The sequence below is a fragment of the Sorex araneus genome, chromosome X, assembly GCF_027595985.1.
Source record: "Sorex araneus isolate mSorAra2 chromosome X, mSorAra2.pri, whole genome shotgun sequence".
NCBI lineage: Eukaryota > Metazoa > Chordata > Mammalia > Eulipotyphla > Soricidae > Sorex > Sorex araneus.
In genome coordinates this window covers 306,061,434-306,133,522 of record NC_073313.1, presented here as the reverse complement: position 1 = coordinate 306,133,522, position 72,089 = coordinate 306,061,434, and the positions used below count along the sequence as shown (strand labels likewise).

General features: G+C 43.9%; 6 gene segments (V, D, J or C); all 6 read left to right on the top strand.

Moving 5' to 3' along the window:
* Window positions 1-91, top strand: part of LOC129399903 (immunoglobulin kappa variable 1-39-like) — a 456-nt gene extending 365 nt beyond the window's left edge. Inside the window, 1 exon segment of the V gene segment in view lies at window positions 1-91. This exon segment is cut by the window's left edge and continues 208 nt beyond it. Within this exon segment, the coding sequence occupies window positions 1-91 (91 nt within the window).
* A 19,282-nt stretch (window positions 92-19,373) lies between these two features.
* LOC101547931 (immunoglobulin kappa variable 1-9-like) lies at window positions 19,374-19,852 on the top strand. The segment is given in 2 exon segments: window positions 19,374-19,422; window positions 19,533-19,852. Coding segments are annotated over 2 exon segments (369 nt in total).
* An 8,991-nt stretch (window positions 19,853-28,843) lies between these two features.
* On the top strand, window positions 28,844-29,321 carry LOC101537087 (immunoglobulin kappa variable 1D-13-like). The segment is given in 2 exon segments: window positions 28,844-28,892; window positions 29,002-29,321. Coding segments are annotated over 2 exon segments (369 nt in total).
* A 12,553-nt stretch (window positions 29,322-41,874) lies between these two features.
* On the top strand, window positions 41,875-42,354 carry LOC101542806 (immunoglobulin kappa variable 1D-13-like). The segment is given in 2 exon segments: window positions 41,875-41,923; window positions 42,035-42,354. Coding segments are annotated over 2 exon segments (369 nt in total).
* A 3,670-nt stretch (window positions 42,355-46,024) lies between these two features.
* Window positions 46,025-52,105, top strand: LOC129399665 (immunoglobulin kappa variable 1-39-like). The segment is given in 3 exon segments: window positions 46,025-46,073; window positions 46,181-46,474; window positions 52,077-52,105. Coding segments are annotated over 3 exon segments (372 nt in total).
* Window positions 52,106-61,156: 9,051 nt separating this feature from the next.
* LOC129399663 (immunoglobulin kappa variable 1-5-like) lies at window positions 61,157-61,636 on the top strand. The segment is given in 2 exon segments: window positions 61,157-61,205; window positions 61,317-61,636. Coding segments are annotated over 2 exon segments (369 nt in total).
* The last annotated feature ends 10,453 nt before the right edge of the window (window positions 61,637-72,089 follow it).

The following is a 72,089-nucleotide window of genomic DNA, read 5'->3' as shown; positions in this document are numbered from 1 at the left end:
TGGGACAGATTACACTCTCACCATCAGCAGCTTCAAGGCTGAGGATGCTGCCACTTATTACTGCCAACAAGGTTATCTTCTCCCACAGTGATACACGCCACAACATAAACCCCCAGAGATCAGCTGTGTGAGGCTGGGCTGCCCCAGCTGCTCATCCTGGTGCCTCCACTGCTGAGGGTGTGTCAGATGCAGCCAGGCTGTGCAATGAGGGACAGTGCTGGCACATGTCGAAGGAACACTTTTACGGTCCATTTTTCTTCTTCTCATCCAAGCAACACAGACATGATAACATCTGCTGATTGAATTTATAAAGATTATTTTTTCTGAAATAATAGGTGACAGTGTATTCAGTCACCTGGTCACTTTAGAAGGCCTAGTATCCATGTTTTTTATAGATATTTTTTAATAATCACACATATTGCCTCCTCAGTTGTGAGGACACTAGTGAGCAGCTTCATAGCCTCACACTGAGGGCGTCCCTCAGGGTGCATCCTCCCCTGCCGTGATGTCCTGATTGATGTGGGCCAGAGGGAGATACTGTGTCTCTCCAGGGAACAAACCCTCACAATTCTGTAATGTGTGGTGTTGGTGGGGGGGGACAGGGAGTAGGGGACTGAGATGTACTCCCTTGTCTGAAGGATTTTGATCCTGAAATCTTAATGGGAAATGAAACAATTTTACTGACAGGAGCTGTGGTATACTATCCTGGATACCCTTGAATGTGTAGAGGGGTGTAAACTACATTTCAATGTAAGGCCGTGGGGCAATTGAGGGAAGCAAATCATTTAGAAATGGAAAATCATCACCCTGTACTTAGCCCAAAGTTTTATATGGAGGCCAGATAGGAGATACCCTGGATATCAGTGCCTGAGCTTCCCTGCACAACTTGGCTTGAGACTCTCAGAGGGAATGTAAATCTATTGAGATCATTGTTACCTTACGAAACTCCACATTACTGATGATATTTTAACAGTCTTGTTGGCCAGAAGCCCACCATTTATCTAGTAATATTGATTTTCCTTGAATTTTAATCCCTAAAACCACTGTCACTGTCATCCTGTTGTTCATTGATTTGCTTGAGCAGGTGCCAATAATGTCTTCATTTGTCCCTCCAGGGCTAGTGTAGCCTAATGGAGTCTGCTTGCACCAAGACACAAAGAGCACTTTGCTGTTACTGGTTTTGGCATATTAAATATGTCACGGGTAGCATGCCAGGCTCTGCCGTGTGGGAAAATAAATACATACATACATACATACATAAAATAAAATTAAGAGGTCTCATGATGCAGTCGCGAACTCCAGGAAAAATTGTGTCACTCATTCTGGGAATTTGTTTTATAGTCTCTGAATCTTGGCTGCTGTTATGAATAGTCAAATTTGTTATGAATAATCCACGAAAAATGATCCAAAAAAGTTTCCTTAGAGAAAGTGTGTGAAGATTGTTGTATTTTCCCTTGTATAAGAGATTACTATTATGTTGTTAAAGGTTGACACTTGTGTACATCCATCTATCTATCTATCTATCTATCTATCTATCTATCTATCTATATGCACTTTTTTCTCCCAAAGTTAGGTTACCTTCTACTTTACACCCAATCCAATATGGTGTGCTACTCTTGGAACATCAGTGATGTAGTCTCATGGCCACAAATGTGCCCTTTATATTGGTATACACCTCATATGTCCGTGTGCTTCCTACAAGCACAACCATGAAAATCATTATTTCACTAATAATCATGCCTTCCCCTATGTAACCTAGATCACTGTCCTGTTTACCAACATTAAATTGGTGATAATCTGAAATAAGGCCAATAAATGAGCTTATATAGCTGAGCTGAAGGTGGTTTGTGGGCCTGGCTCCCACATACCTAACATTTGACCGTTTTATTTCTTGATAAACTTGGTCCCAAGTTGTTGGGGTCCAGACAAAGGCACAGTGTCAATTTTGGGGTATCAGGAAATCTAAAGGCACCATCAGGCTGCTGATACACTCGTTCCACAGGTACAGGTTGACCTACTGGTGACACTATACCTCCAGGCACTGGTAGAATTTTACAAGAAAAAAAATATCCAACCCCATCAAAAAATGGGGAGAGGAAGGGAATAGAAACTTCCTCAAAAAATACAAATGGCCCAGTATACCTCCCCCCAACAACCTCACCTCTCCAGCCCCCCACCCCGCCTGTGTAACTGAGAAATTTCAATTTACTTTCACTTTACTTTGGTTACATTCAATATTTCAACACAAAACTCACTATTATTGTTTGGAGTTTTTCCCCCCTAAAGTCGGACCTGCTGTAAAGGAAGCATTTGATAATTTGTTTGCCTTTGTTGAGAATGAAGATATATGAAGTTGAGCGGCCGCACTAGTGGCTGCACGATTTTGGATATCTGTATTTTAGTATTTTAGTAACTAAGTCCAGAGAAATATCTGCCAGAAATTGCATCATTGCGATCTTGTACCTCTCAGCTACTTTATATTCCACATATGAGTGCAATCTTTCTATGTCCATCTCTTTCTTTTTGACTCATTTCACTCAACATGATACTTTCCATGTTGATCCACTTATACGCAAATTTCATGATTTCATGTTTTCTGACAGCTGCATACTATTCCATTGTGTAGATGTACCAGAGCTTCTTTAACTGTGATTCTTGGTGGTGGAATATGTGCACTGGTGAAGGGATGGGTGTTCGAGCACTGTATAACTGAGACTTAAACCTGAAAGCTTTGTAACTTTCCACATGGTATTCAATAAAAGAATGAATTTTTTAAAAAAAGATGTGTCACTCTAACTCACACTGGAGACTAAATAATGGGGACATGGATGCAATCAGTAACACATTTTTATTTTTTATTTATTTATTTTATTTTTTTTAATTTTTTTATTGAGTCACCATGTGGAAAGTTACAAAGTTTTCAGGTTTAAATCTCAGTTATACTCAATTAACCTATACAGTAAAGTCGCAGGCTATAAAATCAATACCCAAAAGTCCATGGCCTTCCTATATGCAAACAATGAGACAGAGGAAAGGGACATGAAAAAAGCAATCCCATTCACAATTGTGCCCCAGAAAATCAAATATCTTGGAATCAGCTTAACTAAAGAAGTAAAGGACCTCTACAAAGAAAACTATATAACTCTACTCCATGAAATAAAAGAGGACATGAGGAAATGGAAACATATCCCCTGCTCATGGATAGGGAGAATAAACATTGTCAAAATGGCAATACTCCCAAAAGCATTATACAGATTTAACTTGATCCCTATAGGGATACCCATGGCATTCTTCAAAGAAGCGGAGCAAGCAATCCTGAAATTTATATGGAACAATAAACGCCCACGGATAGCTAAAACAATTCTTGGGAAAGAGATGATGGGAGGCATCACCCTCCCCAACCTTAAACTCTACTACAAAGCGGTAACAATTAAAACAGCATGGTACTGGAACAAAGGCAGAGCTGCAGACCAATGGAACAGGGTGGAATATCCCCACACACAACCTCAAATGTATGATCATCTAATCTTTGATAAAGGAGCAAGAGATGTGAAGTGGAGCAAGGAAAGTCTCTTTAACAAATGGTGCTGGCACAACTGGACAATCACATGCAAAAAAATGGGCTTAGAACTCGACCTGACACCATGCACAAAAGTCAGATCAAAATGGATTAAAGACCTCAACATCAGACCACAAACCATAAGGTCCATTGAAGACAAGGTTGGCAAAACCCTCCAGGATATTGAAGATAAAGGTATCTTCAAAGAAGACACGGAACTAAGCAATCTAGTAAAAACAGAGATCAACAAATGGGACTACATTAAACTAAAAAGCTTCTGCACCGCAAAAGATACAGTGACCAGAATACAAAGACTATCTACAGAATGGGAAAGGATATTTACACAATACCCATCCGATAAGGGGTTGATATCAAGGGTATATAAAGCACTGGTTGAACTCTACAAGAAGAAAACATCCAACCCCATCAAAAAATGGGGCGAAGAAATGAAAGGAAACTTTACCAAGGAAGAGATACGAATGGCCAAAAGGCACATGAAAAAGTGCTCTACATCACTAGTCGTCAGAGAGATGCAGATCAAAACAACCATGAGATATCACCTCACACCACAGAGACTAGCACACATCCAAAAGAACAAAAGCAACCGCTGTTGGAGAGGATGTGGGGAGAAAGGGACCCTTCTACACTGCTGGTGGGAATGCCGGCTAGTTCAGCCCTTTTGGAAAACAGTATGGACGATTCTCAAAAAACTAGAGGTTGAGCTCCCATTTGACCCAGCAATACCACTGCTGGGAATATATCCCAGAAAAGCCAAAAAGTATAGTCGAAGTGACATATGCACTTATATGTTCACCGCAGCCCTGTTTACAATAGCCAGAATCTGGAAAAAACCCGAGTGCCCTAGAACAGATGACTGGTTGAAGAAACTCTGGTACATCTATACAATGGAATACTATGCAGCTGTTAGAAAAAATGAGGTAATGACGTTTGCATATAAGTGGATCAACATGGAAAGTATCATGCTAAGTGAAATGAGTCAGAAAGAGAGAGACAGACATAGAAAGATTGCACTCATCTGTGAAATATAGAATTAATAGACTATAAGACTAACGCCCAAGAATATTAGAAATAAGTACCAGGAGATTGTCTCCATGGCTTGGAGGCTGGTCTCTCATTCTGGGTAACTCAGGGAAGGGACCACCAAGTAAAATGTGGTTGGAGGTCATGTGGGGGAAGGGTGAGGCGGGCGGAATACAGACTAGAGACTGAACACAATGGCCACTCAACACCTTTATTGCAAACCACAACACCTAATCAGAGAGAGAGAACAAAAGGGAATTCCCTGCCATAGTGGCAGGGTGGGGTGGGGGGAGACGGGACTGGGGAGGGGGGGAGGGATGTTGGGTTTACGGGTGGTGGAGAATGGGCACTGGTGAAGGGATGGGTTATTGAACTTTGTATGGGGGAAGCATGAGCACAAAGATGTATGGATCTGTAACTGTACCCTCACGATGACTCTCTAATTAAAAATAAACTAATTAAAAAAATAAATAAATAAAAAAAATAAATCTCAGTTATACAATGCTCGAATACCCATCCCTTCACCAGTGCACATATTCCACCACCAAGAATACCAGTATAGCTCCACCCCGCACCCCCACACCCCTAACCCCCCCACCCTTAGCCCCCCCGCCTGTGTAACTAATAAATTTCACTTTACTTTCACTTTGATTGCATACAATATTTCAACAAAACTCACTATTATTGTTTGGAGAGTCTCTCCCCTAAAGTCAGACCTGCTGAAAAGGAAGCATTAGATAATTTGTTTTCCATTGCTGAGGATGAAGAGGTATGAGGTCGAGTGACCACACTTAGCGGCCTCTCGGTTTTGGGTTTCTGTATTTTAGTATTTTAGTAACTAAGTCCAGAGAGATATCTGTCAGAAGTTGCATCGTTGCCAGCTTGTACTTCTCAGTTACATTATATTCCACATATAGAAAGTGCAATCTTTCTATTTCTGTCTCTTTCTTTCTGACTCATTTCACTCAACATGATACTTTCCATGTTGATCCATTTTTTGCAAATTTCATGACTTCACGTCTTCTGACGGCTACATAGTATTCCATTGTGTAGATGTACCAGAGTTTCTTTAACCAGTCATCTGTTTTGGGGCACTCTGATTTTTTCCAGATTCTGGCTATTGTGAACAGAGCGGCAATGAACATGGAAATGCAGATGCCATCTCTACTATACCGTTTTGCCTCTCTGGAATATATTCCCAGGAGTGGTATTGCTGGGTCAAATGGAAGATCAATTTCTAATTTTTTGAGAATCGTCCATATTGTTTTCCAAAAGGGCTGAACCAGTCGGCATTCCCACCAGCAGTGAAGAAGAGTCCCTTTCTCCCCGCATCCACGCCAACACCGGTTGCTTTTGTTTTTTGGGATGTGGGCCAGTCTCTGTGGTGTGAGATGATATCTCATGGTTGTTTTGATCTGCATTTCCCTGATGATTAGTGATGTTGAACATTTTCTCATGTGCCTCTGAGCCATTCGGATTTCTTCTTTAGGAAAGTTCCTGTTCATTTCATCACCCTGTTTTTTGATCGGGTTGGCAGTTTTCTTCTTGTGGAGTTCAACCAGTGCGTTGTATATCCTTGTTATCAACCCTTTATCGGATGGGTACTGCATAAATATCCTTTCCCATTCTGTAGATTGTCTTTGTACTTTGGTCACTGTTTCTCTTGAGGTGCAGAAGCTTCTTAGTTTGAGATAGTCCCATTTATTTATCTCTGTTTTCACTTGCTTGGCCAGTGGCGTGTCAGCTTTGAAGATACCTTTGGCTTCAATGTTGTGGAGGGTTTTGCCGACCTTGTCTTCAATGTACCTTAGGGATTCTGGTCTGATGTTGAGGTCCTTAATCCATTTTAATCTGACTTTTGTACATGGTGATAGGTGGAGGTCTAAGCCCATTTTTTTGCATGTAGCTGTCCAGTTTTGCCAACACAATTTGTTAAACATGCTTTCCTTGCTCCACTTCGCCTTTTTTGCTCCCTTATCAGAGATTAGATGGTCATATATTTGGGGGGATGTGTCAGAGTATTCAACCCTGTTCCATTGGTCTGCCGCTCTGCCTTTGTTCCAGTACCAAGCTGTTTTAATGACTACCGCTTTGTAGTAGAGTTGGAAGTTGGGGAGGTTGATTCTTCCCATTTTCTTTTTCCCAAGAATTGCTTTAGGTATACGTGGGGGCTTATTGTTCCATATGAATTTCAGGAGCGCTTGCTTCATTTCTTTGAAGAATGACAAGGGTATCCCTATAGGGATCGCATTGAATTTGTACAATGCTTTGGGGAGAATTGCCATTTTGACAATATTAATTCTTCCAATCCATGAGCAGGGGATATTTTTCCATTTCCTCATGTCTTCTTTTATTTCCTGAAGTAGCGTTTTGTAGTTTTCATTATGCAAGTCCTTTACCTCCTTAGTTAAGCTGATTCCGAGGTATTTGATTTTTTGAGGCACAATTGAGTAACACATTTTTAAAGAGAATACAATACCTTTACTGAGAGCAGAGGAGAAACTAGTGATAAAATAGTGGGAAAAACTCATTTTGTGTCTATTTTGTGTCTATTTTGAAGATATACAAAGTAGTATTTGCAAATAAATTACATAAAGGGCAAAAGAAGTATGTGAGGAGAGTAAGGAGAGGCGGTGGAGAAAGATATGCCCCCAAAGCAGAAAGATGTGAAGTGCTCTTATTGAAGATAAAGACTGTAAGTGGGACAGGTTCTGTTGGCTATGAACAAAGTAGAATTTTAGACATGTTATGTTTCATATTATGCATTCACATCCAAGTTAAGATTTTGAGAAGTTAAAAGAATATTAGGTTTATGTTGGAGATAAAAATTCTCTTTCCTAAATCATTGTTATACTTTGAGTCATTTTATAATCTGTCAATGTGGAATAGACCTTACTCTTACAAAATACACCTTAGTGATACACATGAAGGACACATTTCAATTGCCTTCCATTCTAGATAACTTAGTCAACAATTAGTGAACAGATATTTGGATAGAAATCAGAACACATCACTATTTGAAAGTTTATAGCAGAGTCAGTGTGTGAAAGTTAATGAGCAGAGACTTTGAGCCCATGTCCACATATTAGCGTTATTACCTCAGTAATTTTTCTCTAATTATTGTCACCTAAAACTCATAGGTCACATTATTGTCTTTAAAATACTGTCATTTTTAGACTGTACATGTATTAGCAAATCATAGTCTGTAACTAAATATATATTCTGTATATATTAATTACACAAAATTTATGTTTCAAAAATAAATTAATAATAGTAATGCTGCTGTAACCATGCAATATCAAATTTTTGAAGTGGAAATTAGTAAGAATGTAAAAATAATACCCAGATTCTTTTATTTTACTTTTGGTTATGAGAAAGAATATGGGTCGAGCTGTGATAGTGATTAATATAATCTTTCTAAACTATAGAATATTTCACCTTCTTTATGTATGTAGGCATTAACTTACTTTTAAAAGATTGTACAAATTAAATTTAATAATATAGAAAGAAATATTTTAAAAAATGCAAATGGCCCAAATGAAAAGATGCTCTACATCACGAATCATCAGGGAGATGAAAATCAAAACAAGAATGAGATATCCTCTCACACCACAGACTGGCACACATCAAAAAGAACAAGAACAACAAGTGCTGGTGCTGATGTGGGGAGAAAGGGGCTCTCACTCATTGTTGGTGCAAATATCCCCTGGTTCAACCATTTTGGAAAACAATATGAGCGTTCCCCAAAAACCTAGAAATTGAACTTCCACAAGACCCAGCAATACCACTTCTGGGAATATAGGCTTGGGGCCAAAAAAACACACAGCAGAAATGCAGTGTGCACTTTAATGCTCATTGCAGCACTATCCACAATAGCTAGAATCTGAAAACAACATGAGTGCCTGGGAACAAACAGAATACTACACAGCCACCAAGAAAAACAAAGTCATTAAATCTGCTTATAAATGGATGGATGTGGAGAGTATCATGCTGAGTGCAACAAGTCAGAATGGGAACATAACATATGAAGTGACATTGGTGGAAAACATTTTAACTGCTTTTCAGAAGACAGACATCAAGATCTGTGTCACAAGTTTTATTTTCCACATTCCCTCAGCACAGACCAGCCACTCAGAGCCTTTGCCAAACTGGTCCCTCCTGTGGGCAGGAAGCCCCTGGGCCATGGCGTTGCTGTTCCCTGAACACGGGCTCTGAGTCCCCCAGACCCTGGGCTCTGGCTCCAGCTGAGAACGGGAATGTGGGGGCTCAGGGACAGGTGCCTGTGACCCGGGCACTGAGATGAGACCCTGGCTCAGCCCGTGCAGTGTCACAGTCCTGCCTGCTCTGGCACATCAATGGCACCAGCAAGACCTTGGGGACATGATCAACACAGGGCAACTGGAGTTCAGTCTCCGTATCTGGGTTCTAGTGCAGCCTGTGGGCCCAATATCCAGCTTCCCTCAGGGGCCCAGCAGAGTCTCCATACATTTCCAACAGCTGCAGAAACCCAGGAGTTTCCAAAGATCTGCCACCTGTAGCACTCACACTGATGCATGTATCACACACACTTGGCTGAAGGGAACAGGACTAACTATTTGACCCTGTTTCCTGGAGATGTTATTTCCTGAATTTTACTGTGTAAGACCTCACGATTAATATGGCTAAGCTGAGTAGAAAGAATTAAATTGGACTTGTATTACTTATCATCCACCCCGTTGTTCATCTAGTTGCTCGACTGGGAGACGTGTTCATTCAACGTCTCCATTCATCCCTGCCACTTGTCAGTGTAGCACATTGGCGTCTGCTTCATCCAGGAACACAGAGAGACTCAAACCATTTGTTCAGGGTTTTGACAAGAAGTTTCACCATCTCGTAGATGGGCGGCCATGAGTTCTTTAGATGTCCCGTGGAATCTTGTCAATAACAGCTCTAGTCCAGCTGTCATCTTTAAATTGCATTACATGTCCGGCCCTTCTGATTTTAGACACCTCAGCAAATGAGACAGCATCTCTGAGCTTGATTGTCGACAAAGGTCAGAACTAACTTTATTCTACAGAAATTGTTTTTTATTTTACAATCAGAGTTTACATATACAGAGTTTACACGCATTAAGAAATATTTCGTTCCAGTCCTCGTTCAGAGACATTTGTCAATGAAGACCAATTAGTCTCTAAACAAAAACAACACTTTCATGCCATTTCTGGATGAACTTCACAGTCCAGGTTTTTCCACAATCAGCAACTGCTGAAGCACTTTAGTTATCAAATTCTTCTCTCATGGACAAAGAAGAATCACCAGCATCCATAAGTAAAATTAGAAACTTCCTCTATCTCAAACTTCATAGATGTCCCAATAAAATATGCATGGAATATTATGCAGTCTTATATAATAGACCTGTTATCTCTTAAAAGTTATGTTTTGAACAAAACCAGTACCTTTTCAACCTACTTTTATATACAATTATTTCAATTATCTTTTTAACAATTCAATATAATGCAGATACAAACAAAAATTATAATATAAATATTTAGAGAGAAAAATGTACTAAAATAATAAAAACTTGTATCATTTTTTACAAAGCACCAGGAAAACTATTAAATTAATTTTAATAGTTCTATACTTTAGATTTTTCTAATCATGAGCCTTTTATAACCAATCTTTAACAGTTTTCACCTTGGTTTTATGCTCTAATTTTACAATTCTTAATAAGCTCCAAAAAACACTCAAACTTTTAAAAATTTCTTGGAGTACTTATTACTAACCTTTGTGATGGGGCTGTTTGCCCAGGATTTCCACTTCTGATTTCAATCTGACTTCAATATTTAGACGCTTAACACAGACAGACAGACAGAAAGACAACAAAATCACATGCATGTGCAGTCATACATACCTGATCGGTTGATCTGACCCTCCAAGAACCAGGGAAAAAAAACTGATGGATAGAGAAAGGAAGGGCAGTCCCCAGGGTAAAAATGCCCTGTCGGCCGATTGGGATTATCCCCCGTTTCTCAGTCCAACTACCTGTCTTCTGCTTGTTAAAATTGGGTCCAAAAAAAAAAAGAAGCGCTTCTGTTTTTACAAAGCCGGAAAAAATTGATGAAAAAGGAATCCATATTGCAGTTTTTACATTTGCTATCTCTTATTCATTTAGAAGCTTTAGTCTTTTTTAGGACGCCAAAAGTGTTTGCTGAAATAAAAGCAAAACCTTATCCCCACCTTTCCACCTGGCCTGGCATCCAACTCCCAGAGACTGGGTACCTGTAAAGGACCTTACATCTCTGATTAATTTTATCATTTTTAATTTTATTAGAACTTATTTCTTCTGAACTGATTTACGTGGAGTTTGTAAAACCTTGTCATTTTGCATATCAGTATAAGCAGCCTTTCCTTCTTTACTAGCATCTTTGAAGAATGTAACAGAGGACTCAGTAGGTTCAGCCTTTATAATATTAGGCCAAACCCAATTCGTAAATTTAAGAAATTGAAATTTCTTTTGCTCAGGAAAGTTGTTATGAATTTTGCCCAGATAATTAGTGCAAGCAATTTGCCAATCTTCATCAATTTCCCATAGCGCTTGAATTTGCTCATTAGTCAATGGCACAATAATTTCAGTAGGATTGCTCCCTATTAATTGTCTAGTTCTTCTTCCTTTGAAAATTATTTGAGATATTTTATTTACATAAGTAATCAATGTTTTACTAGACCTGTTACGTAAAAAACTCCATTCCACAGTATTAGTTCCTTGTACCAAAATCCCAGTAGGAGAATGTGAAGTACGCAACACTATCAGATTTAAACTTTCTGAAGAGTCAATTCTATCCAGATGAGCATTATTAACAGTTTCCTCAATTATTTCTAATTATTTTTCAGCTGCTGGGATAAGTTGCCTTGGACTATTTAAAGAGGGATCAGCTTCCAATGTTTGAAACAAATTTTGTAGGGCATAGGTTGGAATACCCAAAGAAGGCTGTAGCCAATTTATATTTCCTAATAGTTTTTGAAAGTCATTAAAAGTTCTTAATTTATCTCTCTGAATTTGGACCTTTGGAGGTCTACTACTCTACCACTCTCCCATATTATTTGTTTCAAAAATTCCCAAGGAACCTGACGTTGAATTTTGTCCTGTGCAATTTTTAAACCCCATGACTCTAGTTCATAAGTTACAGCATCATAAACTTTTTGCAAATTTATATGAGGTGGAGCAGTGATAAGAATATCATCCATGTAATGAATAATTTTGACTTCAGGGTACTGTGCCCTAATTATATCCAATGGTTGATTAACAAAATATTGATACATCGTGGGACTATTCATCATCCCTTGAGGCAAAACAGTCCAGTGGTAGATTTAGCAGGAGTTTCACTATTTAAGGAAGGCACAGTAAAGGCAAATTTTTCTCTATCCTCTTCTCTCAAAGGTATGGTATAGAAGCAATCCTTTAGATCAATTTTAGTAATATTCCATTGTTTTGGAATAATGGCCAATTAGGTAGGCCCATTTGCAAAGGGGCCATTGGTTCCATACAGTCATTAACTTTTCTTAAATCACTTAACATTCGCCATTTACCAGTCTTTTTCTTGATAACAAATACTGGTGAATTCCAAAGACTAGAGCTGAAAACAGTCTGTCCCAATTCAAACTGTTCTGTAACTAATTCATTTAAAGCCTTAAGTTTTTCTTTTGTTAAGGGCCACTGCTCAACCCAAACAGGCGGAACCTTTTTCCAGACTATTGGGAGAGCTGTTCTTCGAGCAGTAGCCCAAATTAAAAAGGCGATTGCTGAGACACCTCTTTTTTTTTATTAGTTTATTTTTAATTAGAGAGTCATCGTGAGGGTACAGTTACAGATCCATACATCTTTGTGCTCATGCTTCCCCCATACAAAGTTCGACAACCCATCCCTTCACCAGTGCCCATTCTCCACCACCCGTAAACCCAACATCCCTCCCCACCCCAGTCCCGTGAGACACCTCTTTTTTCTTGAATATATTTCATACCAAGTTTTTGCAACAAATCTTGTGCCCATAGGGTGATAGTTATTGGAACAATATATGGCTGGATGACTGCCGTGTCTCCATCAGGATCACTACAACGAAGAGGTTGCACACTCTATTGAACATCATGACCACACCAATACCAGAAAAAGTAATGTCCATGCAACGCTTTTGTCAAACCATAGGCCAATGATGGGAGGTGACGACAGTAACATCAGTACCTGAATCTAACATACCCTCCAGTTTTGTTCCATCCTCAAAGGTCATAACCAAAGTAGGCTTATCATCAGTAATCTTCTTTGCCAAAATAATTCTGCATTAGTGCTTCCAAAACAACTTTTCTTTTCATACCTGTAATTTTCCCTAGTATACACGAAAGCAAAAGCAGCTGAGCAATACGTTCCCCTTTAATATTCTAATATCCGCTTGAACAGTGATTATAATTGAGATTTCATTCACAAAATCACTGTCAATGAGTCCCACTTTTACATTAACACCTCGCAGAGTCATACTACTTCTCCCTAAGATCAATCCTGCTGTTCCTTTTGGAAGGGGGCCATAAACATTAGTTGGAATTTTTAAATTTTATATGGAGTCAGAAAAAAATCCTGTAAAACTGAAATATCAGCTACTATGGCTCATTATCTTTTCTAAATTTTGCTCTTTTGTAGTTGCATTTATTGGCCCAATGCTTCCCCTTCCTACATCGTCTACAGATTCCTGATTCTTTTCTCATCCCAGGGCTAGTACTAGTACAATTTCGTCTGAAATGTCCCAAAGCTCCACAGCCGTAACATTTTATCTAGTTTACTCTTTTAAAAGCAGCGGCTATTATTTGCGCCTGATGGGTTGGTGTTCCTACTTCTCTACATACTTTAATAAAATCATCCAGGGAGTTTTTTCCCATTAGCTTAGCAGTTTGAATTGCCTTTTGACAATCTGCTGTAGAATTTTCTACCGCTAAAGTTGGCATAGCATTTCACGAAGGCCTTCATCAGGTATAGCCTTTTCAAGAGAGTCTTGGAGTCTGGCAATAAAATCTGTGTAAAGTTCATTTGCTTCCTGAAATATTTTTGTGAATGACATAGTACGTTTTGCAGAAGTCTCAAGATAACGCCACGCCTTTAGACAGTGTTATTAACAGCTTCTAAAATGTTTGCCTCTAAACGAACTTGTTCTTACTCTAAAGCCCACTTGCAAGTGCCTAAAATCTGGTTCACAATGTTATCAACTTGTTTTGGTGTTTGAATTCTAGCAAATTTCTCAACCTCTTCTCTCCACCAAAATTTAAATTATACATATTGAGAATTTTCTAATACTGCCTTTGCAAGAGTCTGCCAATCAAGAGGAATTACAGTACTAGCTTCTGCAAAATTTTCAAGAAGGGCTAGCACATAGTTAGAAGTAACACTATAGGTGGTCAAGCAAGGTGGTGCTTACGCGAGGAAAGAAACTTGAAAGGAACAGGCTCATATTCCTCTGCCTGTCTTTTTCTTTGACATCAGGATTACAAACGACTGGAAAAGCCATAAACTAAGCAGGCTGTTGGCTCAATTTTGCTTTATATAAAGGAGCTTCATATTTTTGCATCAGAGAATGCAACTCAAGAGTTAGTTTAAAACAGCAACACAGAGATTCCTCTTCCCTTTTCTTATGTAAGTGAGAGAAAGGAACTGCCAAAGGGTCAGGATCAGTGATACCCTGTACAGCAGTCATTATCCTTCTTTCAGAGGGTGGTGCATCTCAAGGAACTTCATTTGTCTAATTAATTTATCTAATTTTTCATTAACTTTTCTCAATTGGTAGAGCACGTGCCTCTTAATCTCAGTGTCATGGGTTCGAGCCCCACGTCAGGAGCCATATGTTGCAACATATGTTGCAGTAAGGTTTGGTTAGACAGTCTGAGGCATTTAAGATATGCATGGGAAAGAAATATACATTTTCTGGGAGGATCACATAACTGTTTCCAGAGTATTTTTGTGTTATGGCCTGCCAAAGAACAGCCTGTTCAGCACCCTTTTATTAACTAGCTTGATGTTTTAACCATCAAGCTAGTTAATAATATGTTTGCCACATAGGCAAAATATACAAATTAATGAGTCAACAGAAACAGTATCAAAGTCAGTTACATAGCCGAAAGTATAGTCGTTAAAGTAAGAGTAACAGAAAAACAATGTTTACATCCAAGCCTAGCTAGGCCTGAGATTATGGGATGTTGTGCACCAACAGCCACTCTCCACATGTTCGGACAAGCCTCAGGCATGAAGGAACTGGCCGAGGAACCAGGTGTGCAGGACCCAAGGCTGAGATCTTCAAGCCTGCTCGGATTGGGACTGGGCGTCTCCCACCCAGATCACCCATTTTCTAGAGGCTAGGCAGACACACCCAGAAGCTGACCCTGGGATCATATAATCCCATCAACGGCCAATATCCAGAGACTATAAAACCAAGCTCCCGGAAATAACAAGACATCTGATAGCCTAGTTCTCCCTCTCCAACAACCTGGCAAGCTACCGAGAGTTTCCTACCCACAGGGGAATCTTGGAAAGCTCTCCGTGGCATATTCATATGCCAAAAACAGTAACAATGATGGGTCTCATACCCCTGACCCTGAGAGTCTCTAATGCAACACCGTTGGGAAGGACGAGTAAAGACAGACTGCTAAAATCTCAGGGCTAGGACAAATGGAGACATTACTGGGCCCGCTTGAGCAAATCGGTGATCAACAGGATGACAGTGATTCAGTGAAAAAAAAAAAAAGCTATTATTTTCTCTTGATACATGTCAAGTATCCACAGTCCATTTGTGGGCACAGTTATTCACAAGCACAATCGCATTGTTGCTGAAAATTATCAAGTGTCAAGAATGCAGATGACTTGGGCGTTGTTTCACATTCTGAGGCCCCAGTTCATTAGGACAACTGAAAATTAAAATACTTCGTTTGGGCACTAATGCTTGGATCGTTTAATTTGGTTTCTGAAGCAGCTATGGGAAGAAGCATCAGTCTATGGACACAGCCAGCATGTCCATATGCTAACAGCCCAGAGGCCTCCTCACTGGTAGGAATCTATAGGTCTCTGATCTGGTCCGGATGGTTCTCAGAAGAGGCACGAAGATGGGTTGAGAAGTGTATATCAGGAGTCAGGAGTCCTCTGCTCCCTGACATTTTTCCCATGCTCACCTGTCATTCTCTCCTCCTACCTGAAAATCTTTCTGAAATTACATCCATGTCATGTGAGGATGAAACAATCTAATACTTAAGTCCTGCTGACACACAACCCTCTTGATTCCTGTCCCATGTTAGTCATTGTTTCCCAACTAGTTGAGCAGTTTATTGAGAAGGGGAGTCGTTTTGGTTCTTATTGACTGGACTGATAATATGTATTGTAATGTCTATTTCAAACACGTATAAAAGCCTCTAACAGAATCACTGGCACAAGTATCTGAAATCATTTCAGCTTCTGTTATCAGGAAACAACCACTAGATGGGAGACAGAACCCAGAACTGACAAGGCAGAGCCTGGATCTTAGAAGTTCTGGGACAATAACTGAGTCAGTGTCTCTTGGTCAATAGATGTAGCGGGTCCTGTGGGTGTGAGGGTAAACATGTGAAGGTAGCTCTCAGAGGCTGAGTTTGACACAGATGATCATGTTCTCTGCAGTGTGAGCACAAGCACAATACAAGCTGTCTGCTGTAAATGTTTGTGGGGGTGCCCATGGTCCCCATATCTGCAACTGACATCATGACTTAATTTCACTATGATAATTAGTAGATAGAGACAATAAACCATCACGGAATGTGAAATGAGGTCCCAGGAGGGGAATTAGATGAGAGTATAAAGAGACCAGGGAAATACCCTCTGTCCCCACAGTCACCCACACAGGACAAGGCTGTGAGGACAAGGCGAGAGAGGTGCTCCTGCTGACAGGAGGAGTGTCTCACCAGAAGTGACCCTGACCTTTCATCTCCCACTTCCCAGAGTGAGAGAATCCTGTGTGTGTGGTGTGAGCCCCCAGCCTGTGGGTTCCTGTGAGGGAGCCTGAGCTGATGCTTCACACCGGCACCCTCTGAGCAGGATCATCCTCAGGGGCACTTCACGGCATGGGGGCTTCAGTATTCTCCCCACTCTCACTCCTCACTGCTCCTACTACGGAGGAAGAAGAATCAGGATTCATTCTTGGTTAATTAGTTGAGAGTCTTTCTTTCTTTATTATTTTTTATTGACTCACCATGTGGAAAGTTACAAAGCTTTCAAGCTAAGTCTCAGTTATACAATGCTCGAACAACTATCCCTTCACCAACTCACATATTCCACCACAAAACAAACAAACAAACAAAAAAGCATTATACCTCAAATCCCTCCACCAACCCCCCACCGGTGTAGCTAATAAATTTCACTTACTTTCTCTTTACTTTGGTTACATTCAATATTTCAACAAAAAACTCACTATTATTGTTTGGAGTTTCCTCCTGAGAATAAGACCTGCTGAAAAGGAAGCATTTGATAATTTGTTTTCCATTGCTGAGAACAAAGAGATATGAGGTTTTGGATTTCTGTATTTTAGTATTTTAGTAACTAAGTCCAGTGAAATTTCTGCAAGAAATTGGGTCATTGCAAGCTCCTACCTCCCATCAGTGGTCCTCATAAGATGGCGGTCTCCACGCTGTGCCCCCTGTCAAGGAAAAGGGGAGAGAGAAAAACCTTTGTTGGGAGAGAAGCAGTCAGGGTCAGAATCCAGAGGTCAGAGTCAGAGAATCTGGAGGTCTGGGATGGAGGAATGAGGGATTAGGAAGGAAGAGTGCAGGAGGGGAGAGACGAGAGAGTTGGAATTGTTGGGAGACAGAGCAGGGAGCAAGATGGAGTGCAGAGAGATGAGGAGGAGAGACAGGAGAAGACGGGAACGAGGGACAGTGTGAGACTAGTACTGGGGACTCAGAGAGACTGTAACAGGCGTGTGGGGAGAATGGAATAAAAGGCAACTAATCAGCATCAAGCTTGGTCCTCGTTCTTCCTCTGCCTGCCCATCACCAATAGCCGTCCTGATCCAGTCCATACACAGCAACTCGAGAGCACTTAACGCAGGCAGTGAGAGAGAGCTGCTCAGAGAGTCCGCAAACACATATCCTTCTGCATGCGTATTTTTAACAGGATCCCGGATGCTGACTCACACAGCATGGATCTCGATCCCAGCCCAGAATGATAGTTCTCCCTGTGTGGTTCTATCTTCACTCCATACTGACTGCCCCCCAACTTGTTTTACCCTGCACCCCATAGAGGCGTTTGCCTACTGTCTTTGAATCCCATAAACTGTGAGGAAGTTTCATTTGCTCTCCTGTATTGTTATCACCTCCATCTTCTTAAGACATTGGGTCTTATATCTGGTATCTGAGAGCCTCTGTGTCTCTGGAGCAACATGAGTTTAAAGCAAGGGACACAACTGTGATGGGACAGAGGAAATTCAGTCAGAACTCAATCAAGTTTAACTGTCTCAGCCACTGTACCCCAAGAGGGGATGACCCTCACCCAAAGGGGAAAAACTTTTTTCAAGCAGAAAAACACAGGTATGCAGAAACCCGTGAGTGAGATCTTCAATCCTTCTTTAATCGGGACTCAGCCTCCTCCCCCCAACTCCCCAGTTCTCCAGTAGCTTGGTAATCACACTCATAAACTGCCCCTGGCACCATATAATCTCATCAATGGCCAAGACTCAGAGATTATAAACTAAAACTCCCAGAAAAGAATGATGCAAAATTTCCTGGAGGCAGTCATGCAACCTCTTACACTCTATCTCACTTACTTATCAAAAGTAGCACGGATTTCTTTGGTTTTAATGTACTTGCTTGTATTCTCTTATCTTCGGGTTAAATTGCTCCAGAATGAAATTCAACAACTTTCACATACTTCCCTTTTATTGTTGTGGGAAGGTGCTCACTGGTGGGATTGGTTTTCAAATATTATCTGAAATAAAATATTGTGAACTACTTCTATATGAGAATAAATTATATATTTAAAAAATTGTTAAGTAGCAATTTCTCACAGAAAATAACACCAGCCATTGGTGATGCAGACTGACAACTCAGGAGACATGAGCTGGGGTCCACATTTGACCCCAGGACCTACATGGCCCAGAGCACCTGCAGATAAAAGCCTGACAGTTCCCAACACTGCAGCACCATAAAAGCTTTTCCTCCATAGGCCCCAGCATTGAACTGCTCATCGCAGATGACTGAGTTATTTTTGAAGTGATTGTCAGGTTCTCTGAGTACTGAAAGAGAGTTCCCCAACCTACAAAAAGAAAATTAAAATATAAAATTTGAAACCCTTCAAAATGCAGTCATATATATTGGTATTCCAGATCAAAAAGAAAATCTCTTTGTCTCAAGTATATCCACAGATATGATTTAAAGGAGTCTGTACAATTCCTGAGAGTATCTGCATGGCTGTGGTCGAATAGAGCCTGTCCCTGGGGCAGAGGTAGCAAGAAACCATGTCCCTAATGTCAGGAGACCAGGGACCCGCCCTCTTGTGCTCACACTGGGGCCCTCCTGGGGCCTGGGGAGGAGCATGTTCTCTGTGGGCAAAGTTCTGTTTCCCCTCAGGGGTCCACACCCCTGACTTCCCTGCAGCTGGGCTGGTCCCGACACACACCCTCCCCCCTCTGCCTGCCCAGCCTGCCCAGCCCCCTCTCATTTGCAAGTCCTCAGAGCTCATGCCTGGACACTCAATAATAGCCTGTGTCACCCTGCAGGGTCAGTCTCTGTCACACCCAGAGTGGACATGAGGGCCCCTGTGCAGCTCCTCAGCTTCCTGCTACTCTGGCTCCCGGGTAAGGAGGGAAATGAGGGTTGACGTGGATTTGGACTGCCTGGCTTTTAGGGGAAATTTTATAACTGATGATTAATGATAATGATGTCTACTTATATTTTTGTATCTCAGGTGCCAGATGTGATATCCAGATGACCCAGACTCCATATATGTCTGCATCTCTGGAAGACAAAGTCACCATCACCTGCAAGGCCAGTGAGAACATTAACAGTTATTTAGCCTGGTATCAGCAGAAACCAGGGAAAGCTCCCAGGCTCCTCATCTCTGGTGCAACCAATTTAGGACCAGACGTCCCTCCCCGGTTCAGTGGCAGTGGATCTGGGACAGATTTCACTCTCACCATCAGCAGCTTCAAGCCTGAGGATGCTGCCACTTATTACTGTGAACAGTATAGTAATCTACCTCCCACAGTGATACATGCCTGTACATAAACCCCCAGAGATCAGCTGTGTGAGTCTGGGCTGGCCCAGCTGCTCCTGGTGCCTCCACTGCTGAAGGTGTATCAGATGCAGCAGGCTGTGACATGAGAGAAATCTCTGGAACAAGTAGAATGAACATTTTTATCTCCATTATTTCCCCCTCTCATGCCAGCAGCAATGTCGTGACAATAGATATGCTGATTTTATTTCTTGAAATTGTTTCCCTCAAATATAGAGGCAATAGGTCAAACAGAGTTCATAGAATAACAATCACTTTAGATGGTCAGGAAACCGTTTTTTTAATAGATATTTTAAAGTCATAAAATTTTCCCACATCCAAGTGCAATGTCTTCTTACTGACACATTCTCAAATGGCCAATAAGAACCTTCTGATGTGGACTGAGGGAAAAACTGCATCTTGCCAGTGGTCCGTACCTGCAGGGCTTTGGGAGATACAAAGTTGTGCTCCCTTAATTGGGGATATTTGAGACTAAACTGCCACTGGGGGGGGTGAATAACTTTAATGACAGAAACAATGATGTTTTACACTTAATACCCTTGAATGTGAAATACAGCTTAAACCCCATTACACACAATGAAGGTTTGGAGGAAATACAGGCAACCAAGAGATATATAAAAGAAGTAAATTTTATCATTGTGTACGAAGCTCAAAGTCTTGCATTTTTGTCCTGATGAGAAAATACTCAAAGTCACTATGACTGAGCTTCCATGTGTGCCCAGACTCTAAAAATTCTCAGTGAATGTAAATGGGTGAAAAAATTCAGTCTTGAGGATAGACCTCATCAGTCATATCCATAGGCTGATGGCTTCTGAGGCTGATTCACTGATGCAGCAGCTGTGGGTGTCAGAGTGAGTCTGGAGAGTTCTGGGTCTTAAAAACACAGAGACAGTAACTGAGCCAGTGTCCCATGGTCAGTAGGGACAGGTTCCCCGCATGGTCAGTTCTGGAAAGAGGCATGGAGCTGGATTGACAAGTCTACCTCAGGAGTCAGGAGCCCTCTGCTCCCCAACACACCCCCACTGCTCACCTGGCATCTCGCCTGCAGCTTCCTCTTCCTTCCTGAAGATTTTTCTGAAATTAAATCCATGACATGTGAGGATGAATGAAACTAGCACTCAACTCCTGGTGACAAGAATCCCCCCTGAATTCCTGGCTCCCTGTTAATGGTTACTTCACAGTGAATTGAACATGTATTATTAAGAGAAATCATTATTTGCTTTGTGCTTACAGAGTGGCCTTGTGTTGTGTATTACAGCATGTGTTTCAAAGACTGATGTTAAAAGTCTCTTCTGAATCCCTAGGACCAGCATCTAAAATCATTTTAGCTGCGGTATCAGAAAACAGCCACTAGATGGAGACAGACCTCAGAACTGACCATGCAGGGAGCCTGGGTCTTAAAAGCACTGGGACAGTAGCTGAGCTGGTGTCCCATTGTCAATAGGGACAGGGGGTCCTGTGGGAATGATGGGACATGTATGGAAGTAGATGTCAGAGGCTGAGTTTTATGCAAATTATCGTGTTGTTGCAGTGTGAGCAGAAGTCCAGTATAACCTGTCCGCTGGAAACATTGGTGGAGTTACCCTTTATCAACATCTCCCCAATTTATGTTGTGACATTATTTCATCATGAATGTAACAAGGAAGATAAACCATCACTTACTGAAAAGTAATGTCACAGGAGGGAGTATAACAAGAGAGTATAGAGACACCAGGGAACCCCCCTCTGTCCCCACAGGCACCCACCCAGAGAAGCCTGTGAGGACAAGGGGAGAGAGGGGCTCCTGCTGACAGAAGGAGGGTCTCACAGGATGTGACCTTGATTTTCACTCCACACCCCCCTGGTGTGTGAGAATCCCGTGTGTGTGGTGTGAGCCCCCAGCATGTGTGTTCCTGTGAAGGAGTCTGAGCTGATGCTTCACCCCCCTGGACCCCCAGAGCAGGGCTGCCTCAGGGGCACCTCAGGTTAGAGTGTGTGTTTGTGTTGGGTTGGGGGAGAACTCTCCTGCCTGAGTCAGGTGTGAGGCCTCAAATGGCTCTGGAGGTTCTGTCAGGAGCTGTGTAGAAAGTGAGGGTCCCTGTGCTTCCACTCTGCTTACACCGGGGGAGGCCCGAGTCAAAGGCTGATCATTGGGAGTAATAATCACTCTAGGGCTCCCCTGGAACTTTCTGCGCTCCCTTCCATGTATTTCTGGCCTGTCCAGGACTCTGGATTCCACAGAAATAGAAAGACACCAGCTGGGCCAGCAGTCATGGAGGAGAGTCCTCAGACATCATGAAGCTTGAATTAAATGATGTAGAGGGTCCATGGGGCTTTCAATTTTTGCTGGGTGCATTCCCAGTGCATTCTATTGAATGAAGAAACAGTGATTGAATAAAGGTAGTATGGAGGGGGTGGGGAAATCATCACTAGAGTCTACACTGACTCATCTCACCCAGCACTCTACCCTCACCAGCTCATTGAAATATTAGCCCCTGTCAGAGCCTAGATTTCAGGTTGGGCACTTCCTCATGCCCACTTTGATGCTCTTCTCTTAAACCTGCAAGTCATTTCTCTGTGGGTTGTACTCTAACTTTACTTGATCTCAATGCATGCACCAGGGCTTTCTGAGAGCTGACCAACATTAGAAGAGATGTGTGGAAAGATAGGACAGTGGGTAGGGTGTTTGGCTTGCATGGGGCCAACCCAGTTTCAATCCTTGGCATTCCATAGAGTACCCCCCACCTCCACCAACAAGTCTTGCCAGAGGTGATTCTAGAGTATAGTTCTAGGAATAATCCCTGGAAACCATTACATGAGGTCCAAAAACAAAACAAAAGAAAAAGAAGAAGAGATGTGTGATATAGGATGTGAGCTGAAGGAGCACGGTGCATTCAAAGGGGATCCTGTGGTGGCAACTCATCTCATCTATCCCTTCTGGACTCAATTACATCTGGTCAGCTCAGAAGGGAATATTTCAGGGAAAGAGGGACTGAAAACTATGGAAGACTGTCAATAGTTTTAGGAGTACATGTCAGTGGTTTGGAGAAGGTAGAGAGCTTTTCTAAAAAGGAAGAAAAAACACCACAATCAGAGGCTGAGGTGGAAGTGGTGATACAGTTTCTGAGGAATGCATGTCAGCACAGGCTTCCTATCACGGTCCCAAACATTTTCTGCTGTTAACATACAAGTTTTTCAGTGATGGTAGTGATGACATTTCAAAAGCCAAAAATACCACCATATCAGAGCTAAATAGAAGATTTCATGCCCTCAAGTTGGTCCGAAGATGTGAAATTGAAGGAATGTACTATTCCTGAGGGGGTCTGTGTGGCTGTGGTCTGACAGAGACTGTCTCCGGGCAAGAGGGAGCAAGAAGCCATGTCCTGACCCTGAGGCACAGAAGACCCGCCCTTCTGTGCTCACACTGGGGCCCTCCTGGGGCCCGGGGAGGAGCATGATCTCTGTGGGCAAAGTTCTTCTTCCCCAAAGCAACCTGCAGCCCTGACTTCGCTGCAGCTGGGCTAATCCCCACACACAACCTCCCCCCTCTGCCTGCCCCTTTAAGAGCCTGCAATATACCATTAGGCTATGCTAACATGTGACAGGGACAAATGGAGACGTTACTGGCACCCACCCGAGCAAGTTCAATGAGCAAGTCAATGAACAACGGGACGACAGTGCTACAGTGATTTATGCATAAATCAAATCAATCATAGCAAAAAAATAAACCATAACCAGGAATGCAGGTGAGTCGATGAGCTGGAGCACATGTTTTTCATGTCTGAGGCCCTGGATTAGATTTGTGATGCCAACACATTAAACAGTGCTATTGGGCACTAATGGTTGGAATGTCACACTGGTGTCTAAAGCAGCCATGAGGACAGACCTCACCAGTCACATCCATAGGCTGATGGCTTCCAAGGCTGATTCACTGGTGCAGCAGCTGTGGGTGTCAGAGTGAGTCTGGAGAGGTCTGGAAGGAGGCATGGAGCTGGATTGACAAGTCTACCTCAGGAGTCAGGAGCCCTCTGCTCCCCAACACACCCCCACTGCTCACCTGGCATTTCACCTGCAGCTTCCTCTTCCTTCCTGAAGATTTTTCTGAAATCAGATCCATGATATGTGAGGATGAAAGAATCTAGCACTTAGCTCCTGGTGACACATATCCCTCCTGAATTCCTGGTCCCCACTTCATGGTTACTTCATGCTAGTTGAGATTTTTATTATAAAGAGAAATAATTTTTTTGGTTTCTGCTTAGAGAATGGCCTGTGTTATATATAACAGCATGTGTTTCAAAGACTGATGTAAAAAGTCTCTAGAAATCCTAGGACCAGCATCTGAAATCATTTTAGCTGCTGTACTGGAAAACAGCCACTAGATGGAGACAGACCCCATAACTGATCGTGCAGGGAGCCTGCATCTAAAATGGACTGGGACAGACAGTAGCTGAGCTAGTATCCCATGTCAGCAGGGACAGTGTGTCCTGTGGGTATGATGGGAAATGTATGGAAGTAGCTGTCAGAAGCTGAGGTTTAAGCAAATTATCATGTTGTTACAGTGTGAGCAGAAGTCCAGTATAACCTATGTGCTGGAAACATAAGTGGAGTTACTCCTTATCCACATCTCCCCAATTTATGCTGTGACATAATTTCATCATGACTGTAGACAGGGTAGATAAACCATCACCTATTGTAAAGTAAGGTCACAAGAGGGAGGATACCAAGAGAGTATAAAGAGACACCAGGGAATCCTTTCTCTCCCCACAGGCACCCACCTAGAAGAAGCCTGTGAGGACAAGAAGCCTGAGAGGGAGAGAGGGGCTTTGGGAGACAGGAGTCAGGGTAAGTGACTTGGAGGGACCTTGACCTTCTTCTCCAGCCTCCCAGAGTGGAAGAATCCAATGTGTGTGTTGTGAGCCCCCAGCCAGCTTGTTCCTGTGAGGTTGCCTGAGCTGATGCTTCATCTCGGCACCCTCTGAGCAGGGTTTACCTCAGGGGCACATCACGGTAGTGGGGGGAGAAGGGGAGAGTGGGGGGAGGGCTTCGATATTTTCTTCATCTTCACCACCGGCTTTTCTGCTTGCTGAGAAAAAGAGCCTTCGTATTCATCCTTGGCTTATGGGCTAAAAGACCAACATGGCCTTTGAGAGAAAACTGTTGAAAGTTTCATTTTCTGATCAGAAAGTGGATCAGGATTCACCAGCCAGGAATCAGAAACTCATGAATAAATCTTGAAAGAAATCAAAAAGTGTAGAGATTCTTCTGGACCCTTCGTAAGGCTGAGTCATAAGGGGCCGCCTGGAGGAGGGTGGGTGAACCCCAGCCGCCAAAACCCTGCACATTCCACAGTGGCTGCCATGCTCCCTGCAGGAGCCACTGCTCTAATGAGCCTCATCCAAACACTTAATCTGTTGAAAATCTCAGATATGCGGGTTTTGTGACTGAACTTTAGGCTTTCACAGAGTCAGGGTGGGCTACCGCCCCATCTCCCTGTGCTTCTGGAGATTTCAGAGGTCACGCAAGTGACCCAAATCTGCCACCCAGTTAAACATTTAACTGCAACTCTCACCCCATTACAAATTTTTGACTTCCTGAAGCGACATCTCAACACCACAACACTGATAACCCAGGAGTAGCACACCAGTGATGTAATATCGACGAAAACCAATCTCAATGAACAAAATGTAAACACAGACGGTTAACTTGTCACAATGTCATAGTGATCTCTTATACAAGGGCTTAATGGCTTCTTGGTGAGATACAAAAGTCATCACAACTTTCATCTAAGAAAACTTTTTAGATCGTCATTTTTAGCAAATTATTTAAAACAAGCAACATAAAATGAATTACTGAGGATGTTCTATGGGGTCAAACTGAAGGGGTGCTTGGGATAATGGAGGAGGGATGGTGCAATGATGGTGAAAAAGGTGTTAGTATACAGAATATCTGTAACAAATCATCATAAACAACTTTGCAAACCACAGTTTTTATATAAAGTATAAGTGGAACACATCAGACTGAATGAACTAATTTCTAAGTATTAATATAGGGATGATCCTGTTTGCTTTTCCAGTAAAATGTCAGTCGGGACACTGTGTGACGCCCTTCCAGCATCCTTGAGTGCTTTCTGGGAAAGGGTCCCTGTCACCTTCAGGGCCACAAAAAATGTTAGTGGCATCTCATCCTGATGTAAGCCCAGTTAGGGGAGAAAGTACAGGGCTTGCATTTTATGCCTCAATCCACCCAGGTGATCCCTGGCACCAGAGTTTCCCCGAGAATATATGGAAGTCTCTGAGTACCACCTGGATGACCTTAGTAGGCCCAGGCATCGGCGGGGCGTGTGCCCTGGTGGTCTCCAGCACCATAGCCCCTCAAAAATGCAAATCATCAACTATTACACTGACCTGGTTGGCTCATCTGGCCAAAACTGCCTAGAAGGACAAAATGCTTCTTCAGCATTGGTGAGCTGAAAGTGCACCACACCCACACACACAAATCAAATAATCAGAATAAAGTCATAATTTTATCCCTGACTATAGTTGCTTACAATCTATCCTGCTTCTAGGAATGGGACAGTGAGTGCAGACACAAGACTCTCACCTGCACCAGGACAGTGCTCCTGGTGACAGATATCCTACTTGTAGCACTTGTAGCAATATCCTTCCCCCAGATGCTCCTATTCTGGGACCTCTGTGGTCTTGGGGTCTCTGATAGCAACGTGACAGGGGAGCAGCTCTGAAATCTCACTCTTGTCCTCCGATCCCTTCCACCCTTCCTACACATTCCTGCTGCATTCATCTGCCTCCATGATGGAGCCCGAAGTGTGTGTGGATTCTCTGAATTTCTGTTCTGAACCAAGACCCCAGATTATCCTGTGTCACACTATGGTGGGATGGGAAACAGTCAGGGAGGCTGCAAAGGGCCGCACACCGTCCTCACTGACATCTTAGTGTACATGCAGACAGGACAACCCCTACATTAATACCTGGAAATCAGTTCATTCAGTCTACAGAGTTGGGGCCCAGGTTTCTCTTACATCCAGTCCACTATTGACCCCAGTTCTTGGTAAATGTGGTGCAGGGAGCAGTAAATAGGGATTGGTAGGAAGCCCCGTCCGGAGGGCAGATGAGGCCCACTGGGAGCAAGATCCTGCTGCATGAAGGACAATGGCAGCAAGGAGGGGAGATCTCTCCTGCTCAGTCAAATGTGAGGCAGCAAATGGCCATGGAGGGTCCTGTCCTGGGCCCTGCAGAAGGGGAGCCCCGGGAGCTGTTCCTGTCTGACAGAAGAACTCAGGGAGGCCCCAGTCACAGGCTGATCACTGGAGAGGAAACTGTCTCCTCTAGACTCCATGGTCACTGTAGGGCTCCCCTGGGGCCTACCACTTCCTGGGAAACATTCCAGACCCTTTGCAGGATGCTCAGTACTTCGGCATGTCTATGTCCTTCTGGGCTAGTGGTTCATGGGGGTCTGGTTTGGTGTGTCGGGGGCTGAATTCAGTGATAGGGAGACCAATGAACTATGCAGAGAGAGCTGGGATTGCAGTTCCAGGGACAGCCCCTACAGTGAAAGAACAGTGATGTTGATGAGGTGGTGGGATGGCACCCTTAGAAACCCGGATGCTGACTCAGGAAGCACAGCTCTCTGCAGCCCCAAGGGATACCTCTTGTGTGGTTGTATCTTCACGCCATACTGACTGCCCACCCCTTGTGCACCCAGTATCCCATAGAGATTTTTGTCTGCTGTCTGTGAATTCCATAAACTGTGAGTATGTTCTCATTTGTTCTCCTGTGCTGTTATCACCTCAGTCTTCTCAAGACACTGAGTCTTTCATCTGGTCTCTGACAGCTTCCTTGTTCTAGGGGCAATGAGAGATTTGGGATGAGACAGGGGATATTGACTGAGGAGCCAATCAAATTGGATTGTCTCAGCCACCCCATCTGAACATATTAACAGAAGGTCAGCTGAGGAGTAGAGGAAAGGAAGATAGGAGGAGAATTCAAGGAGGGCAAGGAATTATCTGTTCTGTGTCATGAAATCAAGCTGGAAAGGAAATAATTTTTTGAAGACGAGGAGGGCTGAAGTGGAAGTAGTGGGATAGTATCTCAGGTGAAGAAGTTTGGAGGGATGAGCAGGACAATGGGTTGAACTATTTGGTATTCTCTTGCTTCAGAAAAATTTTTGAATTAAGACTCCCAATTTTGTACAAACCTTTTCATTCCTTGCATTTCTGTCTGCTAATAAGAACAATTTCTCAGACAAAATAACACCAGAAATTTGAAAGGAGACTGACACCTCTGCAGACATTACCTGGGGTCCACATGTGAGCCCGGGACCCACATGGCCCAGAGCACCTGCAGATAATCGCCTGACAGTGGCCGCCACTGCAGCACCACAATGGCCTTGTGTCCATAGGGCCCAGCATGAACTGCTCAACCCTGGGTGGCTGCCTAATGTTCAGAGTGACTGTCAGGTTCTCTGAGCCCTGAAAGAGTCCCACCCCCCAACCACACACACACAAAAAAAAATTAAAAACATAAAATTTTAAGCTTTTCCCAAATGCAGTAAAATATATTAGTGTTCCAGGTCAAAATGTAAGCTCTTTGTGTCAAGTATATCCACAGCTGTGAATTAAAGGAGTCTGTACTATTCCTGAGAGGGTCTGTGTGGCTGTGGTCTGACAGAGCCAGTCCCTGGAGCAGAGCGAGCAAGAAGCCATGTCCTGACTCTCAGGAGACCACATGACCTGCCCTTCTGTGCTCACACTGGGGCCCTCCTGGGGCCCGGGGAGGAGCATGTTCTCTGTGGGCAAAGTTCTGCTTCCCCACAGGGACCCACACCCCTGACATCTCTGCAGCTGGGCTGGTCCCCACACACACCTCCCCCTCTGCCTGCCCAGCCTGCCAGCCCCCTCTCATTTGCAAGTCCTCAGAGCTCATGCCTGGACACTCAATAATAGTCTGTGTCACCCTGGAGGGTCAGTCTCTCTCACACCCAGAGTGGACATGAGGGCCCCTGTGCAGCTCCTCAGCTTCCTGCTGCTCTGGCTCCCGGGTATGGAGGGAAATGTGGGTTTCCATGAATGTGGACTGCCTGGCTCTTCAGGGAAATTGTCTAACTTATGATTCATGATAAAGATATCTACTTATCTTTTTTATCTCAGGTGCCAGGTGTGATATCCAGATGGTCCAGCCTTCATCCGTGCCTGCATCTCTGGGAGAGAAAGTCACCATCACCTGCAAGGCCAGTCAGAGCGTTTACGACGGTTTAGCCTGGTATCAGCAGAAACCGGGGAAAGCGCCCAGGCTCCTGATCAAGTATGCAACCAATTTAGGACCTGATGTTCCTTCCCGGTTCAGTGGCAGTGGATATGGGACAGATTTCACTCTCACCATCAGCAGCCTGGAGCCTGAAGATGCTGCCACTTACTACTGTCAGCAGCATTATAGTTACCCTCCCACAGTGATACACAACAGAACATAAACCCCCAGAGATCAGCTGTGTGAGGCTGGACTGGCCCAGCTGCTGTACCCAGAGCCTCCCCAGCTGAGGGTGTGTCAGATGCAGCCAGGTTGTGCAATGAGGGACAGTGCTGGCACATGTCGAAGGAACACTTTTACGGTCCATTTTTCTTCTTCTCATCCAAACAACACAGACATGATAACATCTGCTGATTGAATTTATAAAGATTATTTTTCTGAAATAATAGGTGACAGTGTATTCAGTCCCTTGGTCACTTTAGAAGGCCTAGTATCCATGTTTTTTATAGATATTTTTTAATAATCACACATATTGCCTCCTCAGTTGTGAGGACACTAGTGAGCAGCTTCATAGCCTCACACTGAGGACGTCCCTCAGGGTGCATCCTCCCCTGCCGTGATGTCCTGTCTGATGTGGCCAGAGGGAGATACTGTGTCTTTCCAGGGAACAAACCCTCACAATTCTGTAATGTGTGGTGTTGGTGGGGGACAGGGAGTAGGGGACTAAGATTTACTCCCTTGTCTGAAGGATTTTGATCCTGAAATCTTAATGGGAAATGAAACAATTTTACTGACAGGAGCTGTGGTATACTATCCTGGATACCCATGAATGTGTAGAGGGGTGTAAACTACATTTCAATGTAAGGCCGGGGGCAATTGAGGCAAGCAAATCATTTAGAAATGGAAAATCATCACCCTGTACTTAGCCCAAAGTTTTATATGGAGGCCTCATAGGAGATACCCTGGATATCAGTGCCTGAGCTTCCCTGCACAACTTGGCTTAAGACTCTCAGAGGGAATGTAAATCTATTGAGATCATTGTTACCTTAAGAAACTCCACATTACTGATGATATTTTAACAGTCTTGTTGGCCAGAAGCCCACCATTTATCTAGTAATATTGATTTTCCTTGAATTTGAATCCCTAAAATCACTGTCACTGTCATCCTGTTGTTCATTGATTTGCTTGAGCAGGTGCCAATAATGTCTTCATTTGTCCCTCCAGGGCTAGTGTAGCCTAATGGAGTCTGCTTGCACCAAGACACAAAGAGCACTTTGTTGTTACTGGTTTTGGCATATTAAATACATCACGGGTAGCATGCCAGGCTCTGCCGTGTGGGAAAATAAATACATACATACATACATAAAATAAAATTAAGAGGTCTCATGATGCAGTCGCGAACTCCAGAAAAATTGTGTCACTCATTCTGGGAATTTGTTTTATAGTCTCTGAATCTTGGCTGCTGTTATGAATAGTCAAATTTGTTATGAATAATCCACGAAAAATGATCCAAAAAAGTTTCCTTAGAGAAAGTGTGTGAAGATTGTTGTATTTTCCCCTGTGCCATTAAGCCCTTGTATAAGAGATTACTATTATGTTGTTAAAGGTTGACACTTGTGTACATCCATCTATCTATCTATCTATCTATCATTTTGCATATCAGTATAAGCAGCCTTTTCTTCTTTACTAGCATCTTTGAAGAATGTAACAGAGGACTCAGTAGGTTCAGCCTTTATAATATTAGGCCAAACCCAATTCGTAAATTTAAGAAATTAAAATTTCTTTTGCTCAGGAAAGTTGTTATGAATTTTGCCCAGATAATTAGTGCAAGCAATTTGCCAATCTTCATCAATTTCCCATAGCGCTTGAATTAGCTCATTAGTCAATGGTACAATAATTTCAGTAGGATTGCTCCCTATTAACTGTCTAGTTCTTCTTCCTTTGAAAATTATTTGAGATATTTTATTTACATAAGTAACCAATGTTTTACTAGACTTGTTACATAAAAAACTCCATTCCACAGTATTAGTTTGTTGGGTCCGGAGCCGCAAGAAGCAGAGACGGGCCAGTCTTGCAAGACAAAAGTTTATTCAGACCAACATGCTGGGGCTGCACCCCTAGTAGATGCAGCAATTTGTGCTAGTTAGGGGAGCCTTTTTATAGGGCTTGAGTCCTCTGGGTCAGTCACGTTTGTCACGTAGCCTCGTCCAGAGCCAATTTCTTAGAATTCGTGTGTCCGAAGACATTCTTTCAATCTCCTTGCCCTGCATCAGGAGTTACTATCTGTAAAGCTGTGGGACCAGAGTCCCTATCTGGGCTCTGCAGTCAGGGGCGGAGTCGCTACCTGGGGTTTGTCCGGAGTCACTATCTGCTGGGCCCGAGTCACCATCTGCTGGGCCGGAGTCACCATCTGCTGGGCCGGAGTCACTATCTGCTGGGCCGTGGGAATGGAGTCACTATCTGGGCTCCTTGTTTTCAGCAACTCCTTCTGTGAGCAGGTCCCTATCTGTTAGGCACATACGTGAATTCCAACCCAACTGACAGGCAGATGTCAGGATGTAAGTGACAGGATCCAGGCATAGTACGTTATAATATACAGTTTGGGGGCATAAGCATGGTTACAGAAGCAGAACAAAGCGAGGTTACAAAAGTCAGGAGTGGGCTGCCAACCATTTTAACTCAATATAATTTCTTTCAGCTTAACAAGTTCCTTGTACCAAAATCCCAGTAGGAGAATGTGAAGTACACAACACTATCAGATTTAAACTTTCTGAAGAGTCAATTCTATCCAGATGAGCATTATTAACAATTTCCTCAATTATTTCTAATTATTTTTCAGCTGCCGTGCTAAGTTGCCTTGGACTATTTAAAGAGGGATCACCTTCCAATGTTTGAAACAAATTTTGTAGGGCATAGGTTGGAATACCCAAAGAAGGCTGTAGCCAATTTATATTTCCTAATAGTTTTTGAAAATCATTTAAAGTTCTTAATTTACCTCTCTGAATTTGGACCTTTTGAGGTCTACTACTCTATTGTAGGGAGCCATTTTACAAGCCCGGCTCTTATCCTCTAGTCAAGCGGAGGCTTACTTGGGATTCCTGTAACAAGGTCACCACTGCTGACCTTACTGATCTTATCAGTTTGCCATTCCTCTCTCACTAGCCAAGGCCCATGCCTGATCTGCCCAAGGCCCATAGCTGATCTGCATTTTACTATTGTTCCTATGGGGGTCCAAGTATGCATACCGCCCCCTCCCACCAAGAGGTATAAGTATTGTAACTGCTGTGAATAGACTCTCTCTCTCCCCTCCTCCTTCTGGCTCTGCATCTGTTCATTCGGTTACATCCCCTCCTTAGCCCCAAGAAGGGTCCTCCCTGCGGGACAGGATGATGCCCGCAGGGGGGACCCCACACTCTACTACTCTCCCATATTATTTGTTTCAAAAATTCCCAAGGAACCTGACGTTGAATTTTGTCCTGTGCAATTTTTAAACCCCCATGACTCTAGTTCATAAGTTACAGCATCATAAACTTTTTGCAAATTTATATGAGGTGGAGCTGTGATAAGAATATCATCCATGTAATGAATAATTTTGACTTCAGGGTACTGTGCCCTAATTATATCCAATGGTTGATTAACAAAATATTGATACATCGTGGGACTATTCATCATCCCTTGAGGCAAAACAGTCCAGTGATAGCTTTCAGCAGGAGTTTCACTATTTAAGGAAGGCACAGTAAAGGCAAATTTTTCTCTATCCTCTTCTCTCAAAGGTATGGTATAGAAGCAATCCTTTAGATCAATTTTAATAATATTCCACTGTTTTGGAATAATGGCCAATTAGGTAGGGCCATTTGCAAAGGGGCTATTGGTTCCATGCAGTCATTAACTTTTCTTAAATCACTTAACATTCGCCATTTACCAGTCTTTTTCTTGATAACAAATACTGGTGAATTCCAAAGACTAGAGCTGAAAACAATATGTCCCAATTCAAACTGTTCTGTAACTAATTCATTTAAAGCCTTAAGTTTTTCTTTTGTTAAGGGCAACTGCTCAACCCAAACAGGCTGAACCTTTTTCCAGACTACTGGGAGAGCTGTTCTTCGAGCAGTAGCCCAAATTAAAAAGGCGATTGCTGAGACACCTCTTTTTCTTTAATATATTTCTTACCAAGTTTTTGCAACAAATCTTGTGCCCATAGGGTGAGAGCTATTGGTGCAATATATGGCTGGATGACTGCCATGTCTCCATCAGGATCATTACAACGAAGAGGCTGCACACTCTGTTGAACATCAGTGACCACACCCATACCAGAAAAAGTAACTTCCACACTACGCTTTTGTCAAACCATAGGCCAATGATGGGAGGTGATGACAGTAACATCAGTACCTGAATCTAACATACCCTCCAGTTTTGTTCTGTAGGATAACATAGCCTCAGTAGTTTAGGTTTATTGGGTTACTCCCGTTACAGTGCTCCTATTCCTCTTTGTTTATTTGTAGGCTTCTTTCTTGGTGTTCTGTTGACTTGTAAATAATGTTTTTCTCTTCTCCTTGAGTCCTTTGCATAGTTTATTTAGAGCATGTCTTTTTGTATGGACAGAGGAAGACATTTAATATTATGCCTTTGCAATTGAGATTTAATTGGCTTTGAATATTATTAATTCCCGGGCATCTGCTTTCTTGACTGTAGGCTTGGTTGCCCTCAGTTCCTAGCCCTCTTAAAAGGCAGGGTCCCAACGTGGGACGAAGAAGGACCCAGGGCAAGCGGTAAGTTGTGTGCTACCCTGGCATCGAGATGGGCCTGGCCAAAGCGCCTAATGCTTAACTATATGTTAAGAGCTTGGTCATGGGGTGTCATGTCATGATCCAAAAGCAACGACGAGACAGGGCCCTGCTAGGGCTAGGAAAGACTAATCTGGCCTGAGCGCTGTAGTCTGAGATGAGGTGACCCCCGGAGAGCAATTCTAAAAGTTTAACGCATCTCTTGCTATGCCCATACAAAATGATAAATATTGTGAATGCTTATATGTTTACTGGACAAGGAGAGGAGAAACACAACCATGGGATTTTATCCTTGGATGGGTCCTGCTGAAAGCGTATCTGTCCTAGAGAATAGGTGTTCTGCTAGTGTTATTGAACTTTTTGTGCCTAGCATTTTATTTTATGGTTAAAATCTGTCCTAAACAAAAAGGGGGGAGATGTTGGAATATTTCCCCTTCTCCAGCTGCCTTCTGGAGTTTTGTCAGAAACCATTTGTCACAGAAACCTAGCTGATCTTTGACCTGCAGATCTAAGGTGATAGCCAGCTTGACTTGACATTGTAGATTCCAGGCTCTGGCCCAGCCTAGTCTTTGGGATGTAAATTTCAGGTGCTGTCTAGTTTGTAATTGACATGTAGATTTCTTGCTGCAGCCCAGCCTGGTCTTTGGGATGTAAATCCGAGTGCTTTCAGCCCAAAGAGGGCTTCGGTTTTGGTTTTGTATCTTCTTTCCGGGGGCCGGATCCACGGGGCAGATCTATCAGGAGACAAGTAGGAGGAGAGAAGCCAGAGAGGGAGGCAGAGTTGAGCCGCAGATCCAGAGAGAGGCCGGAGAAGGGGAAATATTCCAACATTGTTCCATCCTCAAAAGTCATAACCAAAGTAGGCTTATCATCAGTAATCTTTTTTGCCCAAAATATTTCTGCATTAGTGCTTCCAAAATACCTTTGCTTTTCATACCTGTAATTTTTCCTAGTATACACAAAGCAAAAGCAGCTGAGCAATACGTTCCCCTTTAATATTCTAATATCTGCTTGAACAGTGACTATAATTGAGATGTCATTCACAAAATCACTGTCAATGAGTCCCACTTTTACATTCACACCTCACAGAGTCATACTACTTCTCCCCAAGATCAATCCTGCTGTTCCTTCTGGAAGGGGGCCATAAACATTAATTGGAATTTTAAAATTTTATATGGAGTCAAACAAATCCTGTAAGACTGAAATATCAGCTACTACGGCTCATTATCTTTTCTAAATTTTGCTCTTTTGTAGTGGCATTTATTGGCCCAATGCTTCCCCTTCCTACATCGTCTACAGATTCCTGATTCTTTTCTCATCCCAGGGCTAGTACTAGTACAATTTCGTCTGAAATGTACCAAAGCTCCACAGCCGTAACATTTTATCTAGTTTACTCTTTTAAAAGCAGCTGCTATTATTTGCGCCTGATGGGTTGGTGTTCCTACTTCCCTACATACTTTAATAAAATCATCCAGGGAGTTTTTTCCCATTAGCTTAGCAGTTTGAATTGCCTTTTGACAATCTGCTGTAGAATTTTCTACCGCTAAAGTTGGCACAAGCATTTCACAAAGGCCTTCATCAGGTATAGCCTTTTCAAGAGAGTCTTGGAGTCTGGCAATAAAATCTATGTAAAGTTCATTTGCTTCCTGAAATATTTTTGTGAATGACATAGTACGTTTTGCAGAAGTCTCAAGATAACGCCACGCCTTTAGACAGGTCTTATTAACAGCTTCTAAAATGTTTGCCTCTAAACGGACTTGTTCTTACTCTAAAGCCCACTTGCCAGTGCCTAAAATCTGGTTCACAATGTTATCAACTTGTTTTGGTGTTTGAATTCTAGCAAATTTCTCAGCCTCTTCTCTCCAACAAAATTTAAATTATACATATTAAGAATTTTCTAATACTGCCTTTGCAAGAGTTCGCCAACAAGAGGAATTACAGTACTAGCTTCTGCAAAATTTTCAAGAAGGGCTAGCACATAGTTAGAAGTAACACTATAGGTGGTTAAGCAAGGTGGTGCTTAAGCGAGGAAAGAAACTTGAAAGGAACAGGCTCATATTCCCCTGCCTGTCTTTTTCTTTGACATCAGGATTACAAACGACTGGAAAAGCCATAAACTGAGCAGGCTGTTGGCTCAATTTTGCTTTATATAAAGGAGCTTCATATTTGCATCAGAGAATGCAACTCAAGAGTTAGCTTAAAACAGTAATACAGAGATTCCTCTTCCCTATTCTTATGTAAGTGAGAGAAAGGAACTGCCAAAGGGTCAGGATCAGTGATACCCTGTACAGCAGGCATTATCCTTCTTTCAGTGGGTGGTGCATCTCAAGGTCCTTCATTTGTCTAATTAATTCATCTAATTTTTCATTAACTTTTCTCAGTCCGTAGAGCACGTGCCTCTTAATCTCAGTGTCATGGGTTTGAGCCCCACGTCAGGAGCCATATGTTGCAACATATGTTGCAGTAAGGTTTGGCTAGACAGTCTGAGGCATTTAAGATATGGACGTGAAAGAAATATACATTTTCTGGGAGGATCACATAACTGTCTCCGGAGTTTTTTGTGCTGTGGCCTGCCAGAGAGCAGCCTGTTCAGCCCCATTTTATTAACTAGCTTGATGTTTTAACCAATGATATTCAGCCACATAGGAAAAATATACAAATTAATGAGTCAACAGAAACAGTATCAAAGTCAGTTACATAGCCGGAAGTATAGTCATTAAAGTAACAGTAACAGAAAAACAATGTTTACATCCAAGCCTCCCTAGGCCTGAGATTATGGGATGTTGTACACCAACAGCCACTCTCCACACGTTCCGACGAGCCTCAGGCATGAAGGAACTGGCAGAGGAACCAGGTGTGCAGGACCGGGGGCTGAGATCTCCAAGCCTGCTCTGATCGGGACTGGGCGTCTCCCACCCAGATCACTCATTTTCCAGAGGCTAGGCAGACACACCCAGAAGCTGACCCCTGGACCATATAATCCCATCAACGGCCAATATCCAGAGACTATAAAACTAAGCTCCTGGAAATAACAAGACATCTGATAGCCTAGTTCTCCCTCTCCAAGAACCTGGCAAGCTACCGAGAGTTTCCTACCCACAGGGGAATCTTGGAAAGCTCTCCGTGGCATATTCATATGCCAAAAACAGTAACAATGATGGGTCTCATTCCCCTGACCCTGAGAGTCTCTAATGCAACACCTTTGGGAAGGTCGAGTAAAGACAGACTGCTAAAATCTCAGGGATAGGACAAATGGAGACATTAGTGGGCCCGCTCGAGCAAATCAGTGATCAACGGGATGACAGTGATACAGTGAAGAAAAACAGCTATTATTTTCTCTTGATATATTTTAAGTATACACAGTCCATTTGTGGGCACAGTTATTCACAGGCACAATTGCATCGTTGCTGAAAATTATTGTGTCAAGAATGCAGATGACTTGGGCGATGTTTCACATTCTGAGGCCCCAGTTCATTAGGACAACTGAAAATTAAAATACTTCTGTTGGGCACTAATGCTTGGATCATTTAATTTGGTTTCTGAAGCAGCTATGGGAACAAGCATCAGACTATGGACACAGCCAGCGTGTCCATACGCTGACGACCCAGAGGCCTCCTCACTGGTAGGAATCTATGGGTCTCTGATCTGGTCCGGATGGTTCTCAGAGGAGGCACGAAGATGGGTTGAGAAGTGTATATCAGGAGTCAGGAGTCCTCTGCTCCCTGACACTTTTCCCATGCTCACCTGTCATTCTCTCCTCCTACCTGAAAATCTTTCTGAAATTACATCCATGTCATGTGAGGATGAAACAATCTAATACTTAAGTCCTGCTGACACACAACCCGCTTGATTCCTGTCCCGTGTTAGTCATTGTTTCCCAAATAGTTGAGCAGTTTATTTAGAAGGGGAGTCGTTTTGGTTCTTATTGACTGGACTGATAATATGTATTGTAATATCTATTTCAAACACGTATAAAAATCTCTAACAGCACTGGCACAAGTATCTGAAATCATTTCAGCTGCTGTTATCAGGAAATAGCCACTAGATGGGAGAAGGAACCCAGAACTGACAAGGCAGAGCCTGGATCTTAGAAGTGCTGGGACTCAAAGTCTCTGTAAGAATTCTGTGTTTACAATGGAATACTATGCAACTGTTAGGAAAGCTGAAGTCGTGAAATTTGCTTATAAGTGGATGGACATGGAGAGTATCATGCTAAGTGAAATGAGTCAGAAAGAGGGACATTCATAGAATGACTGCACACATTTTTGGAATATAAAATAACACAATACGAGACTAACAACCAAGGACAGTAGATACAAGGGTCAGGAAGATTGTTCCTTGGTTGATAGCCTGCTTCACACTCTGGGGGAGAAGGCAACAGAGATAGAGAAGGGATCACTAAGTCATTGATGCTAGGAGGGATCACCCGGGACGAAGATGTGTGGGAGAAACAGATAAACAACCAAACATGATGGTCTCTCAGTATCTGAATTGCAAACCACAACACCCCAAAGTAGAGAGAGAGAAAGAAGGAAATTGTCTGCCACAGAGGCAGGGAATGGGGTAGGGAGGGGGTGGGGGGAGGGATACTAGGGACATTGGTGGTGGAAAATGTACTCTGGAGGGATGTGTTGGAGCATTGTATGACTGAAACTCAATCATGAAAGCTTTGTAATTGTATCTCATGGTGATTCATTAAAAAGAAAAAAAACTAAAAAAAAAAAAAAGAAGTGCTGGGACAATAACTGAGTTAGTGTCTGGGGTCAATAGGGGCAGCGGGTCCTGTGGGTGTGAGGGTAAATGTGTGAAAGTAGCTCTCAGAGGCTGAGTTTTACACAAATGATCATGTTCTCTGCAGTGTGAGCACAAGCACAATACAAGCTGTCAGCTGTAAGAGTTTGTGGGGGTGCCCATGGTCCCCATATCTGCAACTGACATCGTGGCTTAATTTCACTATGATAATTAGTAGATAGAGATGACAAACCATCACTGAATGTGAAATGAGGTCCCAGGAGGGGAATTAGATGAGAGTATAAGGAGACCAGGGAAATACCCTCTGTCCCCACAATCACCCACACAGGAAAAGCCTGTGAGGACAAGAGGAGGGAAGGGCTCCTGCTGACAGGAGAAGGGTCTCACCAGAAGTGACCCTGACCTTTCATCTCCCACTTCCCAGAGTGAGAGAATCCCGTGTGTGGGGTGTGATCCCCCAGCCTGTGGGTTCCTGTGAGGGAGCCTGAGCTGATGCTTCACACCGGCACCCTCTGAGCAGGATCATTCCTAGGGGCAACTCACGGCATGGGGGCTTCACTGTTCACCCCACTCTCACCCCTCACTGTTCCTACTACTGAGGAAGAAGAATCAGGATTCATTCTTGGTTCATTAGTTGAGTCTTTATTTATTTATTTATTATTTTTTATTGAATCACCATTCAATAGTTACAAAGCTTTCAGGCAAAGTCTCAGTTATTCAATGCTCGAACAACTATCCCTTCACCAATGCACATATTCCACCACAAAACAAACAAACAAAAAAATAGTATACCTCTAATCCCCCCCACCAACCCTTCACCGGGGTAGCTAATAAATTTCACTTTACTTTCTCTAAAGAGAAATTAAATTGAAATACATTCAATATTTCAACAAAAAACTCACTATTATTGTTTGGAGTTCCCCCCCCCCAATAAGGCCTGCTGAAAAGGAAGCATTTGATAATTTGTTTTCCATTGCTGAGAACAAAGAGATATGAGGTTTTGGATTTCTGTATTTTAGTATTTTAGTAACAAAGTCCAGTGAAATTTCTGCAAGAAATTGGGTCATTGCAAGCACGTACCTCCCATTAGTGGTCCTCATAAGACGGCGGTCTCCACGCTGTGCCCCCTGGCAAGGAAAAGGGGAGAGAGAAAAACCTTTGTTGGGAGAGAAGCAGTCAGGGTCAGAATCCAGAGATCAGAAACAGAGAATCTGGAAGTCTGGGATGGAGGAATGAGGGATTAGGAAGGAAGAGTGCAGGAGGGGAGAGACGAGAGAGTTGGAATTGTTGGGAGACAGAGCAGGGAGCAAGATGGAGTGCAGAGAGATGAGGAGGAGAGACAGGAGAAGACGGGAACGAGGGACAGTGTGAGCCTAGAATTGGGGACTCAGAGAGACTGTAACAGGCGTGTGGGGAGAATGGAATAAAAGGCAACTAATCAGCATCAAGCTTGGTCCTCGTTCTTCCTCTGCCTGCCCATCGCCAATAGCCGTCCTGATCCAGTCCATACACAGCAACTCGAGAGCACTTAACGCAGGCAGTGAGAGAGAGCTGCCCAGAGAGTCCGCAAACACATATCTTTCTGCATGCATATTTTTAACAGGACAGGATCCTTAGGATCCCGGATGCTGACTCACACAGCATGGATCTCGATCCCAGCCCAGAATGATAGTTCTCCCTGTGTGGTTCAATCTTCAGTCCATATTGTATGCCCCCCCAACTTGTTTCACCCTGCACCCCATAGAGGCGTTTGCCTACTGTCTGTGAATCCCATAAACTGTGAGGATGTCTCATTTCCTCTCCTGTATTGTTATCACCTCCATCTTCTTAAGACATTGGGTCTTACATCTGGTATCTGAGAGCCTCTGTGTCTCTGCAGCAACATGAGTTTAAAGCAAGGGACACAACTGTGATGGGACAGAGGAAATTCAACCAGAACTCAATCAAGTTTAACTGTCTCAGCTACTGCACCCCAAGAGGGGATGACCCTCACCCAAAGGGAAAAAACTTTTTTCAAGCAGAAAAACCCAGGTATGCGGAAACCCGTGAGTGAGATCTCCAATCCTTCTTTAATCGGGACTCAGCCTCCTCCCCCCAACTCCCCAGTTTTCCAGTAGCATGGTAATCACACCCATAAACTGCCCCTGGCACCATATAATCTCATCAATGGCCAAGACTCAGAGTATAAACTAAAACTCCCAGAAAAGAATGATGCAGAATTTCCTGGAGGCAGTCATGCAAACTCTTACACTCTATCTCACTTACTTATCAAAAGTAGCACGGATTTCTTTGGTTTTAATGTACTTGCTTGTATTCTCTTATCTTTGGGTTAAATTGCTCTAGACTGAAATTCAACAACTTTCACATACTTCCCTTTTATTGTGGTGGGAAGGTACTCACTGGTGGGATTGGTTTTCGAATATTCTCTGATAAACTATTGTGAACTGCTTCTATATGAAAATAAAATATATATTTAAAAAATTGTGAAGTAGCAATTTCTCAAAGAAAATAACACCAGCCATTGTTGATGGAGACTGACACCTCAGGAGACATGAGTTGGGGCCAACATTTGACCCCAGGACCTACATGGCCCAGAGCACCTGCAGATAAAAGACTGACAGTTCCCAAAACTGCAGCACCACAAAAGCTTTTCGTCCATGGGCCCCAGCACTGAACTGCTCATCCCAGATGACTGAGTTATTTTGGAAGTGACTGTCAGGTTCTCTGAGCACTGAGAGTTCCCCAACCTACAAAAAGAAAATTAAAACATAAAATTTGAAACCCTTCAAAATGCAGTTATATATAGGTATTCCAGATCAAAAGAAAATCTCTTTGTCTCAAGTATATCCACAGCTGTGATTTAAAGGAGTCGGTACAATTCCTGAGAGTATCTGCGTGGCCGTGGTCTGATAGAGCCTGTCCCTGGGTCAGAGGGAGCAAGAAACCATGTCCTGAATGTCAGGAGACCAGGGACCAGCCCTCTTGTGATCACACTGAGGCCCTCCTGGGGCCTGGGGAGGAGCATGTTCTCTGTGGGCAAAGAACATGTTTCTGTTTCCCCACAGGGACCCACACCCCTGACTTCCCTGCAGCTGGGCTGGTCCCCACACACCCTCCCCCTCTGCCTACCCAGCCTGCCCAGCCCCCTCTCATTTGCAAGTCCTCATACCTCATGCCTGGACACTCAATAATAGTCTGTGTCACCCTGCAGGGTCAGTGTCTGTCACACCCAGAGTGGACATGAGGGCCCCTGTGCAGCTCCTCAGCTTCCTGCTGCTCTGGCTCCCGGGTAAGGAGGGAAATGAGGGTTTCCGTGGATTTGGACTGCCTGGCTCTTCGGAGAAATTTTATAACTGATGATTAATGATAATGATGTCCACTTATATTTTTTTTATCTCAGGTGCCAGATGTGATATCCAGATGACCCAGACTCCATCTATGTCTGCATCTCTGGAAGACAAAGTCACCATCACTTGCAAGGCCAGTCAGAGCGTTTACGACGGTTTAGCCTGGTATCAGCAGAAACCAGGGAAAGCTCCCAGGCTCCTCATCACTGGTGCAACCAGTTTAGGACCAGATGTCCCTTCCCGGTTCAGTGGCAGTGGATACGGGACAGATTTCACTCTCACCATCAGCAGCTTCAAGCCTGAGGATGCTGCCACTTATTACTGTCAACAGTATAGTAATCTACCTCCCACAGTGATACATGCCTGTACATAAACCCCCAGAGATCAGCTGTGTGAGTCTGGGCTGGCCCAGCTGCTCCTCCTGGTGCCTCCACTGCTGAAGGTGTATCAGATGCAGCAGGCTGTGACGTGAGAGAAATCTCTGGAACAAGTAGAATGAACATTTTTATTCCATTATTTCCCCCTCTCATGCCAGCAGCAATGTCGTGACAATAGATCTGCTGATTTTATTTCTTGAAATTGTTTTCCCTCAAGTATAGAGGCAATAGGTCAAACAGAGTTCATAGAATAACAATCACTTTAGATGGTCAGGAAACCGTTGTTTTAATAGAAACCGTTGTTTTAATAGATATTTTAAAGTCATAATAAAATTTTCCCACATCCAAGTGCAATGTCTTCTTACTGACACATTCTCAAATGGCCAATAAGAACCTTCTGATGTGGACTGAGGGAGAAACTGCATCTTGCCAGTGGTCCATACCTGCAGGGCTTTGGGAGAGACAAAGTTGTGCTCCCTTAATTGGGGATATTTGAGACTAAACTGCCACTGGGGGGGGGATAACTTTAATGACAGAAACAATGATGTTTTACACTTAATACCCTTGAATGTGAAATACAGCTTAAACCCCATTACACACAATGAAGGTTTGGAGGAAATAGAGGCAACCAAGAGATATATAAAAGAAGTAAATTTTATCATTCTGTACAAAGCTCAAAGTCTTGCATTTTTGTCCTGATGAGAAAATACTCAAAGTCACAATGACTGAGCTTCCCTGTGTGCCCAGACTCTAAAAATTCTCAGTGAATGTAAACGGGTGAAAAAATTCAGTCTTGAGGATAGACCTCACCAGTAATATCCATAGGCTGATGGCTTCTGAGGCTGATTCATTGATGCAGCAGCTGTGGGTGTCAGAGTGAGTCTGGAGAGTTCTGGGTCTTAAAAGCACAGAGACAGTAACTGAGCCAGTGTCCCATGGTCAGTAGGGACAGGTTCCCTGCATGGTCAGTTCTGGAAAGAGGCATGGAGCTGGATTGACAAGTCTACCTCAGGAGTCAGGAGCCCTCTGCTCCCCAACACATCCCCACTGCTCACCTGGCATTTTACCTGCAGCTTCCTCTTCCTTCCTGAAGATGTTTCTGAAATTAATTCCATGACATGTGAGGATGAAAGAAACTAGCACTCAAGTCCTGGTGACAAGAATCCCCCCTGAATTCCTGGCTCCCTGTTAATGGTTACTTCACAGTGAATTGAACATGTATTATTAAGAGAAATCATTATTTGCTTTGTGCTTACAGAGTGGCCTTGTGTTGTGTATTACAGCATGTGTTTCAAAGACTGATGTTAAAAGTCTCTTCTGAATCCCTAGGACCAGCATCTGAAATCATTTTAGCTGCGGTATCAGAAAACAGCCTCTAGATGGAGACAGACCCCAGAACTGACCATGCAGGGAGCCTGGGTCTTAAAAGCACTGGGACAGTAGCTGAGCTGGTGTCCCATTGTCAGTAGGGACAGTGGGTCCTGTGGGAATGATGGGACATGTATGGAAGTAGATGTCAGAGGCTGAGTTTTATGCAAATTATCATATTCCTGCAGTGTGAGCAGAAGTCCAGTATAACCTGTCCGCTGGAAACATTGGTGGAGTTACCCTTTATCCACATCTCCCCAATTTATGTTGTGACATTATTTCATCATGACTGTAGACAGGGTAGATAAACCATCACTTACTGAAAAGTAATGTCACAGGAGGGAGGATAGCAAGAGAGTATAGAGACACCAGGGAATCCCCCTCTGTCCCCACAGGCACCCTCCCAGAGAAATCTGTGAGGACAAGGGGAGAGAGGGGCTCCTGCTGACAGGAGGAGGGTCTCACAGGATGTGACCTTGATTTTCACTCCACACCCCCCAGGTGTGTGAGAATCCCGTGTGTGTGGTGTGAGCCCCCATCATGTGTGTTCCTGTGAAGGAGTCTGAGCTGATGCTTCACCCCCCTGGACCCTCAGAGCAGGGCTGCCTCAGGGGCACCTCAGGTTAGGGGGTGTGTGTGTGTTGGGTTGGGGGAGAACTCTCCTGCCTGAGTCAGGTGTGAGGCCTCAAATGGCTCTGGAGGTTCTGTCAGGAGCTGTGTAGAACGTGAGGGTCCCTGTGCTGCCACTCTGCTTACATCGGGGGAGGCCCGAGTCAAAGGCTGATCATTGGGAGTAATAATCACTCTAGGGCTCCCCTGGGACTTTCTGCGCTCCCTTCCATGTATTTCTGGCCTGTCCAGGACTCTGGATTCCACAGAAATAGAAAGACACCAGCTGGGCCAGCAGTCATGGAGGAGAGTTCTCAGACATCATGAAGCTTGAATTAAATGATGTAGAGGGTCCATGGGGCTTTCAATTTTTGCTGGGTGCATTCCCAGTGCATTCTATTGAATGAAGAAACAGTGATTGAATAAAGGTAGTATGGAGGGGGTGGGGAAATCATTACTAGAGTCTACACTGACTCATCTCACCCAGCACTCTACCCTCACCAGCTCATTGAAATATTAGTCCCTGTCAGAGCCTAGATCCCAGGTTGGGCACTTCCTCATGCCCACTTTGATTCCCTTCTCCTAAACCTGCAAGTCATTTCTCTGTGAGTTGTACCCTAACCTTACTTGATCTCAACGCATGCACCAGGGCTTTCTGAGAGCTGACCAACATTAGAAGAGATGTGTGGAAAGATAGGACAGTGGTAGGGTGTTTGCCTTGCATGAGGCCAACCCAATTTCAATCCTTGGCATTCCATAGAGTACCCTACACCTCCAACAATGAGCCTTGCCAGAGGTGATTCTAGAGTATAGTTCTAGGAATAAGCCCTGGAAACTGTTACATGAAGTCCAAAAACAAAACAAAGAAAAAGAAGAAGAGATGTGTGATATAGGATGTGAGCTGAAGGAGCACGGTGCATTCAAGGGGGATTCTGTGGTGGCAACTCATCTCATATATCCCTTCTGGACTCATTAATATCTGGTCAGCTCTGAAGGGAATATTTCAGGGAAAGAGGTACTGAAAACTATGGAATACTGTCAATAGTTTTAGGAGTACATGACAGTGGTTTGGAGAAGGTAGAGAGCTTTCCTAAAAAGGAAGAAAAAACACCAAAATCAGAGGCTGAGGTGGAAGTGGTGATACTGTTTCTGAGGAATGCATGTCAGCACAGGCTTCCTATCACGGTCCCAAACATTTTCTGCTTTTAACATACAAGTTTTTCAGTTGGTAGTGATGACATTTCTAAAGGCAAAAATACCAGCATATCAAAGTGAAATAGAAGATTTCATGCCCTCAACTTGGTGCAAAGATGTGAAATTGAAGGAGTGTACAATTCCTAAGGGGGTCTGTGTGGCTGTGGTCTGACAGAGACTGTCCCTGGGTAAGAGGGAGCAAGAAGCCTTGTCCTGACTCTGAGGCTCAGAAGACCCGCCCTTCTGTGCTCACACTGGGGCCCTCCTGGGGCCCAGGGAGGAGCATGTTCCCTGTGGGCAAAGTTCTGCTTCCCCACACGGACCTGCACCCCTGACTTCCCTGCAGCTGGGCTGGTCCCCACAAACCCTCTCCCATCTGCCTGCCCAGCCTGCCCAGCCCCCTCTCATTTGCAAGTCCTCAGAGCTCATTTCTGGACACTCAATAATAGTCTCTGTCCCCATGTAGGGTCAGTGTCTGTCACACCCAGAGTGGACATGAGGGCCCCTGTGCAGCTCCTCAGCTTCCTGCTGCTCTGGCTCCCGGGTAAGGAGGGAAATGAGGCTTTTCATGAAGTTAGATTGCCTGGCTCTTCAGGGAAATTTTCTAACTTATGATTAAGATAATGATGTCCACTATTTTTTTTATCTCAGGTGCCAGGTGTGATATGCAGATGACCCAGCCTCCATCCGTGTCTGCATCTCTGGAAGACAAAGTCACCATCACCTGCAAGGCCAGTCAGAACATTAACAGTTATTTAGCCTGGTATCAGCAGAAACCAGGGAAAGCTCCCAGGCTCCTCATCTATGATGCACCCAATTTAGGACCAGATGTCCCTTCCCGGTTCAGTGGCAGTGGATATGGGACAGATTTCACTCTCATCAGCAGCAGCTTCAAGCCTGAGGATGCTGCCACTTATTACTGTCAACAAGGTTATAATCCTCCACAATGATACATGCCACAACATAAACCCCCAGAGATCAGCTATGTGAGGCTGGGCTGCATCAGCTGCTCCTCCTGGTGCCTCCACTGCTGAGGGTGTGTCAGATGCAGCCAGGCTGTGCAGTGATGGACAATTCTGGTACATGTTGAAGGAACATCTTTAGGCTCCATTATTCTATATCTTATCCCAGCAGCAGAGACATGACAACAGATCTTCTGATTGAATTTACAGAGATTTTTTTTTCTGAAATAAGTAGGTGACAGTGTCATTCAGAGTTCACACGTGTTGGCCTGTGCATCCTCGAAGACCTAGAAACCATGCTTTAAAATATATTTTTTAATGATAGCACATATTGCAACCCCAGTTGTGAGGACACATGAGCAGCTTCATAGCCTCACACTGAGGGCGTCTCCCAGGGTGCATCCTCCCTGCCATGATGTCCTGTCTGATGTGGGCCAGTGGGAGAGACTGCGTCTCACCACGGGAACAACCCTCACAATCCTATGGTGTGTGGGGGGTAACAGGGAGGAGGGGACTGAGATCTACTCCCTTGACTGAGGGATTTTGATCCTGAAATCTTAATGGGAAATAAAACAATTTTAGGACAGGAACTGTGGTATACTATCCTGGATACCCTTGAAGTTGTAAAGGGGTATAAACTTCATTCAAGGTGTGTGTATGTGGGTGGAGAGAAATTCAGGCAAGTAAGAGGAAGTATCGGTCACACTGTTGTCCCATTGTTCATTGATTTGCATGAGCGGGCACCCTACCTGTGGCGTACTTGATACTCGATAAGAGGAAATATAGAAAGGAAAATGTCCACACCCTGTTCTTAGTCCAAAGTCTTATACCGAGGCCTCGTGGGAAATACTCTGGACCACAGTGCCTGAGCTTCCCTGCATGCCAGGCCTTGACACTCTCAAAGGGAATTTAAGTCTATGGAAATCATTGGTACCCTAGGAAATTCTGTATTATTGATGATACTTTCCTAACTTTGTTGCCCACAAGCCCACCATTATCTACCAATATTGATTTTCCTTGGATTTAAATTCCTAGAATGGGAACATAAAATATGGGGTGACATTGGTGAGGAAAATTTTGACCTCTTTTCAAAAGACAGACGCCCAGATCTGCATTCCACGTTTTGTTTTTCACTTTCCCTCAGCACAGACCAACCACCTAGAGTCTTTGCAAACTGGTCCCAGCCTGTGAGCAGGAAGCTCCTGGGCCGTGGAGTTACTGTTCCCTGAACATGGGCTCTGAGTCCCCCAGACCCTGGGCTCTGGCTCCAGCTGAGAACAGGAATGTGGGGGCTCAGGGGCAGGTGCCTGTGACCCGGGCACTGAGATGAGACCTTGGCTCAGCCCGTGCAGTGTCACAGCCCTGCCTGCTCTAGCACATCAATGGCACCAGCAAGACCTTGGGGACATGATCAACACAGGGCAACTGGAGTTGAGTCTCCGTGTCTGGGTTCTAGTGCAGCCTGTGCACTAGAACATCCAGCTTCCCTCAAGGGCTCAACAGAGTCTCCATACATGTCCAACAGAACCAGAAATCTAAGAAGTTTCCAATTTTCCCTACGTGTAGCATCCACACTGACACATGTATCACACACAGTTGGCTGAAGGGGACAGAAATATCTATTGGACCCTCTTGACTGGGTGATGTGGCTGGATTTTAAGGACCAGAGATATTATACAATGTGTAAGGTTCTCTTTTGTTCTGTTTTGTTTTGTTTTGGGGTCATACCTGGCTATGCACAGGGTTTACTCTGGGCTCTTGCACTCAGAATTACTCCTGGCAGTGCTCAAAGGACCATATGGGATGCTGGCAATCGAACCCAGGTTGGCTGCTTACAAGGCAAATGCCTTACCTGCTGTGCTATCACTCCAGCCCCAATGTGGCTGCATTTTACTGCATAAAATTTCACTATTAATATGGCCAAACAGAGTGGAAAGACTTTATTGGGCTAAACATACTTTAAAATGACATAAAAGAATCGGCTGGAGCGATAGCACAGCAGTTGGGCATTTGCCTTTCATGCAGCTGACACAAGTTTGATTTCTCCGCCCCTCTCGAAGACCCCAGCAAGCCACGAAGAGTATCGAACCCACGAGGGCAGAGCCTGGCAAGCTACCCGTGGTGTATTCGATATGCCAAAAACAGTAACAATAAGTCTCTCAATGAGAGACGTTAATGGTGCCCACTCGAACAAATCGATGAGCAACATGATGACAGTGACTAAGTTACACAGGGAATTGCTTACTTTTTGACACAGCAAAAGGCCACTTTGGGAAACATTTATGCATAAGCTCAAATCAATCATAGCAAAAAATAATCCAGAACCAGTAATGCAGATGAATGCAGGCTTTTCATATCTGAGTCCACGGGTTAGATTCATGACACCAACACAATAAACAGTGCTATTGGGCACTAATGGTGGGAATGTCACACTGGTTTCTAAAGCAGCCGTGAGGACAGACCTCACCAGTCATATCCATAGGCTGATGGCTTCTGAAGCCCCCTCACTGGTGCAGCAGCTGTGGGTGTCAGAGTGAGTCTGGAGAGTTCTGGAAGGAGGCATGGAGCTGGATTGACAAGTCTACCTCAGGAGTCAGGAGCCCTCTGCTCCCCAACACACCCCCACTGCTCACCTGGCATTTCACCTGCAGCTTCCTCTTCCTTCCTGAAGATTTTTCTGAAATTAGATCCATGACATGTGAGGATGAAATAAACTAGCACTCAACTCCTGTTGACAAGAATCCCTTCTGAATTCCTCTTTCCATCTTAATGGTTACTGCACAACTGGGTATGCAGTTGTAAAAAAATAGAATTTTATTATAAAGAGAATTCATTATTTGCTTTGTGCTTACAGAGTGGCCTTGTGTTGTATATTACAGCATGTGTTTCAAAGACTGATGTAAAAAGTCTCTCCAGTATCACTAGGACCAGCATCTGAAATCATTTCAGCTGCCGTATCAGGAAATGGCCACTAGATGGAGACAGACCCCATAACTGACCATGCAGGGAGCCTGGGTCTTAAAAGCACTGGAACAGTAGCTGAACTAGTGTCTCATTGTCAATAGGGACAGGGGGTTCTGTGGGAATGATGGGAAATGTATGGAAGTAGCTGTCAGAAGCTGAGTTTTATGCAAATTATCATATTCCTTCAGTGTGAGCAGAAGTTCAGTATTACCTGTCTGCTGGAAACATTGGTGGAGTTACCCTTTATCAACATCTCCCCAATTTATGTTGTGACATTATTTCATCATGACTGTAGACAGGGAAGATAAACCATCACTTACTGAAAAGTAATGGCACAGGAGGGAGGATAACAAGAGAGTATAAAAGACACCAGGGAACCCCCCTCTGTCCCCACAGGCACCCACCCAGAGAAGCTGTGAGGACAAGGGGAGAGAGGGGCTCCTGCTGACAGGAGGAGGGCCTCACAGGATGTGACAATGATCTTCAGTCTCCAATCTCCTGGTGTGTGAGAATCCCATGTGTGTGTGGTGTGAGGCCCCAGCTTCTGTTCCTGTGAAGGAGTCTGAGCTGAGGCTTCACACCCCTGGACCCTCAGAGCAGGGCCGCCTCAGGGGCACCTCAGATAAGAGGGGACCCCATTACCTCTCCTACCCTGTACTCTGACTGCTCAGGCTTCGTGCTCAGCTTGTTTGTTGAGTCTGACCTTGCCTTTAGGATGAAGCTGTTTTTGCTTTGGTCCTGATCAGAGATACATCAGGCCAAATGGTCCTAGAACGGCATTTCTCAGCCAGATGGCTGAGTATTGTTCACAGTGACCACCGGGCCCTATGAACGGGACATGAGGGGCAACCAAAGAAATAAATGTTTTAAATAATATTTTGTTTTGTTTGCTTTGGGGCCACACCTAGCAGTGCTCAGGGTTTACTCTGTTTTTTTCCTTCAGGAATCACTGCTGGCCCAACTTGGGTGACCGACCTTATAGAGTGTCAAGGGTCAAACTAGAATTGACCACACACAAAGCAAGAGCACAGCCTACTATGCAGTCTCCCCCAAATTAACTATTTTATGTTAACACTGTAGAAAATATAATATTGGGATATCGGAACAAAGAGAAACAAAATTTGCCTTGATAAAATGCACAGGTGTCCCCCAGCCCCGCCTGGCAGCTCTCAGCCGTCTCGCCCACCTCGCCTGACCCATCCCTCCCCTGTCCAGCAGGTAAATTGGCATTTCCCCTTGGAGACCCCGCCTCACCTGGAGAAGCGCTCCCCACGTCCCCTGCCAGCGGTTGGGGGCCACTCGGAACCCCCCAACCCAGCCTGGCAGCTCTCAGCCATCACGCTCACCTCACCTGACCCCTCCCTCCCCTGTCAGACAACTTAGGGGCGTATCCTCTCGTTAGGGGGTGTGGCCTAAGAGTGGGCGTGGCCTCTCTCCTGAGCTTAAGCAGCTGCAGTTGTTTTTTTTTTACCATTCCATGCACAATTGGCCACAATTAATAGAACCCACTCCTCTGAAGAACTCCCTGGTCATCTTAGTCACTATATGTTAATAGTCAACTAACCTAGCCTATCCTAATTTCACGAAAACTGTCAGTGAACACATCGAGTTGCACATAAAAGTCCTCTGTAAAAAGAGCATAGCCCCACATCTTCAGTTGAGGCCCCTCCCAAGCTAAGGAGAGCACCGGATAGTAAAGCCCATAACAACATGAAGAAACAGAGAAAATCCCCACCACCAGGAGAGATCCAAGAAAATATTTCACTAACCTCAGCAGCGACCTCCCAGAAATACAACCTCCTCTCAAATAAAGAATTCAGAGAGGAAATTCTGAGGATGGTTCACGAACTCAAAGCAACTATGGAACGAACTTCCAATAAATTAAGGAAGGACATGGATGCAGCATTGGAACGCTCCACCAAGATAATCCAGGAAGAAATGAGAGCAGAAATGTCAAAGCTACGAACAGAAGTCACACAACTAAAAGAATCAGTAGATGAAATTAAAAACTCAGTAGGAGCCCTCCTCCCAGGAACTCATGGGAAGGGGGCGTAACCGGCACGCCCTCGGCTCAGATAAATCCGGAGCCAGCTGAGCGCAAATCGGACCCTCTGTGCCTAAAGACTTTGATTCCAGAGATGTAACACATTCGGGCATCCAGCGCAGCATCCGATAGCGATACACTGGGACACCGAACTGGGCTACAACTCTGTGCTGCCGGGGGTGGATTTTTTTCCTCCCCACCCTGTCTTCCGGCACGGAAAGCAGCGGCCTGGCGGCACCCACGTGGCAGGCGCCATCTTCTGTGACTCCAAACCCACAGGTATTCGGTTTTTACTTTTGGGGCTCCCAGGAACTCATGGGAAGGGGGCGTAACCGGCACGCCCTCGGCCCAGATAAATCCGAAGCTGCTGAGCGCGAATCGGACACTCTGCGCCTAAAGACTTTGAATTCAGAGACTTCTTACAGCAATGCACTGGGACTGTGAGCTGGGCTATGTAATTTCTGGCAGAATTTTCCCTGGACTTTATACAGAAATCCAAAACCACACGGACGCTGCCGCATCCGCGCGACTTAACATTTATAATTGTCAGCAATGTGAAACGGTTCCATTTGAACAGGTCTGACTTGGGGGGGAAACTCCAAATAATAACAGTAAGTTTTTGTTGAAATATTGAAGGTTTTTAATGTAGCAGCCACCTCTCTGGACTGTGAACTAAGCAAAAGCCCCACGCTGGCCGACGCGGCGTGGCGTACACCATACTATGAGGCGCAGGAAGGGGGATGAGGGGGAAAAAGAAAAAAAAAGGGAAAAGGAAAAAGAAAAAAAAAAGAGTGAGAGAGCTATGTACTTGTAGCAGTGGGGCTACATATCTCTTCATTTCCAGCAATGAAAAACTAATTATCAAATGTAGTAGGTCTGTCTCTCTTGGTTGGAAACTCCAACAACTATAGTGAGTTTTGTGTTGAATTATGGAATGTAATCAAGGTAAAGAAAAAATGAAGTGAAATTCATTAGTTATACAGTAGGGGGTAGGGGGTGGGGGCGGGGGGTATACTGGGGTTTCTGGTGGTGGAATATGGGCACTGGTGAAGGGATGGGTGTTTGAATATTGTATAACTGACATATAAACCTGAGAACTATGTAACTTTCCACATGGTGATTTAATAAAAAGTTTAAAAAAAAAAAACTCAGTAGGAGCCCTCAATAGTAGAATGACTACAGCCGAAGACAGAATCAGTGAGCTTGAAGATGAGCTGCACAAAGCATATAGGCAACAACAAATAATGGCAAAGGACCTCAAAATGACTCTAGAGCGAGTTAGAATCCTAGGGGATGACCTCAGGAGAAACAACATAAGAATCATGGGAGTGCCAGAACCACATGGAACCAATCCCAATGAAAAAAACACCATTAAAGACATCATTGCTAAAACATTCCCAGAGCTAGAGAATGCGGACATCCAGATCCAAGGAGTCCGAAGGGTGCCAGCTAAAAGGGACCCAAATAGAAAATCCCCAAGGCATATCATAGTCAGAATGATGGAGGCCGTGGATAGAGACACAATACTGCAAGCAGCAAGATCAAAGAAGGAGAGCATATACAAAGGAGCACCCCTTAGATTCCCAGCAGACCTATCAGAAGAAACCCTCCAAGCCCGAAGACAATGGTGGGATATAGTGAAAAAACTTAATGAAATGAATGCCTCTCCAAGAATACTCTACCCGGCTAAACTCTCAGTTAAACTTGAAGGAACCATACACTATTTCACGGACAAGCAACAGCTCAGGAACTTCATAGACTCAAGACCAAATATAAAAGAAGTACTCAAAGGGCTACTATAAGACAAGGAAAAAACCTACAACAACAACAAACCCTACAGAAAAATGACACAAAATCCCACGATAATAATTTCTCTTAATGTTAACGGTCTAAATGCACCAATCAAGAGGCACAGAGTGGCAAAATGGATTCAGAAACTAAACCCAACTTTCTACTGCCTACAAGAAACACATCTGAACAGTCAGAACAAACACAGACTCAAAATCAAAAGATGGAAAACAATCCTGCAAGCAAACAGCCCCCTCAATAAAAAAAAGCGGGGGTGGCCATACTAGTATCCGATAGCATAGACTTCAGGCTGAAAAAGATCAGAAGGGACAGCAAAGGGCATTTTCTATTCATCAAGGGATATGTACAACAGGAAGAAATCACACTCCTAAACGTATACGCACCTAATGAACGACCAGCTAAATATTTAAAAGAACTTCTAACAGAATTTAAGGAGGACATAATTAGCACCACGATAGTAGCTGGAGATTTCAACACTGCCTTATCACCTCTGGATAGATCGACAAGAACAACACTCAGCAGGGAAACGATTGCCCTGAAGGAAGAAATGGAGGAGACAGGGCTAATAGACCTATACAGGGCTATACACCCCAAAAAGAAAGAATACACATTCTTTTCCAGCGCACATGGAACGATTTCCAAAATAGACCACGTTCTGGGCCACAAATTATACCTTAATAGAATCGGGAAGATAGAAATTGTATTGACTATCTTTTCAGACCATGATGCACTGAAGATGGAAGTTAATCACGCACAGACGTGGAGAACCAAATCAAACCCTTGGAAATTAAACAACTCACTATTGAACAATGAGTGAAAACGAAGGAAATCAAGGAAGAAATCAAGAGATACCTTGAAACAAATGAGAATGAAGACACAAGCTACCAGAACCTATGGGACGCAGCTAAAGCTGTGTTAAGGGGAAAATATATAGCTCTGCAAGCCTTCCTCAGAAAAGAAGAAAGGGCCTATATAGATAGCTTGACTTTGCAGCTCAAGATCTTAGAAGAGGACCAGCAAAAGGAACCCAAACCAGATCGAAGGAAAGAAATAGTAAAACTTAGAGCAGAAATTAACGATATGGAAACCTGAAAAACAATCCGAAAGATTAATGAAACAAAGAGCTGGTTCTTCGAGAAAATAAATAAGATTGATAAACCGCTAGCAAGACTCACAAAGAAAGAAAGAGAGAAAATCCTGATAAACCAAATCAAAAATGTAAAGGGGGACATCACAACAGAAACCAAGGAGATTCAAAGGATCATCAGAGACTACTTTGGAAGTCTGTATGCCACGAAACAAGAGAACCTAAAAGAAATGGACGAATTCCTTGACTCCTACAATCTCCCAAGACTGAGCCAAGAAGATGTGAAATACCTCAATAGGGCCATAAATATCAAGGAAATCGAAACTGTAATCAAAAGTCTCCCCAAAACAAAAGCCCAGGTCCAGACGGATTCACTGGCGAATTCTTCCAAACATTTAAAGAAGACTTGTTGCCAGTTCTCCTCAAGCTTTTCCAGGAAATTGAAAAGACAGGAACTCTTCCAAACAGTTTCTACGAGGCACATATCTCCCTAATACCAAAAGCAAACAAAGACACCACTAACAAAGAAAACTATAGACCAATATCCTTGATGAACACCGATGCGAAGATCCTCAACAAAATACTAGCAAATAGAATCCAACAACTCATCAAAAAGATCATACACCATGACCAAGTGGGATTCATCCCGGGGATGCAAGGATGGTTTAATATTCGGAAATCAATCAACATAGCCATCATATCAACAAAAGTAAAGATAAAAACCATATGATCATATCAATAGATGCAGAGAAAGCATTTGACAAGATCCAACACCCATTCATGATAAAAACTCTCACCAAAATGGGTTTTGGAGGAACTTTTCTCAAGATAGTCAAAGCCATCTACCACGAACCTATGGCAAGAATTACCATCAATGGAGGAAAAACTAAGGGCTTCTCCTCTAAGATCGGGGACAAGACAAGGATGCCCACTCTCACCCCTTCTCTTTAATATAGTATTGGAAGTATTAGCAATAGCCATCAGGCAAGAAAAAGATATTAAGGGGATTCAGATCAGAAAGGAAGAAATCAAGCTCTCACTATTCGCAGACGATATGATACTATACCTAGAGAAACCTAAAAAGCTCTAGTAAGAAACCCTTAAAAACAATTGACCTATACAGTAAAATCGCAGGCTATAAAAGCAATACCCCAAAATCCATGGCCTTCCTATATGCAAACAATGAGACAGAGGAAAGAGACATGAATAAAGCAATGCCGTTCACAATTGTGCCCCAGAAAATCAATACCTTGGAATCAGCTTAACTAAAGAAGTAAAGGACCTCTACAAAGAAAACTATAAAATGCTACTCCATGAAATAAAAGAAGACATGAGGAAATGGTAACATATCCCCTGCTCATGGATAGGGAGAATAAACATTGTCAAAATGGCAATACTCCCAAAAGCATTATACAAATTTAACGCGATCCCTATAGGGATACCAATGGCATTCTTCAAAGAAACGGAGCAAGCAATCCTGAAATTTATATGGAACAAGAATGCAGATAAGTAAATGAGCTGGAGCACATGTTTTTCATGTCTGAGGCCCTGGGTTAGATTCGTGACACCAACACATTAAACAGTGCTATTGGGCACTAATGGTTGGAATGTCACACAGGTTTTCTAAAGCAGCCGTGAGGACAGACCTCAAAAGTCACATCCATAGGCTGATGGCTTCTGAGGCCGCCTCACTGGTGCAGCAGCTGTGGGTGTCAGAGTGAGTCTGGAGAGTTCTGGAAGGAGGCATGGAGCTGGATTACCAAGTCTACCTCAGGAGTCAGGAGCCCTCTGCTCCCCGACACACCCTCAACTACTCACCTGGTATTTCACCTGCAGCTTCCTCTTCCTTCCTGAAGATTTTTCTGAAATCAGATCCATGATAGGTGAGGATGAAAGAATCTAGCACTTAGCTCCTGGTGACACATATCCCTTCTGAATTCCTGGTCCCTTCTTTATGGTTACTTCATGCTAGTTGAGATTTTATTATAAAGAGAAATAATTTTTTGGTTTGTGCTTAGAGATTGGCCTTGTGTTATGTATTACAGCATGTGTTTCAAAGACTGATGTAAAAAGTCTCTCCTGAGTCACTAGGACCAGCATCTGAAATCATTTTAGCTGCTGTACCAGAAAACAGCCACTAGATGGAGACAGACCCCATAACTGACCGTGCAGGGAGCCTGCATCTAAAATGGACTGGGACAGACAGTAGCTGAGCTAGTATCCCATTGTCAGCAGGGACAGTGGGTCCTGTGGGAATGATGGGAAATGTATGGAAGTAGCTGTCAGAGGCTGAGGTTGAAGCAAATTATCATGTTGTTGCAGTGTGAGCAGAAGTCCAGTATAACCTATGTGCTGGAAACATAAGTGGAGTTACTCCTTATCCACATCTCCCCAATTTATATTGAGACATTGTTCCATCATGACTGTAGAGAGGGTAGATAAACCATCACTTATTGTAAAGTAGTGTCACAAGAGGGAGGATACCAAGAGAGTATAAAGAGACACCAGGGAATCTTTTCTCTCCCCACAGGCACCCACCTAGAAGAAGCCTGTGAGGACAAGGTGGGAGAGGGAGAGAGGGGCTTTGGCAGACAGGAGTCAGGGTAAGTGACTTGGAGGGACCTTGACCTTCTTCTCCAGCCTCCCAGAGTGGGAGAATCCCATGTGTGTGTTGTGAGCCCCCAGCCAGCTTGTTCCTGTGAGGGAGCCTGAGCTGATGCTTCATCTCGGCACCCTCTGAGCAGGGTTTACCTCAGGGGCACATCACGGTAGTGGGGGGAAAGGGGAAAATGGGGGGAGGGCTTTGATATTTTCTTCATCTTCACCACCTGCTTTTCTGCTTGGTGAGAAAAAGAGCCTTCGTATTCATCCTTGGCTTATGGGCTAAAAGACCAACATGGCCTTTGAGAGAAAACTGTTGAAAGTTTCATTTTCTGATCAGAGAGTGGATCAGGATTCACCAGCCAGGAACCAGAAACTTATGAATAAATCTTGAAAGAAATCAAAAAGTGTAGAGATTCTTCTGGACCCTCATAAGGCTGAGTCATAAGGGGCCGCCTGGAGGAGGGTGGGTGAACCCCAGCAGCCAAAACCCTGCACATTCCACAGTGGCTGCCATGCTCCCTGCAGGAGCCACTGCTCTAATGAGCCTCATCCAAACACTTAATCTGTTGAAAATCTCAGATATGCGGGTTTTGTGACTGAACTCTAAGCTTTCACAGAGTCAGTGTGGGCTACCGCCCCATCTCCCTGTGCTTCTGGAGATTTCAGAGGTCACGCACATGACCCAAATCTGCCACCCACTTAAATATTTAACTGCAACTCTCTCACCCCATTACAAATTTTTGACTTCCTGAAGCGACATCTCAACACCACAACACTGATAACCCAGGAGAAGCACACCAGCGATGTAATATGGACGACAACCAATCTCAATGAACAAAGTGTAAACACAGACGGTTAACTTGTCACAATGTCATAGTGATCTCTTATACAAGGGCTTAATGGCTTCTTGGTGAGATACAAAAGTCATCACTAACTTTCATCTAAGAAAACTTTTTGGATCATCATTTTTAGCAAATTATTTAAAACAAGCAACAAAATGAATTACTGAGGACGTTCTATGGGGTCAAGCTAAAGGGGTGCTTGGGATAATTGAAAATAATGGAGGTGGGATTGTGCAATGGTGGTGGGAAAGGTGTTAGAACACAGAATATCTGTAAGAAATCATCATAAACAACTTTGCAAACCACAGTTTTTATAAAAAGTATAAGCGGAACACATAAGACTGAATGAACTAATTTCTAAGTATTAATATAGGGATGATCCTGTTTGCTTGTCCAATAAGAAGTCAATCGGGACACTCTGTGACCCCCTTCCAGCCTCCCTGAGTGCTTGCCAGGAAAGGGTCCCTGTCACCTTCAGGGCCACAAAGAGTGTTAGGGGCATCTCGTCCTGAGGTAAGCCCAGTTAGGGGAGAAAGTACAGGGCTTGCAGTTTATGCCTCAATCCATCCAGGTGATCCTGGCACCACAGTTTCCCCGAGAATATATAGAAGTCTCTGAGTACCACCTGGATGACCTTAGTAGGCCCAGGCATGGGAGTGTGCCCTGGTGGTCTCCAGCACCACAAGCCTCTCAAAACTGCAAATCATCAACTATTACACTGACCTGGTTGGCTCATCTGGCCAAAATTGCCTAGAAGGACAAACTGCCTCTTCAGCATTGGTGAGCTGAAAGTGCACCACACCCACACACACAAATCAAATAATCAGAATAAAGTCATAATTTTATCCCTGGCTATAGTTGCTTACAGTCTATCCGGCTACTAGGAATGGGAAAGTGAGTACAGACACAAGACTCTCACCTTTACCAGGACAGTGCTCCTGGTGACAGATATCCTACTTGTAGCACTTGTAGCAATATCCTTCCCGAAGATGCTCCTATTCTGGGGCCTCTGTGGTCGTGGGGTCTCTGATAGCAACGTGACAAGGGAACATCTCTGAAATCTCACTCTTGTCCTCCCATCCCCTTCCACCCTTCCTACACATTCCTGCTGCATTCATCTGCCTCCTTGAAGGAGCCCGAAGTGTGTGTGGATTCTCTGAATTTCTGTTCTGAACCAAGACCCCAGATTATCCTCTGTCACACTACGGTGGGATGGGAAACAGTCAGGGAGGCTGCAAAGGGCCACACAGCGTCCTCACTGACATCTTAGTATACATGCAGACAGGACAACCCCTACATTAATGGCTGGAAATCAGTTTATTCAGTCTACAGAGTTGGGGCCCAGGTTTCTCTTACATCGAGTCCACAATTGACCCCAGTTTTTGGTAAATGTGGTGCAAAAGCAGTAAATAGGGATTGGTTGGAAGCCCCCTCAGGAGGGCAGATGAGACCCACTGGGAGCAGGATCCTGCTGCATGAAGAGCAATGGCGGCAGGGAGGGGAGATCTCTCCTGCTCAGTCAAATGTGAGGCAACAAGTGGCCATGGAGGGTCCTGTCCTGGGCCCTGCAGAAGGGGAGCCCCGGGAGCTGCTCCTGTCTGACAGAAGGACTCAGGGAGGCCCCAGTCACAGGCTGATCACTGGAGAGGAAACCGTCTCCTCTACACTCCTTGGTCACTGCAGGGCTCCCCTGGGACCTGCTGCCTCTTGGGAAACATTCCAGACCCTCCCCAGGATACTCGGTACTTCGGCATGTGTATGTCCTGCTGGGCTAGTGGTTCACGGGGGTCTGGTTTGGTCTGTCGGGTGCTGAATTCAGTGATAGGGAGACCAATGGACTATGCAGAGAGAGCTGGGTGTGCAGTTCCAGGGACAGCCTCTACAGTGAAAGAACAGTGATGTTGATGAGGTGGTGGTATGGCACCCTTAGAAACCCGGATGCTGACTCACGAAGCACAGCTCTCTGCAGCCCCAAGGGATACCTCTTGTGTGGTTGTATCTTCACGCCATACTGACTGCCCACCCCTTGTGCACCCTGTATCCCATAGAGATTGTTGTCTGCTGTCTTGAATTCCAAAACTGTGAGAATGTTCTCATTTGTTCTCCTGTGGTGTTATCACCTCAGTCTTCTCAAGACGCTGAGTCTTTCATCTGGTCTCTGACAGCTGCTTTGTTCTAGGGGCAATGAGAGATTTGGGATGAGACAGGGGATATTCACTGAGGAGCCAATCAAATTGGATTGTCTCAGCAATCCCATCTGAACACATTAACAAAAGGTCAGCTGAGGAGTAGAGGAAGGGAAGATAGGAGGAGAGTTCAAGAAGGGCAAGGAATGATCTGTTCTGTGTCCTGAAATAGAGCTGGAAAGGAAACAAATTTTTGAAGACGAGAAGGGCTGAAGTGGAAGTAGTGGGATAGTATCTCAGGTGAAGAAGTATGGAGGGATGAGCAGGAGAATGGGTTGACCTATCTGGTATTCTGTTGCTTCGGAAATATTTTTGAATCAAGACCCACAATTTTGTACAAACCTTTTCATTCCTTGCATTTCTGTCTGCTAATAAAAACAATTTCTCAGACAAAATAATACCAGCAATTGGTGAAGGAGACTGACACCTCTGCAGACATTACCTGGGGTCCACATGTGAGCACAGGACCCACATGGCCCAGAGCACCTGCAGATAATCGCCTGACAGTGGATGCCACTGCAGCACCAGAATGGCCTTGTGTCCATAGGGCCCAGCATGAACTGCTCAACCCGGGTGTCTGCCTAATGTTCAGAGTGACTGTCAGGTTCTCTGAGCCCTGAAAGAGTCCCTCCCCCGCCCCCCCCCCCCCACACACACAAAATTGAAAGCATAAAATTTTAAGCTTTTCTCAAATATAGTAAAATATATTAGTATTCCAGGTCAAAATGTAAACCTTTGTATCAAGTATATCCACAGCTGTGAATTAAAGGAGTCTGTACTATTCCTGAGAGGGTCTGTGTGGCTGTGGTCTGACAGAGCCAGTCCCTGGGGCAGAGAGAGCAAGAAGCCGTGTCCTGACTCTCGGGAGACCACATGACCTTCCCTTCTGTGCTCACACTGGGGCCCTCCTGGGACCATGGGAGGAGCATGTTCTCTGTGGGCAAAGTTCTGCTTCCCCAAATGGACCAGGACCCCTGACTTCCCTGCAGCTGGGCTGGTCCCACACACACCCTCCCCCCTCTGCCTGCCCAGCCCCCTCTCATTTGCAAGTCCTCAGAGCTCATACCTGGGCACTCAGTAATAGTCTGTGTCCCCTGCAGGGTCAGTGTTTGTCACACCCAGAGTGGACATGAGGGCCCCTGTGCAGCTCCTCAGCTTCCTGCTTCTCTGGCTCCAGGGTAAGGGGGGAAATGAGGATTTACGTGGATTTGGAATGCCTGGCTATTCAGGGAAATTTTCAAATCTACATGATTCATGATAACAATATCTACTTATATTTTTTATCTCAGGTGCCAGGTGTGATATCCATATGAGCCAGCCTCCATCCGTGCCTGCAGCTCTGGGAGAGAAAGTCACCATCACCTGCAAGGCCAGTCAGAGCGTTTACAGTTGGGTAGCCTGGTATCAGCAGAAACCAGGAAATGCCCCTAGGCTCCTGATCTATGAGGCAACCAATTTACAAGCAGGCGTCCCTCCCCGGTTCAGTGGCAGTCAATCTGGGACAGATTTCACTCTCACCATCAGCAGTCTGGAGCCTGAGGATGCTGCCACTTACTACTGTCATGATTATACTAGGTATCCTCCCACAGTGATACACAACAGAACATAAACCCCCAGAGATCAGCTGTGTGAGGCTGGGCTGCCCCAGCTGCTGTACCCAGAGCCTCCCCAGCTGAGGGTGTGTCAGATGCAGCCAGGCTGTGCAATGATGGACAGTGCGGGCACATGTAGAAGGAACATGTTTATGCTTTATTTTTCTTCTTCTCATCCAAGCAGCACAGACATGACGACATCTACTGATCGAACTTTAAAAGATTATTTTTCTGAAATAGTAGGTGACAGTGTCATTCAGAGTTCATATGTAGTGACCTGGTCACTTTAGAATGCCTAGAATCCATGTTTTTAAAAGATATTTTTTAATAAGCACACATATTGCCACCCTAGTTGTGAGGACACATGAGCAGCTTCATAGCCTCACACTGAGTGTGTCCCTCAGGGTGCATCCTCCCCTGCCATGATGTCCTGTCTGATGTGGGCCTGAGGGAGAGACAGTGTCTCACCAGGGGACAAACCCTCACAATCCTGTGGTATGTGGTGGGGGGAGAGAAGGGAGTAGGGGACTGAGATTTACTCCCTTGTCTGAGGGTTTATGATTCTGAAATATAATGGGAAATGAAACAATTTTACTGACAGGAGCTGTGGTATACTATCCTGGATACCCGTGAAGTTGTAAGAGGGGTGTAAACTACATTTCAATGTAAGGCCGGGGGCAATTGAGGCAAGACAATAATTTAGAAAAGGAAAATCATCACCCTGTACTTAGCCCAAAGTCTTATATGGAGGCCTCATGGGAAATACCCTGGGTCACAGTTCCTGAGCTTCCCTGCACAACTTGGCCTTGAGACTCTCAGAGGGAATGTAAATCTATTGAGATCACTGTTACCTTACAAAAGTCCACATTATTGATGATATTTTCCCAGTCTTGTTGGTCAAAAGCCCAGCATTTGTCTAGTAATTTTGATTTTCCTTGGATTTGAATCACTAAAATCACTGTCACTGTCACTGTCATCCCATTATTCATTGATTTGCTCAAGCAGGTCCCAATAATATCTTCATTTGTCCTGTGGAAGGCTGGTGTAGCCTAATGGAGTCTGCTCATTCCAGGACAGGAAGAGCACGTTGTTGTTACTGTTTTTGGCATACTAAATATGTCACGGGTAGTATGCCAGGCTCTGCTGTGTGGGAAAATAAATAAATACATAAATAAATAAAATAAAATAAAAAGGTCTCGCGATGCAGCTGTGAACTCCTGAAAAAACTGCGTCATTCATTCTGGGAGCTTTGTTTTATAGTCTCTGAATCTTGGCCGTTGTTATGAATAATCAAACTTGCTATGAATAATCCACTAAAAATGATCCAAGAAAATTTCCTTAGAGAAAGAGTGTGAAGATTACTGTATTTTCCCCTGTGCCGTTCAGCCCTTGTATAAGAGATTACTATTATGTTGTTAAAGGTTGACACTTGTATACTTATATATATATATATATATGCACTTTTTTCTCTTGAAATAACATTACCTTCTACTTTACCTGCCATCCAATATGGTGTGCTACTCTTGGTATATCAGTGGTGTAGTTGCATGGCCACAAATGTGCCCTTTATATCAGTATACACCTCGTATGTCCGTGTGCTTTCTACAAGCACAACCAGAAAAATCATTATTTCACTAGTAATCATGCCTTCCCCTATGTAACCTAGATCACTGCCCTGTTTACCAATATTAAATTGGTAATAATTTAAAATAAGGCCAATGAATGAGCTTATGTAGTTTAGCTGAAAGTGGTTTGTTGGCCTGCCTCCCACATACCTAACATTTGACTGTTTTATTTCTTGGTAAACTTGGTCCCAAGTTGTTGGGGTCCGGACAAAGGCACAGCATCAATTTTGGGGCATCAGGAAATCTGAAAGCATCATCAGGCTGCTGATACACTCACTCCACAGGTACAGGTTGACCTACTGGTGACACTATAACCCCATGCACTGGTATTATTTTACAAGAAAAAAATCCAACCCCATAAAAATATGGGGCAAGGAAAGGAATAGAAACTTCCTCAAAAAATACAAATGGCCCAAATGAAAAGATGCTCTACACCACTAATCATCAGGGAGATGGACATCAAAACAACAATGAGATATCCTCTCACACCACAGATACATTTCCACTTCTGATTTCAATCTGACTTCAATATTTAAACACTTAATATAGACAGACATACAGAAAGACAACAAAATCACATGCATGTGCAGTTGTACATACCTGATTGATTGATCTGACCCTCCAAGAACCAGGGAAAAAAAACTGATGGATAGAGAAAGGAAGGGCAGTCCCCAGGGTAAAAATGCCCTGTCGGCCAATTGGGATTATCTCCCATTTCTAGTCCAACTACCTGTCTTCTGCTTGTTAAAATTGGGTCCAAAAAGAAAAGAAGCGCTTCTGTTTTTACAAAGCCGGAAAAAATTTATGAAAAAGGAATCCATATTGCAGTTTTTATATTTGCTATCCCTTATTCATTGAGAAGCTTTAGTCTTTTTGTAGACACCAAAAGTGGTTTCTGTTTGCTGAAATAAAAGCAAAACCTCATCCCCACCTTTCCACCTGGCATGGCATCCAACTCCCAGAGACTGGGTTCCTGTAAAGGACCTTACATCTCTGATTAATTTTATCATTTTTAATTTTATTAGAACTCATTTCTTCTGAACTGATTTATGTGGAGTTTGTAAAACCTTGTCATTTTGCATATCAGTATAAGCAGCCTTTCCTTCTTTAGCATCTTTAAAGAATGTAACAGAGGACTCAGTATGTTCAGCCTTTATAATATTAGGCCAAACCCAATTCAAAAATTTAAGAAATTGAAATTTCTTTTGCTTTGGAAAGTTGTTATGAATTTTGCCCAGATAATTAGTGCAAGCAATTTGCCAATCTTCATCAATTTCCCATAGCACTTGAATTTGCTCATTAGTCAATGGTACAATAATTTCAGTAGGATTGCTCCCTATTAATTGTCTAGTTCTTCCTTTGAAAATTATTTGATATATTTTATTTACATAAATGACCAATGTTTTACTAGACCTGTCACGTAAAAAACTCCATTCCACAGTATTAGTTCCTTGTACCAAAATCCCAGTAGGAGAATGTGAAGTACGCAACACTATCAGATTTAAACTTTCTGAAGAGTCAATTCTATCCAAATGAGCATTATTAACAATTTCCTCAATTATTTCTAATTGTTTTTCAGCTGCTGGGATAAGTTGCCTTGGACTATTTAAAGAGGGATCAGCTTCCAATGTTTGAAACAAATTTTGTAGGGCATAGGTTGGAATACCCAAAGAAGGCTGTAGCCAATTTATATTTCCTAATAGTTTTTGAAAGTCATTAAAAGTTCTTAATTTATCTCTCCGAATTTGGACCTTTTGAGGCCTATTACTCTACTGCTCTCCCATATTATTTGTCCAAAAAATTCCCAAGGAACCTGTCGTTGAATTTTGTCCTGTGCAATTTTTAAACCCCATGACTCTAGTTCATAAATTACAGCGTCATAAACTTTTTGCAAATTTATATGAGGTGGTGCAGCGATAAGAATATCATCCATGTAATGAATAATTTTGACTTCAGGGTACTGTGCCCTAATTATATCCAATGGTTGATTAACAAAATATTGATACATCGTGGGACTATTCATCATCCCTTGAGGTAAAACAGTCCAGTGATAGCTTTTAGCAGGAGTTTCACTATGTAAGGAAAGCACAGTAAAGGCAAATTTTTCTCTGTCTTCTTCTCTCAAAGGTATGGTATAGAAGCAATCCTTTAGATCAATTATAATAATGTTCCATTGTTTTGGAATAATGGCCAATTAGGTAGGCCCATTTGCAAAGGGCCACTGGTTCCATGCAGTCATTAACTTTTCTTAAATCACTTAACATTCGACATTTACCAGTCTTTTTCTTGATAACAAATACTGGTGAATTCCAGGGACTAGAGCTGAAAGCAATCTGTCCCAATTCAAACTGTTCTGTAATTAATTCATTTAAAGCCTTAAGTTTTTCTTTTGTTAAGGGCCACTGCTCAACCCAAACAGGCTGAACCTTTTTCCAGAGAGCTGTTCTTTGAGCAGTAGCCCAAATTAAAAAGGCAATTGCTGAGACACCTCTTTTTCTTGAATATATTTCTTACCAAGTATTTGCAACAAATCTTGTCCCCATAGGGTGATAGCTATTGTAGCAATATATGGCTGGATGACTGCCATGTCTCCATCAGGATCACTACAACGAAGAGGTTGTACACTCTGTTGAACATCAGTGACCACACCAATACCAGAAAAAGTAACGTCCACACAACGCTTTTGCCAAACCATAGGCCAATGATGGAAGGTGACAACAGTAACATCAGCACCTGAATCAAACATACCCTCCGGTTTTGTTCCATCCTCAAAGGTCATAACCAAAGTAGGCTTATCATCAGTAATCTTTTTTTTTTTTCTTTTTGGGTCACAACCCAGCGATGCTCAGGGGTTACTCCTGGCTTTGCACTCAGGAATTACTCCTGGCGGTGCTTGGAGGACCATATGGGATGCCGGGGATCGAACCCGGGTCGGCCACGTGCAAGGCAAACGCCCTACCCGCTGTGCTATCGCTCCGGCCCCACATCAGTAATCTTTTTTGCCCAAAATATTTCTGCATTAGTGCTTCCAAAATCACCTTTTCTTTTCATGCCTGTATTTTTTCCTAGTATACACGGAAGCAAAAGCAGTTGAGCAATACGTTCCCCTTTAATATTCTAATATCTGCTTGAACAGTGACTATAATTGAGATTTCATTCACAAAATCACTGTCAGTGAGTCCCACTTTTACATTAACACCTCACAGATTCATACTACTTCCCCCTAAGATCAATCCTGCTGTTCCTTTTGGAAGGGGGCCATAAACATTGGTTGGAATTTTAAAATTTTATATGGAGTCAGAAAGAAATCCTGTAAAACTGAAATATCAGCTACTACACTTCCCTCCGTTGCTTTCACAGGGTCAATATAGGACAGTTTCTTGCTAATGCTCTTTGGTTTATTGACTGTTATCATGGTAGGGGGTGAAAGACTCTTTAATTTAATTTTAGATTTTATTGGAGATTTCCCATATTGTTGAAGGGGCCCTGGGTTGAGCTCCGACTCCCGTTTCCCAATGGCTCGTTATCTTTTCTAAATTTTGCTCTCTTGTAGTGGCTTTTATTGGCCCAATGCTTCCCCTTTCTACATCATCTACAGATTCCTGGTTCTTTTCTCATCCCAGGGCTAGTATTAGTACAATTTCATCTGAAATGTCCTAAAGCTCCACAGCCATAACATTTTATCTAGTTTACTCTTTTAAAAGCAGCGGCTATTATTTGCACCTGATGGGTTGGTGTTCCTACTTCCCTACATACTTTATTTTTTTTATAATCATGAATTTTTTATTGAATCATGGTGTCACGATGAGAAATAGTTACAAAGCTTTCATGATAAAGTTTCAGTTATTCAATGTTCAACACCCATCCTTCCACCAGTGTACATTTCCCACCACCAATATTCCCTGTATCCCTCCTGCCACTGTCTCTCCCCCCCAGCCTGCCTCTATGGCAGGCACTTTCTCTCTCCCTTCCTCCCTCCCTCTCTCTCTTTCTTCCTCTCTCTCTCTCTCTCCTCCCCCCTTCTCTCTCCTTTCAGGCATTATTGTTTGCAACACAGATACTGAGAGGCCATCATATTTGGTCATTTGCCCACTTCCATTACACATCTCCTGTCCGGAGCAATTCCTTCCAACCATTAGTCCCTTCTCTGTGATGCCTTTGCTTGTGCTTGTCTTTCTCTATAATCACAACAAGAACACAACCTGGAAACTCTTCAAGTGAGTCACAACATTGACAACCATTCTAGATTTTGTTCCTCCATTCACGTTAATTTGTCTTTTAAATTTATTTTAAAAATATTTTTTATTTGTTTTGGGGTGGCCATGTCCAGTGGTGCTAGAGTTAATTGTGGCTCTGTGCTCAGAGATCACTCCTGGCAGTGCTTGGAGGACCATATGTGGTACCGAGGATTGAATTAAGTTAGTCCACATGCAGGGCTTTGCCCTACCCACTGTATTATTGCTCTGATTCCTTAAAAAAAAATTTTTGGAATAACATAGTTTGCCAGACCATACGAATTTATATATTTAGGTAACAGTGTGGTCCTCTTAATATGGCGGACACCGCGCCCTTCATCCCCGGAGAGAAAGAGGCGAGAGAGAGAAATACCTTTCCCCTCCTGGGCGGGCACGGGGCCGAGGCTTAGTTCTCAGGCTGGAGACATTCTGCGAGGAGTTGCCCATGCTGAAAGAGGTTTTGCTGGGTCTGGATTCAGACTCATGCAGCTGCGGAGAGGCCGCACATGCGTGCGGCCCCCGGGATCACATCTCGGCGCCCTACACACTTTAATAAAATCATCCAGGGAGTTTTTTCCCATTAGCTTAGCAGTTTGAATTGCCTTTTGGCAATCTGCTGTAGCATTTTCTACCGCTAAAGTTGGCATAGCATTTCACGAAGGCCTTCAACATGTATAGCCTTTTCAAGAGAGTCTTGGAGTCTGGCAATAAAATCTGTGTAAAGTTCATTTGCTTCCTGAAATATTTTTGTGAACGACATAGTACGTTTTGCAGAGGTCTCAAGATAATGCCACCCTTTAGACAGGTCTTATTAACAGCTTCTAAAATGTTTGCCTCTAAACGGACTTTTTCTTCCACTAAAGCCCACTTGCCAGTGATGAGCCTCAGGCATGAAGGAACTGGCAGAGGAACCAGGTGTGCAGGACCGGGGGCTGAGATCTCCAAGCCTGCTCGGACCGGACTGGGCATCTTCCACCCAGATCACCCATTTTTCAGAGGCTAGGCAAACACACCCAGAAGCTGACCCTGGGACCATATAATCCCATCAATGGCCAATATCCAGAGACTATAAAACCAAGCTTCTGGAAATAACAAGACATCTGATAGCTTAGTTCTCCCTCTCCAAGAACCTGGCAAGCTACCGAGAGTTTCCTGCCCACACGGGAATCTTGGAAAGCTCTTCGTGGCATATATATGTGCCAAAAACAGTTAACAATGATGGGTCTCGTTCCCCTGACCCTGAGAGTCTCTAATGCAACACCATTGGGGAAGATGAGTAAAGAGAGACTGCTGAAATCTCAGGGCCATGATGAGAAAAACAGGAAACAATGAAGTTGATCATATGTGAAAGGAATCTTGCACTGTTTTCAATTCTTTTTAAAATTAGGATCCAGAGGTGATGTTTTGCTGACCCAGTCTCCACTGTCCCTGTACATCATCCCTGGAGAAACAGCCTCCATCTCCTGCAGGTCTAGCAGAGCCCCGTACACAGTAATGGAATCACCTACCTGGACTGGTTCTATGAAAAACACCAAAAAAAAAAAATACCCCAAAGGGCCTCGTCCACACAGTTTCTGTTATTCAGGTGTCCCAGACAGGATCAGTGGCAGTGGTTCAGGGTCAGATTTTACTCTTCAGATGAGCAGGGCAGAGCCTGAGTACACTGGAGTTTTTGACTGCATGCAATTTACGAAGTTTCCATAACAGTGATGCAGGCCCCAACACCAACCTCCCTGCATGGCCAGGGCCAGATGCCCACACTTGTTCTTTACCTGTGAGCAGACAATAGAATCTCTGAGTCAGTGAGAAGAAGGTATTGGGGGTCTCAGGGGAGGAGGCTGCAGCTGTGAGCTCTGGACCATGAGAGCCCCTGCGGGACTCCAGGCACCCCACATTAAGGCCTGGTCAGAGGTACAGGCCTGGTGTGACAGAGCAGCAGGTATGCAGGGGGCTGTGTGCTGTGAGTGACCTTCACAATTGGAGTGAACTGACAGCTGATGGAAAGCATCCTATTGCCTCGCCCACATTTGTAAGGGAAATGTTACTACCTAAATATCAGGCGAGTGACACAGTTTTTCCAAGAAGATCCTAAACCGTAACGGAACTACTGTGCTATGCACATTTGCTTCATATGTGGTTTAAGAGATAACGAAGTGTTTACCTGGCATATGGTTGACCTGGCTGGATCCCTGCTCCCCACTTTGTTCCCCTCGAGGTGTGAGCCCTAGGCCATGAATAAGCCTGAGCACTGCAGGATGTAGACCCTGAACAAACAAGTAAAAGTCCTTCACAGCTCCAAGATCCCACTTGACCCTTCCCCAGTCCCTCTCACCAACTCCACCTGCACCCCCAGGGTTTCTCCTCTGAGTCCCTGATGGAGACTCCAGTGTGTCAGCTCTGAATCTCTGTCCTGACCTCACAGGCCCCAGTTCATCCTGCTCACACAGGGGTCCTGGTGCCTTCAGAGCTGGGACACAGTTTTTCTCATTCCTGCCTTTGGTCACCCCTAGTTTCACTCATTTCCTTGGATTCCTGTGAAGGACCCTCTTGGTGAGTGGAGTCCTGGGAAGCAGAATGTAGAGTAGGAGTTTCTCTGACACTTGCTCACTGGGGCAGACACAGTCCTCCAAGAGGTGAATCCTTGGAGCAGGAGGGACAATGGAGTAGTCAGGGAACCTTCTTCACTGCAGTCCCATGGGAAACTGACAGTGGGCTAGGGTGGTTTTGTCCTGAGACCAGACTGACCCCGAGTCTCTGGGCTCCTCCTGTCAGACAAGCAATGTAGTGGACATTGTCCCTGAGTTCATCTCTAAAGAGAACCCATGTCCTTTAGGTCCTGCTCATTCCCTGCTGAGTCCCAGGTTTCCAGAACCCCCATGTCATTCTGAGCCCAGAGCTGTGTCCAGCTCTCCACTGGCTCACAGAGGCCCTTGTGTAGGGATTTGCCCTCCATGTGGCCGGGCTGAGTGTTGGACAGGCCAGAGGCTGGCCACATTGCTGGTTTTATAACTTCAGAAAATGTTTAAAATATAAAACCGTTCATTATAGAAATTATCAATTTCATGTTTAGTCATATAGAAATCAATAGCCTAATCCCCTCTGACTTCCAAAGATACATCCAATGAATGGTTGATAAATGTGTAGGAACATTCATCCTCAAAAGAAAGGCCACTCTTCATGCACCCACTGAATGTGGATGTGCTCACTAACTGTCTTTAATGTCCCTGTCAACAGTGGCTCACCTGTTATGCTCCAGGGTGGGGAAGTGACTTTGCAATGACAAGTGGCTGCCTGTGAGCTCTGAGGCTCCCAGGCCTCCCTAAAGCCTGGACAGTCCTTGTATGTGTGTTTGTTGGACTCCTTGGGTGTCTGTCTCTCATGCTCTGAGACCAACCCCCTCATGACAGAGGTTCAAGGTGTCAATTGGGTTCTATTGGCCTTATAATGGTATAATTCTGGCTTGGTGACATATTTTGCATTCTATTCCAATTATTTGTGGAAAGTCTCTCTGGATACCCCAGGATCAGTACTCAAAACCTATAAGTTGTTGTATCACAAAACGGGCACTAGAAGGCAGACACACCCCATAAGTGACCAAAATATAGTGAACTTCAAAACACTAAGGCAGTAAAAGCCTTTTTCAGCAGAGACAGTGGGCTCCATGGGTGTGGTGGAAAAGGATGAAAGCTGTTAGAGTGTGAGTTGTATCAAGATTTTTATCTATTGCGGGGGGGCGGGGGGGGATAGAAGTCCTATCCTGCTATAATGGATGGTCTGGTTTGATCCCCCATCAAACTGTTATTTGACTTAACTTCCTCTGTAAATGTTCCAAATATAGAGCTTTAGAGTCACTTTTGGTAAAAATATAGTCACAGGAGGGGTGAAAGATGGGATATAGAAACACCAGGAAACACCCTCTGTGCCACCCACCAGAAAGAGCCTGTGAGGATGAGGGGAGGGAGGGCCTCGGGCTCATAGGAGGAGAGTCTCACAGAAAGTGACCCTGAGGGACCTTGACTTTCACTCTCCAGCCCCCCATAGTGAGATAATCCTGTGTGTATGATGTGAGCCCCCAGCCTGTGTGTTACTGTAAGGGAGCCTGAGCTGAAGCTTCACACGCCAGCACCTTGGGACAGGGTCTGCCTCAGGTACTTCAATTTCTCCTCTTGATCTTTGACTGCTTGAGCTTCATTCTCTGCTTGTTTGTTGAACCTGATCTTGTCTTTAGGATAAACTTTTTGTGGCTTCATTGTGATTAGAATGAATCCAGCTGAATGAGCTTCCTGTCAGTGTGAATGTTTGAGATGTCCTGACTGGGTCTCCACTGAGTTGCCTGTGGGGACAGGGTGTGACTCACCTCCACTCTCCCTGGCTGTTTCACATTTACCTAGAGGACCAGTCTGAGTGATAAATCCATCCTAGACTGAAGCTATCAGGAAACAGGATCAGCTCCAGGCTCCAGATCATTCCCCATTCTTCCTGAAGCTTTCCCAGGATTGAGATAATGGGTCTAGACACAGAACTCTGTCTTCTTCAGAGTTGATAGCCACAGAAGCATTTAAAAAAACCATTTGGGGCACTGAATCCTCACTGCTGCTCTGGAGCTGCTT